Source organism: Chiloscyllium punctatum, chromosome 36 (genome assembly GCF_047496795.1).
Source record: "Chiloscyllium punctatum isolate Juve2018m chromosome 36, sChiPun1.3, whole genome shotgun sequence".
NCBI lineage: Eukaryota > Metazoa > Chordata > Chondrichthyes > Orectolobiformes > Hemiscylliidae > Chiloscyllium > Chiloscyllium punctatum.
This window is the reverse complement of record NC_092774.1, coordinates 28,917,751-28,989,839: the sequence shown is the minus strand read 5'-3', so window position 1 is coordinate 28,989,839 and position 72,089 is coordinate 28,917,751. Positions and strand designations below refer to the sequence as shown.

The 72,089-nt window shown below is 45.8% G+C and overlaps 5 non-coding genes across 5 annotated transcripts; 1 reads left to right on the top strand and 4 right to left on the bottom strand.

The window, feature by feature from the left end:
- Positions 1-28,607: 28,607 nt before the first annotated feature.
- trnan-guu (transfer RNA asparagine (anticodon GUU)) lies at positions 28,608-28,681 on the bottom strand. The gene has a single exon. It is a non-coding gene; the product is annotated as a tRNA-Asn (tRNA).
- Positions 28,682-44,276: 15,595 nt separating this feature from the next.
- Positions 44,277-44,348, bottom strand: trnae-uuc (transfer RNA glutamic acid (anticodon UUC)). The gene has a single exon. It is a non-coding gene; the product is annotated as a tRNA-Glu (tRNA).
- Positions 44,349-46,872: 2,524 nt separating this feature from the next.
- On the bottom strand, positions 46,873-46,946 carry trnan-guu (transfer RNA asparagine (anticodon GUU)). The gene has a single exon. It is a non-coding gene; the product is annotated as a tRNA-Asn (tRNA).
- Positions 46,947-48,391: 1,445 nt separating this feature from the next.
- Positions 48,392-48,465, bottom strand: trnan-guu (transfer RNA asparagine (anticodon GUU)). The gene has a single exon. It is a non-coding gene; the product is annotated as a tRNA-Asn (tRNA).
- A 15,786-nt stretch (positions 48,466-64,251) lies between these two features.
- trnae-uuc (transfer RNA glutamic acid (anticodon UUC)) lies at positions 64,252-64,323 on the top strand. Its single transcript has one exon. It is a non-coding gene; the product is annotated as a tRNA-Glu (tRNA).
- The last annotated feature ends 7,766 nt before the right edge of the window (positions 64,324-72,089 follow it).

Sequence of the window (72,089 nt, the reverse complement as noted above, 5' to 3'; positions counted from 1 at the left end):
ACCCTTGTTTTGTCTCTGACCCTTGAACTGCTGTGAATTTCTATGGACTCATAAGTTCTCCTTACGACATAATTTAATAACTTTTTAGAAATTTTTAACTGTAGAATTTTAAATAGTATTTGTTGTTTTAATTAATTTTAGATATTTTAATTTTTAAAATCTTTTAAAAATGTTTTTAGTAATAAAGTTTGGTAGATTTTAGTTCACATAAATAATGGGTGGTGGGTAATAGGTGAAATAAATAAAGTGCATGCTCAACAGGTGATGAGTGGTAAACACTGTTTAATGGTTGATTAACCCAGCTCATCCCTCCCCTTACTGAGTTCTGATTCAACATTGTATTTTGTCATTTCCCTTAAGATCATCTGGCTGTGGTTTCGCTGGATAGGGGTATTCAAGCGTTGATGACTGACGTTAAAACTCGAAAAGGACACAATCCATCGCGTATGGGGAGTGCACCAAGTACTGCTGAGAGTGTTTTTGGGAAGCAAAAAAAGTGTGTAAATCCAGGATGAACCTGCAATGTAGTTGGGGTAAGAGTCATGGCTTAAAGTATTCCTACATAAAGACTCATTCTAAGAGAATAATTGAATCAAGAAAAAGGTTCGGTAAACTCGCGTGTATTTGAGCAAAACTCAAGGGAAAGGATTGCCTTCTCCAGAGTTCTTAAGAGACAGTGAGTTTAAGGGTGATTTTAGACTTGGAGCCACCATTAGTTGAGTTGGACTCGCCAAAGACGTACCGAGTACGTGGTTTCTTGGTTTACGAAAACTAAGGCATTGCGGCAGATGCGCGAAATGCGAGAGGGGACCTCCGGAGGTAAAAGCAAGTCAAAGGGAAGAAAAAACGGTACCACGAGAGCGAGCGAGCCGAACACTTTTCCAGTAACGCTGAAAATGGGCTCCTGCAAGATCAAACAAAAGGAGAGTCCACACTGGACTTGGAATGGCCAACCAAAATTACAATACATGCTAAATAATTACAGCCCAGAGTCTGTAAAGCAGTTAGTATTGTGAATTAAGGAATGTGGTTTTCCAGAGGGAGGAACTTTTAGTAAAAGGCAGTTGGAAATATTGAGGTCGAGGTTGGAGAGAGAGGAGGAGAAAAGGAAGGGAAAAATGGAACCAGTGAATTGGAGCGCTTAGAACATGTGGAAGGCTAAGGCTGATATCAGGGAAAGGAAATCTCAAGTCAAAGATAGATCAAATACACGTGCAAACACCAGCACACATGCAGACGCACGTGGAAAACAACCTAATGAAGTTGTGCAGTGCCTTAAATCTGTTTCAGATCCTGACCTTGATGACTGCCCTCCAAGACCTACAACCCCCTCTATGAGATCTACCTGGCGAAGGTCCCAAGTCAGCGGCTGTCGCCTCAGGGTCTGCTGGATCAATGATAGCACGTCATACCCGCAACCAATTGAAGCAAGAAGCCCAAAAGAAGGACAGCCACTCCAAGACGGAAAGGCATCCAGGGTCTGTCCACGATCATCCCCTGACAGATGACGAGTCAGAGGGTACTGGTGTACGATCGTCTAACCAGGTAGTTCTGCAATCCCCAATGGTTGAAGTCACAGGCCCAGAAGAGTATCCAGTATTGGTCCACCAGCCATGATGCATGAAGGATCTGGAAAGTGCCTATGGGCAGTTGCCTGACCCACGCAAGGTTGGAGGTAATAAGTTCACTGAAGAAGTGGCAAAGTTCTGTACTGAGTTCCGTCCCACATCGCATTAGATGAGACATCTCCTGGGATGAAAACAGGGTGCCGACGTCACCAAAATAAAGTATAAATGGCCAGCCGTAAATGTCCCTGCTGGAGTAGCCGACCCACAAGCGGACGAGAACGGAGACTTTGATGCTTTTGTGGCAGCCGCCCGTAGGGAGGCATTCCCAGTGCAAATGGACATGACCAAAAGTGCAATGTGTAAACAACAAGGTGAGATGCCGTATGAGGCACACCTGAGAAACAGCTTCTTCAATGAAATGAAGGACAATATAGCGGTAAAGGTAAAAGACACATGTATTACCTGGGACATGGGAAAGCTGAATTTGATAGAACAACACGCGATACATGCTGAAAAATTGCTTACGCAAGAGAAGGATAAGTGGAAACTAAAACAGCAAGCACATAAAGCTCAGCTTACTATGATGCAAATGGTCGCCCAGCCATTGGAGGGAGGTCGCGGAAGAGGAAGAGGTGCGGGCAGAGGTAGATCTGGCAGGTGCTTAGTTTGCAGAGCAATGGACCACTGGACGAGACAGTGCCCACACAGACACCCTCAATCGGCCCTGGAGGCTGAGCGATAGGATGACTGACAGGGGAAAGCTGAGGTGGAGGTGGACAGCCCACGAGGTACAGGTAAGCCTCTTTCCTTTATGCTTGGCAATAAAAACTCACTTATACTAATCTCTTCTACAAACCTTACAGGCACTGAGCCATGTCCCACCTCTATATCAAGCACTGAGATTGTGAAGTGTGGACAGTCTGTTCAACATCACAACGATGCGTAATAGTCGATGTCTACCTCTATGTTATATGGGGAAGGTATATCTGGTACCTTTTAAGTAGATACAGGGGCAACATACTCAGTCCCTAAATTAAGCCAGTTTAGACAATCGACACGAATAAAGATGAGTGAAAGGTTCCTGACCACAATGAGTGCATCAGGAGTCATGATGCGGGAGAGATTTTCTACACCCCTATTGTGCGAAACTAGTAACGGGAAACATTCCAATTCTCCTTCCTGTTATCGGAATTTTGTCCTTTAAATCTGATGGGTTGGGATCTCATAGCGAGACTGGGGTTGGATTTGCGCAGTACCCATACAGGCTTGCAGGTAATTCAAAAGGGAAGATTTATCTGTGCAGGCTGTAAAATATGACCCACGACCCCTGATGTATGTCTATGGGTGGTGATTAAGCCAGACAGTGATAAGTTCAGTGAGCAATTCACTCGCCCTGGATGCAAGCAACTATGTTAATCTAATTAACAGCGATTTTCTTGCTGGAGATATGCTGCACTGCACAGCACACATTCACCGTGACGGTCCTGACAAACCATATGAGAAAGATTGGTTAAACCAGATCAGTTGGTATTGCGCGAATTTCATTGGAATGATTACAGATGTGCAGTCAGTGTGAACTTATCTCCGGTATCTGTAACAGCAAGCAGACCCTAAGTTTTTGATGTGAAAGGCTCTTTTCCTCATGTGTCACTGGTGGCAGAATTTGTGACCATGGGTGCTAAAGGCACAAAGAATGAAAGGTTGGGTCTTCAGAGACTATGTGGGTATCTGGTTCAATGCAGATATGCGGACACAGAGGAAGAAACTAAGTTGGCTAACTCAGGCAAATGGGGCAGTCCAAGTAACCCCCGCTAGCCCTGAAGAGCCTAGGAGGGTAGCCTGGCGTTTCCTGAAGATAGAAGGCTCAGACCCAAGATTAGAAACGGTCCCTACGGAGTTGTGGGCAAAAGGCAAGCATGATGTGGGGCTCATACGAGGCTGTGAACCCACACAAATAACCCTGAAGTCTGAGTATCGTCCTTACAGAGCACAACACCCGTTAAAACCAGAGGCTATAGGAGGAATTACTTCAGTCTTTGAATCCCTCCTCAAAGCTGGGGTGATAATCCCCTGTGAGAACTCACTGGTGAGAACCCCCATTTTTAAGGTCAAAAAGACAAACATTCCCAGTGAAACGAAGGAATGGAGGTTTGTTCAAGACCAGCAGGCAGTCAATAATGCCGTTGTCCCACACACCCCAAATGTTGCCAACCCCTATACTATATTAGCTCAAATTCCACCGGACAGTAAATGGTTCTCTGTGGGTTTAGCAAATGCCTTTAGTGTACCGGTACACCCAGATAGTCAATTCTGATTCGCTTTTTCATTCAAAGGGAAATCATATACAGTAACCTTGACAAAGTGAAGGTAAGTCCCCCACCATATATAACAAGGCTGTACATAGGAGTCTGGAGACTCTTTTTCTAACCCAAGGGTTAGTGCTCCTGCTGTATGTAGATGATTGCTCAATAGCGGCAACAACAAAAGGAACAATGTGAGAAGGATAACCTGGTGTTGCTTCGCCATCTAGCGGGGAAGGGGACAAAGCCAGTCTCACAAAGCTACAATTTGTGCAACAACAGGTAAAGTTCTTAGGTCACTTAATATCTGGACAAGGGAAGGCCATTGGTCAAGGCAGAGTTCAAGCAATCCAGCAAATTCCAAAGCCTCACACAAAGAAACAATTGCTGTCATTTTTGGGCATATGCTCCCACTGTAGAATGTTTATCCACATTACGCAAACCTTGAAGCGCCCCTAAGTGACATAGCCCATGGCAAAGGAATGCAGAACCAGAGTCCGTTGCAGTGGACCCCAGAGGCCAAAAATGCCTTTGTTGAATTGAAAAAGGAGCTCCAAACTACACCTACACTGGGGATTCTGAATCCAAACAAGCCTTTTGTACAAATGGGTAGATGAAAAGCGTGGCTGCATGACATCTCTGCTGTTACAGGATCATGGGGGACGATTGAGGCCGGTAGCATATTTTTCGGCTAAACTAGACCCCGTAGCGGCAGAATTGCCTAAACGTCTGCAAGCCGTGGCTGCGGCTGAAAAGGCTGTTGTTGCATCCAGGGATATAGTCGGCTATGGAGAATTAACCCTTCTGGTCCGACGTGCGGTATCCTTACTGCTTTCCGAGCAAAAGACAGCACACGTGGCGGCAGCACGTTGGCTCAAATACAATAGTGTTATTGGAGATGCCTAACATTACAATTAAGCAATGTAATGTCCTTAGCCATGCTAGCATTCTCCCCACAGAAGGAGACGGAGACCCACATGATTGTGTCGCTGTAACTAATGAGATTTGCAGCTCTCGACCAGATTTGTAGGATTCACCACTTCAGAATCCAGATATGGAGTTTTTTGTGGACAGGTCAGCATTCAGGAGCAAGGACACAGGCCAGAATTGTGTTGGGTATGCTTTAGTGACTACCCATGATCACTCCCTTCTCATCTGTCAGCGCAAGCAGCAGAGCTGATGGCCTTGACTGAGGCCTGTAAATTGGCCGAGGGAAGGACAGTGAATATTTACACCGATAGCAGATATGCATTCGGGGTTGTACATGATTTTGGAACCCTGTGGAAACAAAGGGGTTTCTTAACCTCCACCGGAAAGCCCATCACACACAGTGGCCTGGTTTCTGACCTCCTGGAAGCGGTCCTATTGCCTAAATCAATCGCTGTGTCTAAATGTGAAGCCTATACAAAAAATAACGATTTTATTTCTCAAGGCAATGTGAGGGCAGACTCAGCAGCAAGAACGGCAGCCTAGCAGCCGCCAAGTGAGCAGACGGACATGTGTATGACAAAAATTTGTACCCCAACAGCAAACGTATGAGAGTTACAGTCACAGGCCACGCTGGAAGAAAACTGAGTGGTTGAAAGCAGGATGCAGTGTGAGGGAAGGAATATGGTGTGGCCCCAATGGTAAACCCTGTCCACCACAATCATTATTTCCATTCTATGCCAAAGGACCATGTGTCAAAAGGGAGGATGCATGACAGTATTTCGGCACACTGGTACATTAAGGGATTTACTCATTACTCCCAGGAGATATTGTGAACGATGTTTATCTGTGCTACTAATAATGTGGGAAGGGGAATACAGATGAGTCAGGCAGCACACCCCCAACCCCTTGAACATTTACAGATTGATTTTATTAAACTAATGCCCAAAGGGAAAGGTATTGTCTGGTAATAGTTGATATTTTTTTCCAAGTGGGTGGAAGTGTTCCCCACGTCTAAACAGGATGCCAGTGCAATAGCCAAGGCTTTGCTAACTGAGATAATTCCAAGATGGGGCATCCCTGAAAGGCTTAGGAGTGACAATGGGACACCATTTGTCAATAATGCTTTACAGCAGACCAGTGATTATTCGGGAATAAACATGAGACAACACTGCCTACCACCCAGCAAGCAGCGGGGCAGTGGAAAGAGAAAATGCTACCCTAAAAAATAAATTGACAAAATGCTGTGAGGAACTCGGGGTGACATGGACAAAGACACTTCCAATTGTGCTAGTGTATATGAGATCTGGGAGGAGAGGAAGAGCTAATCTTAGCCCGTTTGAGATTTCGTTTGGTAGACCACCCAACACAGGAATTGGCCCAAGACCCAAGATAAGACAGAGAGCAGGCCACTGTGAGGATCAGATGTTAAAACTCTCTGCACTTTTGTCTAAAATACAGAATCAAGTAAAAGCAGCACTACCCCAATCAGCAAAGGGGAAGCTGCACGATCTAGAACCTGGAGGCTGGATAGCGATGAAAGAATTCAGGAGGAAAAGTTGGAAGGCAAAGAAGTGGCTGGGGCCATTTCAAGTGCTCCTTACAACACAGACAGCTGTTAAGATCACTGAAAGAACCACATGGATACACGCCAGCCATTGCAAATGTGTAGCTGGACCTGAGGAGACATCGGACAGCACCGGAACCAAACGAGCATCTACAGGAAAACAACACACATGGACCAAATACTTAACTACAGATGCAATTATCATAAAATCTGCAAAAGAAGCTGCATTAGGACATTATTTGAATAAGCCATCACACACCGTAGCACAGAGGAACTACGAACAGAAGAGAAATACCTACACAGCACATTTGAGAAGAACGGGTACTCAATAAACCAGTCCACTTATTTCTCAATAACAAACCCAAACAACCAGACATGTGCCCATGTAAGTCATCTATCAACTGTAAGTAATCTATCAACAAAGGCATATCTGAAATGACTTCCAGACTACTCAGATCTCTTGGCAACATGGTAGCCCAGAAACCTACCAACACACTTAACAGCAGTGAATGAACTTAAAAGAACCCACACAAACAACCACCAAAACGAATGCCATTTACGAAATAGCATGCAAAGAATGTAACAAATATTACATCAGCCAAATAGGCAGAAAACTAGCCACCAGGATACATACATGAGCTACAAAAAGACATGACCCACTATCACTAGTTTCTCTACTTTCAGATGAAGGAGGACACTACTTTGACTGCGACAACACACCCATCCTCGGGCAAACCAAACCAACACACAAGCATTGCGCAAAGCATGGCATTCCAACCAGAACTCCATCAATATCGATTATGGACCCCATCTACCATCCTCTGGGGAAAAGAATTGGAAACGATATCATCCTAAGAAACCAAAACACAAATAGAAAGTAGGACATAACACCAACGCTTCAGCGGAGGCTTACTGATGATGTTATCAAGTATGGTGTCGAAACATCTGAAAATGAACCTTCTAGATCAGCGAACAAACTTACATCTAGAATGACACAAAGGCTGCCACGAGGTTGGAATCCTCTCCCAGAAATGACAGTTGATGGTGCCCTCACCAAGATGGCCGCCCGCGCGCTCCGCCCCAAGACAACATGCACCTGACCCTCACAAAGATGGCGGCCGGTTGCCCGGGCAAAACGAGAGCTCCTTCGCCGGTGAAGTAAACACTGGGCCTGTGGGGCTTCTATTTGAGGCCTCAGTCCTCCCCCTAGGAGTTTATAAACTCCCCAGTCTCCCTCCTCCCTCGGTTCCCAATCCTACCCTGTCTCACTGTGTCCTCTCCCCGGGGGCAGGAGCCAGGTCTTGGCGCTCGGGCCTGGCGACCTCCCCGGGATGTTTCTGAAACCTGGTCCTGTTCTGAAGGAGGATCACCGGGACCCGAAACCCGTCCTCACATTTCTCCCGACACGAGCTGCCGGACCTGCTGAGCTTTTCCAGCGGGTCCTGTTCTTGTTCCTTCAGCCACCGGCGCCATTCCTCTCCCACACTCAGTAACACTGTCTTTGTCCGGCCGAGGGACCTACACTGCACATGCGCCAAAGGGCGGGGTCCCTGCTTTGATGTCATCATTGGCTGTGGAGTCCTCTGACCAATCGGAGACAATAGGGGCGGGGCGATCATCTCATCAGCTTTTAAACTTTTCAGCCTGTTCAGAAATGTTATTCTAACCTCTGGAATGCTGAAACTTTGGGAAACTTTCAGATATAAACAAAAGGATATTAAGAAAGGAATAAAAATAGCTAAGGTAGATTTCACGTTTACAGAGGGTAGAAAGTGTAGAATCATTGAGTACAGCATTGAAGTAGTCGAGCCTGGAGGTGAGGAAGGGACCAAAGAGGGTTTCAGCAACAGCTACTTTGAGAATGGGACAGGCTCGAATCAGATGCCAGAGGTGGATACAGGTTGTCTTCGTGCTAGCACAGATCAGAAGCTCCTCTCAGCATCAAATGCAGCTAGTTGCGAACAGCCTGACTGAATCTCAGTAAGTTACAAGGGAGAGAGATGGAGGCTGTAGCTCAGGAATGAAAATTGGTGCAGAGACAGTAAACAGTGGCTTAATTCTTCCCAACGTTTATTTGTAATGGATCCATCAATATGAAGAGTCTCCAGAACCAGAATGGACTATTAAAGTATTGAAGGTTCAAATTGGTTTGGCCGGAAGGCCTTACTTCCACTCCTATGTCTTATGGTCTTATGGTTTCAGCTGGAGAGAAGGAACATGGTGAGGTTTAGCGAATCCACCTTCACCTTGTTAGAAATGGGGAAAAGTGTTGTTTTTGCACATATAGAAAAAGCATACCGAAAAGGGGTACAGCAAGAGAACTATTAACTCTGCAGGTATTTAGGGAAGAGTCTCTCTACTTTTCAGTGCATAATTGTGGATAATTAAGTACTAACTTTAATGTATATTTATTTTTAAAAATCCTTTTACCATAATGTTTAAAACAACAGTTTCAGCAAAAAAGCTAAGATTACTGAAACATATAAGCGAAGTATGAAAAAGTTACATTGTTAAGATGTATGTACAAGAATGGAATGTACCTATGGATAATGAAAGAAGCTACAAGGGGAACATCGAGATAAGAGTTTAGCCTTATGACAGCACATACAAGGGGGAAATTGCCAACTTGGAAAGAAAGGGGCAATGGGCGTGGAGCATAGATGGGTAGAGGCGAAATAGTAAGAGAGATTGGATAATTAGGAGTCTGGAGAGATGACCTCACTCAGCTCAAAGGGTATAACTGTACACTGACCTAAGTTCTAATTTGTGCTCATTTGCTTATGCAGTTGAAGCCCTTACTTGCAAGTTCGTAATAAATTGCCTTGTTTCCAGTTTTGGTGGTCTCATCTAAATTTTATTGAATTTTGTTTCTAACACATTTGGGGGCTTGTCCGGGATCCCAAGCTCCGGTTGCTTGGCATTCTTGGAGAAACGGAGAAGGTGCACCTCATTGATTTCGGCGATCTCTAGTTTCCCCTTGTTGCTGAGGCAGCTTTGGGCGAGCGTGATCCGGGCTGGGAGACCCTGGAAACAAGACGGGCAGACGTGGCGGGTTCGGTCAGGTGACTCTTGTGCACAAGTTCCGGGTAAGAAAGGTCTTAAAAGATTTATCTGGGCGACCTGGGTAGGCAGCAGTATTTGCTGCCATTTGAATATATCCAGGGAACCGGGGTGCTGGTGACTGGAATAGGCTAACCCAGTCAGCCAGGGTGGGTAGCAGTTGATACTGTTACCAGGCGGATGTATCCGGGTGGCTGGCAGCGGTAGTTGCTGCCAGTATGATATATCCGGGGATCTGGGGAACCGGGGATCTGGGGAACCGGGGTTGGTAGCGGTAGTTGCTGCCAGGTGGATACATCCGGGAGACCGGCAGCGGTATTTGCTGCCAGGTGGATGTGTCCACATATCCGGTGCTAGTTGGATATATCCGGGGATCCGGGGTTCTGGGCGACTGGGTTAGGCGAACCCGATCAACCAGGGTAGGTAGCAGTTGTCACAGTTGCCAGGTGGATATATCGGGGTATTGCCACGGGAAAAGGGCGCGCAAATTTGAGCAGGTAACTCTTGTGCACAGACCAAGGTAAGAAAAGGGACCTTTAAATATTGACTTGGTGGTTGGGGACGTACAAGAAGTATGGGATGTACGAGAAGTACGGGTCATTGGCAGCTCTTAAATTAAAGTGTTTAATGGGCTAAGATTAATCTGATGAGTAAGGTGTCTACCTGATTCGATCACCCAGCAGACCGGTTGTTAAGAGGGGAAATCCCCCACGCGAAGGTCAGTGGGTGTGGAAGAAGGTGACACTAGACCTCAGTAAGGTTAACTAAATTACATAAAGAAAGGGCCGATCATAGAAATGGGGAATAAAAATAGTGATTTAAGTTTAGAAGAGGACATAAGAGGGATGTCCGAGGACCACATCCCAACAGACAGTCCTTTAGGAAAAATGTTAAGAGATTGGAAGTACAATCCTCGGACACGAGGAAAGGATAAAAAACAAATGATAAAATGTCAATGAAAAACAGCCTTACAGTCAGGAGGAATCAGATTATGCTTCATGTCTGAAGGGCGAGTAGCTGAAGGGCTACTGGGGGTGCACTTCGCAACTAACTTACGGCCAGACACCCAGAAAAATATTCAAAAGCTAAAGGAGTCATTGTGGGAAACTCAAGGTGTGTGTGTGTGTGTGTGTGTGTGTGTGTGTGTGTGTGTGTGTGTGTGTGTGTGTGTGTGTGTGTGTGTGTGTGTGTGTGTGTGTGTGTGAGAAAAGAGCTGTGCAGCGTGTAGAAAGTTTATCTCTGTGTGATTGAGTCTGAATGTACATTTGTTTGTTGGTGATTGAATGTTCCCTGAAGCTTGAGATCTGGGACTGTTTTGAATCTGATTTCTATTATGGAAATTTAAACATGATTTCTTTTAAGGTTAAGGATTTTGCAAGATTATTAAATAAAATGTTCTTTTTACAGGTCATGACTGCCTTATTATCAGCTTCTAACTAATCTCTTTTATCCTTACATAAAAACGATTTATGGAGGACAGTTGAAGTTTTAACTTGAATAGACAAATCCTTTTAAGGCAGCTCTGGTTATTTCACAACCTATAGCATTGTAATTGAGCAATGACTGGTCAGAACTACTTGGGAGGACTAGTTTTGGATTTGAATCAGGGGACTGGAACCGGGTGATTGTGGTGGATTTCAGAGTTGGGAACTGTGTGCATTTTGCATTTTGAATATTAAACACTGAATAAATGAATTTAGAATATATAAATATATATTTACAAGTAAGATTCTAAAATGTATAGTTAGGAACAGGCTTTAAAGAAAAGCAAGCATCAATTGATAAATTGTATTTGAGATTACAGGTAGCAAGAAATATTGCAATATTTCTTTAAAAGAATCAAGGTCTAAACAAAACATTGGGTGATGAGGAATGACCATGAGGTTGCCCTAAAGCTGTTCAGTTGGTTAAATTGGCTCAGCAATTGATCTGGCAACGTAACATGAGAAGCAGAAACAGAAGGCAAAAATAATGATAAGCCACGGTTAATGAGGTAATAAAGAAAAGGACAAAACTAAAAGGAGAAGGAAACCAGAATGGTGGCGGGCAGCATGTTGAAACTAAAGTGAGGAGAAAGGATCGGGGAGGAGATGTTAAGGGGTCTGGTAGACAGGAACAAGGATCAAAGCGGAAATCCCCACTGGTGGGACGTTATTACTGTGGAAAGACAGGTCACTTTAAGAGAGAGTGGCCTGATCTGAAAAAGGAAGTAAAGGCAGTGCCGTTTGTGAATCTTGATGAAAAATAGGGGTGTCAGGAGTTCCTGCCCCCGGGGACCCACCAGGAACCCTTGATAAATTTAAAGGTGAGACCTTACAAAGAGGACGTAGTTTTCCTAGTTGATATGGGGGCAGCAAGGTCATCCTTAAATTTTAAGCCCAAGGTAGTGGGAACAAAAAAAAGTTAATTGGATTATGGCAACAGTTTTGTGATGAGAGGCACGAAGAATCAGTTTTGCGCTCATGACTTGATATTGCCACCAAATTGGGGATTTAATTAACTGCAAAAAGTGCTATGGAATCTGTTGAGGTTCTTAAAAGTGAATGTGCTCAAGCAAAACAATTACAGAAACAGAATGAGAAGTCACAGGTGACTGGTAAGCAAACAGAACTACGCGATTACAGTTTTTAAAATGTTTCAATCACTTGTTGTGTTTCCATCCTGAATTATATAATATATATAGTTAATAATTAATATTTATAATAATTCAATTGTGTTAGCCTGAATCAATATTAATTGGCAGGATTCCTTCATACATTCTCAGTGACCTGTCATATTGATTCATGGTTAATTTAAAACATGGCAGCATTAATTCATTGTTAATTAAAGAATGGAAAGCGACATTACTGGCCAGAGTGTGTGCAGGCAGTGGCAGCAACAGCCTTATTGGTAGAGAAGAGTCGGAAACTTACTTTTAGGGGAGCCTTAGTAGTCAGCAGCCCACATCAGGTACGGTCAGGAGAAGAAAGGGGCTTGATTAGAAGAGCTGCTCTGAGGGAATGGAAAAGAGACATCCGGTGGGTGAGGGAGTGATACCAGCCAAAAACAAATTGACACGATAGAGGAAAAATGAGGGACTTTCGAGAAATGGTCTTTTGGGTATTAAAGAAGCCGCACCTAAATCTCAGAATTCTTTTAAGCCTTTGAAGTAAGACAGGAAAAGGAGGAAGCCCCATCAGCCATTTTACAGAGATTAAAAGAAGCCAGTAGAAAATATTCGGGAATGAATCCCGATGATCTGGTAGCACAGGGTCTTTTAAAGGTCCAATTTGTGACTAAATCATGGCCGGACATACAAAAGAAATTACAGAAATTAGAAGGCTGGAGTGAAAAACAGATAGAAGATCTGTTATATGAGGCACAGAAAGTATGTGTGAGAAGGGAAGTGGAGAAACAAAAACAAAAAGCTAAAATAATGGTTGCAGCAGTTGAAGAAATTACGACGAGAAAGTTAATATTAGAGAACAGAGATAGAGAGCAGATGATAGGGGAAGGAAGCAACTGGCAGGATGTTAGTACTGCAGAAAAACAGGACATTTTAAAAGACAATGTCCAAGGTTAAGACGACAAAGAGAAGTGGTATCATTGATGATTTTTGATGAAGATTAGGAGAGTCAGGGGTTCCCTCCTCCTGTGACCCACTGGGAACCCTTGATAAATTTAAAGGGTGGGACCTGAAGGAGAGGAAACAGTATTTTTAGTGGATATGGGAGCAGCACGATCATCCCTAAGCTTTAGACCTAGCGGTGTTAAATTAACTAACAAAGGTCTCAAGGTTTCTGGAATAAAAGGCAAAAGAATTCTTAAATCAGAATGCAGGACAATGGCTCACAGACTCTAGGATCTTGAAATATGAGACAATCTTAATAGAACAGGATGACCTTGTGTTAGTCACAGACAGTTGCATGAATCCAGCTGCATTTCTGTGGTGGAGAGAATGGGGTGGCCCCTGGCAATCCAGAATATGAGTGTTTTGATATTACAGAATATCAGACTAAAGTGCGAATGAACTTAAGAGACGTACTGTTGCATGCGAGGGCTCAGATGTTTATCGACGGGTCCTCCCGGATGATTGAGGCTAAAAAGCGCAATGAATATACTGTAGTAGACAGGATAGAGGGAAGCATTCTCAAGGCTGAAAGACTGCCTAACGGCTGGTCAGAGTTCAATAAGTTTTTAATGAACTATAATGTGGCGCTCGGCGCTTCTTTGTCTATTCTTAGGAATAAAGACCTGTTGGTACAGACACCACCACTCGAGGTTGCAGTACATTGAATACAACCGGGTGATTGGGTCCTGATCCAGACCTGGAAAGATACCAAACTGCACCCGAGCTGGGAGGGACCATTCCTAACCCTCCTGACTACTGAGACAGCTATTCGGACTGCTGAGAAAGGGTGGAGTCATCACACTCATGTTAAAGGTCCTCTGAACGCCCCGTTGGCGGAGTGGCATGCTCATCCTACAGACAACCCTCTGAAAGTTAAGCTGAAAAAGAAAGAATGAACTGAGACAAAAGACTCTTTGAACTTTTGCTGATGTACATATTGATTGTAAGGGCTGTGTGGACTCACTTCTCCCTGGCGCCTAAAAGATTAAGACAGATAGGCAGGACTGTCGACAGGGGTTAGAGATGGGCGGGTATTAGTATAGTATTGTAACGTTAGTAGTACTAACTATTCAAGGAGATGGGAAAAATCACTTTACTTCACTATGCCAAAATTATGCTGAACAAAAGGGACTTGCTGACTGTTGGGTCTGTGCGGAGGTCCCACACCATGGCGAATCTGGAATCCCCACCTCGGTAATACCATTCACTAAAAACGAAGTGTGCGATGTACAACAATTTGATATGAGTTCAAATAATACAAAGTGAAGAGTTGAAAGAAACAAATAGAGCTTTGCGGGATGGTTCCCAAGGCCAGCTCCAAAAAGTCAGGGCACTCAGGCGACTCTCTGTGTGGAGTTTGCACATTGTCCCAGTGTCTGCGTGGGTTTCCTCCGGGGGCTCCGGTTTCCTCCCACACTCCAAAGATGTGCAGGTCAGGTGAATTGGCCATGCTAAATTGCCCGTAGTGTTAGGTAAGGGGTAGATGTAGGGGTATGGGTGGGTTGCACTTCGGTGGGGCGGTGTGGACTTGTTGGGCCGAAGGGCCTATTTCCACACTGTAAGTAATCTAATCTAATCTATTGATAGTCTTAGAATTTCCCCACCGAAAGGAGCAGTCAATACCACCTGTTTCTATCATCAGAATGATGCTGCGCCTTTCCAACTAGGAAAATCATCTTGTGTCCACACCAGTCAGGCCACTGCCACGACCACTCCCCGAATATTAAACGGAACATATTGGGTATGCAATCTGAAGGCTTATCCCTTTATTCCCGGGGAAAAATATGTTTGTGTGATAAACACTTCCTCAAAACCAGAAAGGTTGGAGTGGCTGCTGTTCCCTCGCTTATATAGTCCCTCACCTCCGAATAGAAAAGCATGAGCCCAACCTGACAAATGAGGGGGGGATAAGACGTAAGACCTGAGAGGTCTCTGATGAAGACCGTCTACTTTGGACACTACTCCCAAGCGACGGCACTACAAGGGCAGGGGTGGAAATACAGAAACTGGTGGCTGCCCTTGAAAATTTCATTAATGGTACCGCCAGCACAATGGGGGAAACTCAATCCCAAATGTCGGTCATAACCACTGAAATGATTGCCACAAGACTAACAGCTTTACAAAATTGAATGGCTTTAGACTATCTTTTGGCCGAAAAAGGGGGAACTTGTGCTCTGATTGGTAAAGAATGCTGCACCTTCATCCCAGACACCTCTTCCATAGTGGAAGATAAGGCAGAAATAATAAAGAAAAAGATCAACAATATAAGACAAATTGAAGATGAACTTCGAAAAGATGAAGGATGGGGATGGGAATTGGGTAACTGGAGATTGACCGGGTGGGAAAATGGTTTATGAATTTAGGCATTTATGTGCTACTAATAATTGTAGGCTTACTGATAGGGTTTAATGTGTTAAAGTGGATAATGACTAAGCTGGTAATGTCTTTGGGAGGACAACAACCAATAATGGTCATGACAATAGCACAAGCGCAAGAAAGAGAGAGTAACAGATTACTCCTAGAGTTTAAAAAATGACAAACTTAGAAGGACAGAAATGACTAGATTGTGAACCTCGACACCACAGGGTGAAAAGAGGGCAGAAAATAAGATTGCAAGAGCAACAAATGGTAAAGAAAACAAATGGGGGAATTGTTAGAAATGGGGAAAAGTGTTGTTTTTGCAGATATAGTAAAAGCATACAGAAAAGGGGTACAGCAAGAAAACTATTAACCCTGCAGGTATTTAGGGACTTTTCAATGTATAATTGTGGTTAGTTAAATACTAACTTTGGTGTGTAATTACTATAACAAAAAGTTATTTTGGTAAAATTATGCTTTCAGCAAAAAACTAAGATAACCGAAATGCTTGAGCTATACAAAATAATACAAGTTAATGAAATGTCCGAGGATGGAATGTACCAGCAGAATTGATACAAAATGTTAAACCAGATCTAGATGTACTGTCGACAAAATAAATATATGTGTCAGCACTTACAGACAGGAAGGTTGCCAACCTGGGGAAGGGGGAAGTAATAAGGGTGGAGCGCAGCTGGGCAGTGGTCTGGTACAGTAAGAGAGATTGGGTAATTAGAAGTCTGGAGAGATGACCTCACCCAGCTCAGAGGGTATAACTGTAAACTAACCTGAGTTCTAATTTGCTCATTTGTTAATGCAATTGAAGCCCTTACTTGCAAGTTCATAATAAATTGTCTGTTTCCAGCTTTGGTGGTCTCGTCTAAATTTTACTGATTTTGTTTCTAAAATATCAAAAAGGACAGTGAAAGCTTCTGTTGGTATGCTAATGGGAACAGAGTCGCTGAGCTAAGTGTGGTACCTTGGAAGATGAAAACTGAGTTCATGGGAGAACACTGAAGTGGCAGAGATGATCTCAGTTTTTATGTTGGCAGACAACAGAACTATTCCTATTAGAATTGGCAAGTCAGAGGGTAAAGAAAGGGTAGATCTTAAACAATCAACGTTGAGAGGGTAAAGGTACACAGGAAAATATTTGGACTGAGGACAGACAAGTCGACTGGTGCTGATGGCCTACATCCTGGCTCCTGAAGGAAGTGGCAGCAGAGATAGTGAATTCATTAGTTACAATATTCCAAACACCTCTTAACATGGGAAAGATTCATTGTGTTTATTTAAGACTGAGATATATATATGTTCCTGATTGTCAAGGGGATCAAAGGGTACGGGAAGAAAGCTGGAGAATGGAGTTGAGAAACATCTCAGCCATGATTGAACGGTGGAGCAGACTCGATGGACTGAATGGCCTAATATCTGCTCCTGTGTCGTATGATCTTATGGTTCCATTGGATTGGAAAAATGCTAACGTAACACCTGTATTCAGAATGGGAGGGAGGCCATATGTGGGAAATTGCAGACCAGTTCGTCGAACATTTGTTATAGAGTCATAGAGATGTACAGCACGGAAATAGACCCTTCAGTCCAACTTGACCATGCCAAAAGATATCCTAACCTAATCTAGTCCCATTTGCCAGCACTTGACTCATATCCATCTAAACCCTTCCTATTCATCTCTGCAAGAAAAAGTTGCCCCTAAGGTCCCTTTTACATCTTTCCCCTCTCACCCTAAATCTATGCCGACGAGTTCTGGACTCCCCCACCCCATCGAAAAGACCTTGTCTGTTTATCCTATCCATGCCCGTCATTGTTTTATAAACCTCCATAAGGTCACCCCTCACCCTCCGAACCTCCAGGGAAAACAACTCCTGCCTATTAAGCCTCCCCCAAATGCTCCAACTCTGGAAACATCAGTGTAAACTTTTCTGAACCCTTTCAAGGGAGAAGGCAGGAAAATGGGAGTGATGAATAGTCTTGATCAAACGGCACAGCAGTCTTGATGGGCTGAATAGCCTAATTCTGCTCCTATATTTGTGAATTTTTGAACTCTGGAGCAGGCAGGACTTGAACCCGATCCAGGGTTAGGGTCACTACCTCTGTGCGACAAGACATCCAGAAAAATATCAAATCCTCCCCATCGGGGAATTGCACCCCCAGTCTCCTGAGTCACAGATGGGGATACTAACCACTACACTACCGAGGATGCTGGACAGTTGCAAGATGATGGGGATAGGGGTGGAGAATAGGTGGGTGCTTCAGGAACTATTATAGACATGAACGTGTGAATGGCATCCTTATGTACTGTGTAAAAACAAGGACTGCAGATGCTGGAAACCAGAATCTAGATTAGAATGGTACTGGAAAAGCACAGCAGGTCAGCAGCATCCGAGGAGCAGGACTAAGCCAGCCAATGATCTGACCTGTGCCACACAAGCACAGTCCCCCTGGAGAGATACCAGAAGTATGTTCAGGCTGGAGGAAGAGATCGAATTCCCAGTTTGACCGGGAATGTAATCCCCACAGGCACACAGGGAGTGGTGATCCACTTGCTCCACATGTGGGAAGGGATTCACTGAGTCATTCAAACTCAAACACATCATTGACTTCCTACTGGACAGAAAGGATTAAACTTCTCAGCAACAACCGCAATTTCACCCCATAAGCTGATCTGTGCACGTGCATTAGAGCGTGTGTGTTTGCATATGAGCATGCTTGGTAACGTGTGTGAGTAATGGGGTACAAGCCTGTGTGAGTGGGGTCACTTGTAGTGTGACATGAAACCAAGGTCCCTGTTGAGGCCATCCTCATGGGTTCCGTACTTGGCTATCAGTTATACAACACACATTGGAGAGGGCAGGGTGGGGCTTGTCTTTCAATTTACAGAAGGTGGGAGGCTCTGGATGCTGTGATCCAGGGCAAACACATCCTGGAGGACATTCATTCAGAGAGATGGAGCTGGAAGCCAGGCTGCAGACATGTTGAGGGTAAAGTGGGAAAGTTAACCAGGCACTTTATTCTGGGAGACGGTCATTCCCTTCTGGAGAGAGCCTTTTGTTTGCATCAGTGGACAGGGTCAGGAGGGTGTAAGTGCAGGTCTGGTAGGTAAAGGGGATCTGAGAGAGGGCTGCAGGTGTGAGGAGCTAACTGGTTGGGCAGTGGGAATAAAAACAACATTGGGGAGGGGGAGGTGGTGGTAAGGGACAGAACAGTGACAGGGATGGTCTCCGTTCTCTGCAGTTGTCAGCAGGAGCACAGACAGCATTGGTGTCTGTTTGGTGCCAGGATTCAGGAACCGATGTGCTCAGGGCTGGAGAAGTGGGAAAGGGAGGTTGCAGTGGCTGTGGTCCAACAATGTCAGGAGGAGAGAGCCTCTGCTGAGGGCACATGAGAAGTTAGAAACTACTAGGACAAAGCAGAACATGAAAGCTCTGCGCGGCACAGTGGCTCAGTGGTTCGTAGCACTGACTCACAATCGCAGGGACCTGGGTTCAGTCCCACTCTTGAGCAGCTGTCTGTGTGGACTTTAACACGTTCTCACCCTTCTGTCTGGGTGCAGTTCAGGGTGGATCGGCCGTGCTAAAGTGTCCACATATGTGCAACCGAGGGTCGGTTAACCATGGGGAACTGCAGGAAAAACGGGTGGGTCTGGATGGGATACTGTTTGGAAGGTCAGTCTGAATTTTATGGGTCAAATGGCCTAGCGGGATTATATGATTCTACTGCATTAGCCAAGCATCTATTGAGAAACAATTGCCTCAGGTCTGCTGTGGGTGGAGTGGGTTCCAATTCACGAGACACTGATACCAGTCCTGAGGAAGGTGGGATTTGTGCTGTTAGTCCCCCAACCATTTGGTCCCTGTCCACTCTCTCTCCTCACACTCTGCACCCACCAATTCTCTGTGCTCAGCCTTCTTCTCTCTCTTCCCCTCATTTTCTGCACCCCACCCTCTGTCCCCTGTCATTTTCTCCCTCTCTCTACCCCCACTCCCCTGTCCATTCTCCCTCCCTTCTACCATACTTTCTCGTGCCCTCTTTGATTGCTGTATCTCTTTCTCAGGAAAGAGAGAGAATCGATAGTGATGACTCTACCTGGAAGACAGGGGTGCGCAAGAAATGGCTGATCTTTAAAATTAAGAACAGCTAAAATGATATATTCAGAAACATTGTTAACATCTAAATGCATATTAATTTATTTTTTAAAAAGCTGCAGTCATGTTTCTGAAACTTGCATTGAAATAGACGCATAGAGTCATACAGCACAGAAACAGATCCTTCAGTCCAACTCGCCCATGCCCTCCAGATCTCCTAAATTGATCTAGTGACCCATTTGACAGCATTTCACCCATATCTCTCTCACACCTTCCTATTCAGATACCCATCCTGACCCCGATGCCTTTCAAATGATGTCATTGTACCAGCCTCCACCACTTCCTCTGGGCAGCTCATTCCATACACACACCACACTCAACATGAAAGTTACCCCTGAGGTCCGTTTTAAATCTTTCCCCTCTCACCCTTAACCTATGTCGTCTAGATTTGGACTTCCTCCACCCTGGGGAAAAGACATACAAAGCCGAACGAAATTCAAAAGGAATGAAATGTCGAGCCACAGGGAAAAATAAAATTGTGGCTGCAGCTTTTTTTCTGCTATTGACATTTGGACGCTTAAAATCTGTCAGGAACGCCAGCACCTCCACAGAGCATAGTGCGCATGCTTCTCGGTGTCAGCGACAACTGCGCATGTACTGCGGTGTCAGCAACAACTGCGCATGAACTGCGGTGTCAGCAAAAGCACTGAGCATGCTCGTCGCTGTCCGCGGAAACAGCGCTTGACTTCCTTCTGAAGGACCAATGGTGAGACCTGGAGGACCAGAAGGAGCCTGGTCCTCCTGCCATTCAGAACAGCCTCTTTGTCTGAATGCGGAAGTTGGGCTGTGAGTTTCTCAAGCTGCGGTTGTTCCTCTCTCCCTTTGAGTGAAGATTGAGCTTCACCCCAGACTGCAACTTTGTCCAACATCTGTGGGTACGGCACTCTTTTCTTTCTCACCCACTTTTTCATTTCTTTTTTGTTCTGGGATTCAGTTGCTGACTTGCACTAACTGAAGGGAAAGGGAGTGAATCGAGGGAGGGGACAGACTCTGGAAAAGTTGGTCCAGGTCTGTGTCTCAATTGGCAAACGCACAGCAAATGCAGTACCACAATGTAAAGTTAAAGCCTAGTGCTTTAAAAAAAGGCAGAAAGGAGGTACATGGTTGAAATGATAATATATTGGTATTGGAGAAAGTGAGGACTGCAGATGCTGGAGATCAGAGTCAAGTGTGTTGCTTGAAAAACACTGTAGGTCAGGCAGCATCCGAGGAGCAGAGTGTCGATGTTTTGGGCATGAACCCTTCATCAGGAATGATGTGTGGATGTACAAAGGCACCTCAGCGTCCTTCTGCACCAGTTGTCAGACAGGTGCAGCAAGCAGTCAGCAAGGCAATAGGAATTGAGTTCAAAAATGGGGTTGACCTCCTGAAATTGGGGGGGGGGGGGGTGGGTGGTCATTGAATATATTCAAGGCTGAGGTCTTTTGACTTTTGAACAACAAAGAAGTGGATGGTTATAGGGGAAGGCAAGAAAATGGTTTTGAGACCATTACAGCATCATACAGCACAGAAATAGACCCTTCAGTTCAACTAGTCCATGCTATGTTCACATACTAAACTAATCCCATCTGCCAGTGTTTGGCCCATATCCCTCTGTCACAAAGCTGATCCTTTTTCTAAAAGCTGGTCCTTCTTCTCAAGGACACTGTGTCCTTGGTTTTTTTTCAGAGGGGTGGTAAAACAGCCACGGACTCCAAATTGGATGGTTTAGTACAGAAATGAAAAGGGTATTGGTCGGCTTTTTTGTTTACATGTCAACAGATGAGACTTTAGGCCCAAGCTTTTATGGTTTCGAAGTGACCTGCATAATGAAAGACGAGTGATCTGTCGTGAAAGCTGAGGCCTTGTTTGAGTGAGTTCAGCAGTGGACTGTGGAGAAAGGTTGTCAAACTCACTCTCGTTCTGCCCTTCTAACTTCGACCTGTCAGCCTCCGTTTCAGTTTTACTGTATATTTAAGGGGTTTGTTTATTGGGACTGTTGTGTACATTTGGAACAGCATAATTAAGTCTAGTTTAGATAGACTGAGTTCTGTGAGTATTCTATATTCTGTTCTTTGTGTTTCATTCTGTATTCTTGTGAATACATTTATCTGTTTTAAATCCTGGTAGTCAACCTAGCTAACTTCAGGTAATTTTCACTGTGCACTTACTGAAACAAATCGCAAAGTTATGGTCTGCGCTGCCTGCTTAAGAATGTTTTGAGTGGTCTGGCCTAGTCCATAACACCTCCAAACCTTTCCCATTCATGTCCTTATCCAAATGTCTTTTAAACGTTGTAACTATACCTGCATCCCCGCTTCCTCTGGACATTCATTCCACATACGAACATTCTCTATGGGAAAACAAAGGTGTCCCTCCTGTCTTTTTAAAATCTTTCTCCACTCACCTACAAAATTTGCTCCCTAACCTTGAAGCCCCACTCTAAGAAAAGGACACCCATCATTCACCTCATCTATACCCCTCATGACTTTATAAAGCTTGATAAGATCACCTCTAAACCTCCTATGCTCCAGTGAAAAAGGTCCCAGCCTATCCACCGAGATGTTGGTATATTCATATCCAGTTCAATGTTGGTGCAGGCTTGAAAGACCAAATGGCCTACTCCTGCTCCCAGTTCTCTCTCACTATGTCCAGGACAGCAAGAGACCATAAGACCGAGGAGCAGAAATTAGGCCATTCAGCCAATCAGGTCTGCTCCACCATTCAATCATGGCTGACAAGTTTCTCAATCCCATTCTCTTGCTTTCTCCCCGCAACCCTCAATAGCCTTGATACACAAGAACCTATTTATCTCTGTCTTGAATATACTCTGACTTGCCCAACACAGTCTCTGTGGCAATGAATTCCATAGGTTTCGCACTCTCTGGCTACAAAGGTTTCCCCTTTATCTGTGTTCTAAAAGGTCTTCCCTTTACTCTAAGGCTGTGCCCTTGGAACCTAGTCTCTCCTACCAATGGAAACATCGTCCCAACATCCACCCCTGTCCAGGCCAATCAGTATTCTGTATGTTTCAATTAGATCCCCCTAGCGTGGGCTGTAAATCAGTGTAAACCAGACCCTTCAGGATGAGGTACAGCATGGATTAGGTTCAGCAAAGTGAGAATGGAGGGAGAATGTGGGGATGGAGATGTTCAGCGTTTAGGAAATAAGAGAGGAAAAGAAAGTTCAATCTAAATTAGAATTGAACGGATGGGCTGATGGGCCGAGGAGTGGCAGAAAAAGTTTCATTTAGATAAATGTGAGGTGTTGCATTTTGGGAAGGCACATCAAGGCAGGATTTACACACTTAATGGTAAGGCCGTGGGGAGTGTTCCTGCATCAAGAGACCATGGAGTGCAGATTTGTAGTTCTGTGAAAGTGGAGTCACAGGAAGACACGGTAGTGAAGAAAGCGTTTGGTGCCGCTTGCCTTTATTGAGCAGAGCATTCAATACGGGAGTTGGGAGTCATGTTATGGCTGTACATGACATTAGTTAGGCCACTTTTGGAATACTGCATTCAGTTCTGGTCCCCTATGTAAGAAAGATGTTGTGAAACTTTAAAAGAGTTTGGAAATGATTTACAAGGCTGTTTCCAGAGTTGGAGGGTTTGAGTTATAGGGAGAGGCTGAAAAGACTGCAGCTGTTTTCCCTGGAGCGTAGGAGATGAGAGATGACCTTATAGAGGTTTATAAGAGGCATGGATAGAAGTCCAAAATGAGGGAGAGAGAAAAAGAAATTTACATTGCAGTGAATCTGCACAGTTACTGGACATTGCAGTGCATCTGGGAAAGGTTAATGAACAGCAAAATTCACAGCTGACCATGGAGGAACCTGTGTGGGGGAGCTCACAGAACAGGAACAGAGAAGTGTATAGTCTTTAACGTGTAACTTAGCTGTAAGTCTGCAGTTGTGAATGGAGTGGATTCTTTCTTGATTATATGTTTTACTGACATCTGTCTCTTGATTAAATTTAAAAAATATAAACCACAAGTACTGTGTTAGCCCAGAGCACTTTTTAGAGCAAAAAGATGGTGCTATTTTCTGGGTCTGTAGATTGTGAAGGAGCAGAGGTGGCCTTTATGAGAGTGATATGCTCTTCCTGTCAGATGTGGGAGATTAGGGAGAGTATCATGTTACTGATGATTATGTCTGCAGTAAGTGTGTTTGCTTGCAAATCCTATTGGATCGCATGGATAAATTGCAGCGACAGTTCGAGGTAATGAGGAATTTACAAGACCTGGGGGTACGATGGTTTGGCAATGATAGGAAGGGAAAAAAGCCGCAGCTACAGTCAGGGAGATGGGTTAACTCCAGGAAAGGGAGGAGGGGTAGGCAGGTAGTGCAGGAGTCTTCTGTGGCTGTCCCCATTTCAAACAAGTCTGCTGTTTTGGAAAATGTAGGGGATGATGGTCTCAAAGGGAATGTAGCACAAACAGCCAAGTTTCTGGTCTCGAGACATGCTCTCATGCAATGAGGGGTACGTCGGGTTCCAAGTGATCAATTGTGGTAAGGGGCTCTCTCGTCAGAGGTCCAAACTGATGCTTTTGTGGTTAGAAGCGAAAAATCAGAATGGTGTGTCGCCTCCCTGGTGGCCAGGATCAAGGATGTCTCCGAGAGGGTGCCGAATGTTCTCAAAAGGGAGAGGGACTTTTTGGAGGTCATTGTACACATTGGAACCAATGACATAGGAAGGGAAAAGGATGCGATTCTGAAGGGAAAGTGTGGAAAGTTAGGCACAAATTTTAAAAAAGAGGTCCTAGAGTCAAGAAAAATCTGGATTATTGCCAGTGCTATGAGCGAGTGAGGGTTGGAATAGAGAGGATAGAGCAGATGAATACATGGCTGAGGAGCTGGTGCATGGGAGAAGGGTTCACATTTTTGGATCATTGGAATCTCTTTTGGAGTAGATGTGACATGTACAAGAAGGATAGATTGCACCTGAATGTTGGAAGAGAGCTAATATACTGGCAGGGAAATTTGCAAGAGCTGCTCGGGAGGAATTAAACTAGCAAGGTGGGTGCGTGGGGAGGTACCCAGGGAAATAGTGAGGAAAGAGATCAACATGAGACTGGTACAGTTGGGAAAGGGAGTGAGTCAAACAGTCAGGTCAGGAAGGGACAAAGCAGAGAGCAAGGTAGGACTAACAAATTAAACTGCATTTACTTCATTGCAAGAGGCCTAACAGGGAAGGCAGTTGAACTCAGGGCATAATTAGGAAGATGGGATATGTTATCATAGCAATTACAGAAACGTGGTTCAGGGATGGGCAGGACTGGCAGCTTAATGTTTCAGGATACAAATGCTGCAGGAAGGATAGAAAGGGAGGCAAGAGATGAGAGGGAGTGGTGTTTTGATAAGGGATAGTATTCCTGTTGCACTTAAGGAGGATATTCCTAGGAATACATCCAGGAAGGTTATTTAGTTGGAACTGAGAAATAAGGAAGGGATGATCGCCTTATTGGGATTATGTTGTAGACACCCTCATGGTCAGTGGGAAATTGAGAAACAAATTTGTATGGAGATTTGAGTTACCTGTAAGAGTAATAGAATGGTTATTGTTAGGGATTTTAACTTTTCAAACATCGACTGGGATTGCTATAGTGCCACGGATTTAGATGAAGAGCAATTTGTTAGAAACGGACCTAAGGGGCAAGTTTTCATGCAGAAGGTGGTGTGTGTACAAAGCTGCTGGAGGAAGTGGTGGGTGCTGGTACAATTATGACATTTAAAAGGCACCTGGATAGGTATATGAATAGGAGGGGTTTAGAGGGTTATTGGCCAAATGCTGGCAAATGGAGCTAGATTAATTTTGGATATCTGGTCGACATGGATGAGTTGGACCAAATGGCCTGTTTCTGTGCTGTGTCTCTCTCTGACTCTGGCTTGCCACTAACGTTTGCCACGTCTCTGTGTTCAGTTTCTTTCTGGTGTCGGTGTCAATACCTTGTTGTCTCATTCCGACCCCACCTCCCACCGGATTGACAATGATGACTTTTGTAATCTCTTTTTACAGACTATCTGAAGACGGAAGTTTCAAAATCAACAGCTTATGCTTGACTCTCCTGCTCCTCGGATGCTGCCTGACCTGCTGTGTTTTTCCAATACTAAACTTTTTGACTCTGATCTCCAGCATCTGCAGTCATCATTGTCTGACAGTCACTCAATCCATCGGGACAGCAAAGATTTTCAACTCTGTTTCTGTGAGATGGAGCAATGCTTTTTGGTTCCTGTTTCATAACGTTTTCAGCATCAGTGGGACTGGATGAGAGACCCTACTGTTGCAGTGCACTGAGTGTGGAGCCAGAAACAGTTATACGGCCTGGAAAGAGGAATTCACACCGGGGAGGGGCTGGACACACGTTTGTGTGCGGCTGAAGCTTCAGCCATGGAGAAACCCGAGGAATCCTGCCCCATGGAGAAACTGTGGAAGTGTGGCGACTGTGGGAAATGTTTCAGTTTCCCGTCTGCCCAGGAGACTCATCGGCGCAGTCACACTGGGGAGAGATCATAAGACATAGGAGTGGAATTAAGGCCATTTGGCCCATCGATCCACTCCACCATTCAATCATGGCTGATGGGCATTTCAACTCCACTTACCCGCCATTCTCCCCGTAGCCCTTAGATTCTTGTTGTCTCGAGGAATTATCAATCTCTGCCTTGAAGACATTTAGCGTCCCGGCCTCCACTGCACTCTGCGGCAATGAATTCCACAGGCCCACCACTCGCTGGCTGAAGAAATGTCTCCGCATTTCTGTTCTGAATTGACCCCATCTAATTTTAAGGCTGTGTCCACGGGTCCTAGTCTCCTCACTTAACGGAAATAATTTCCTAGCGTCCACCCTTTCTAAGCCATGTATTATCTTGTACGTCTCTATTAAGTCTCCCCTTAATCTTCTAAAATCCAATGAATACAATCCCAGGATCCTCAGCCGTTCCTCATATGTTAGACCAACCATTCCAGGGATCGTCTGTGTGAATCTCCGCTGGACACGTTCCAGTGCCAGAAAATCCTTGCTGAGGTGTGGGGACCAAAACTGGACACAGTACTCCAAATGGGGCCGAACCAGAGTTTTATAAAGTCTCAGTAGCACAACGGTGCTTTTATATTCCAACCCTCTTGAGATAAATGACAACATTGCATTCGCTTTCTTTATCAAGGACTCAACCTGCATGTTGACCTTTAGAGAATCCTCGACTAGCACTCCCAGATCCCTTTGTACTTTGGCTTTACACATTTTCTCACCGTTTGGAAAGTAGTCTATGCTTTTATTCTTTTTGCCAAAGTGCAAGACCTCGCATTTGTTCACGTTGAATTCCATCAGCCATTTCCTGGACCACTCTCCCAAACTGTCTAGATCCTTCTGTAGCCTCCCCACTTCCTCAGTACTACCTGCCTGTCTACATAACTTCATATCATCTGCAAACTTCGCTAGAATGCCCCCAGTCCCTTCATCCAGATCATTAATATATAATGCAAACAGCTGTGACCCTAACACTGAACCCTGCGGGACACCGCTCGTCACCGGCTGCCATTCCGAAACCATTCCTCTGCCCAGTGTGCGGGAAGGGCTTTACCAGCTCCTCCAACCTGCTGGCTCACCAGTGGATCCATACTGTGGAGAAGATTTTATTTTCGCCAAAACGAATCGGCACTGACTGGACAGCCATTTAAAATCAACGCTGTCAGCCCAGGATGGAAGACCCGAAGGGATGAACAGTTTTCTTAATTCCTGAAGATTTACAAAGCTGAGACTGGGTTTTGGCGTTTGTTCCCTTTCCACTCCCAGGAGCCGCAGTGGTTGGGGCGGTGAGTTGGGGAAAGTGAAATGTGCCCATGAGCAGCGTGTGGGACTATTTCAGCTTCCTCTCCTCTGAAAGCGCTGTGAGTTGACTCAGATGTTCTCAGTGACATTTACTGACGCGAGACAGTGAAAGGATTCTCATTCCCGCAGATCAGGAATTCAAACCGTATGCCGGCTTCAGGACAATGAGAAAGATTAATTGGGGTGTGTGAGGAAGCTGTGAGCTGCATTTCAAACAGGTAGGTGGAGTCAGATGCGTCATCCATTGCGCCCCCGGCCCTGTGCGGACCTGACACCGCCATGTTGCAGAGTTCTGACGTTAACACGGACATGCGCAGCAATGGGAACATTCACAATGTGAACAACCAAAGATAATCACCGTCACTGCTTCCCTTCCACAGGCCCAACTTTGTGAAGCAGTATCTTTCACTGGCAAATAAAACACCTTTGTCCACAGGTGCCTGCTTAACTTCGATCACGATTTCACGCCCCTCACTGTTCTAGTCTCACTTCCAAACTCTTGGCTCATAGCCTCAATAGCAGCTCTGTGGGTATCTGCTTGTTCCACCCTGACAAGCAGTGGGCTACGGATTCCCGACCAGTCCCAATGTGATTGAAATATTTCAACTCCTCCACTGATTTGCATTTTAAAAAAACCGTGGAGCAATCTCCATTTTCTTTTGATGTCGTTTCTCAACTGTAGTCGGCAGGGTTCACCCCTGCGTGGGGAACCGCAATGGATTTCATGTCCATCGCATTCACCACTCGGCCCACCAATACAGAACCACACTGACAGCTTCATTTCCCAGGTCTCTCTGCCTGTGGAGCTGAGAAAGAGTAAATCATTGCTGAGTTTGTTTGAATCCAATCGCTTCACAGGTTTTGAAAGGGTTAAATATCTGCAAATGGCGACTCTGGGTGTTTCAGCCCGAAAGATGAAATGGACGTTCAGTTAAAAGCAAAAACAGAAATTGCAGGAGCAACTCAGCAGGTCAGGCAGCATCTGTGGAAAGAGAATTAGAGACAATATTTTAGAACTCTTTTTTTTCCTCATCCAGGTGCAGCCAAACCTGCTGAGTTTTTCCAGCAGTTTAGCTTTCTGTTTCGGATTCTCAGCATCCGCAGTCCTTTACGTTAGAAATTCAATCAATTCAGAAACCCCTTTGTACTGCCTCAGTGGAAAAGATTTCCGTTTGGGAAACATTTTCCTGAAACCATTAAAAACGTGCAGTTTTGCAGCCAAGAAAGCGGTCGAAGCGAGAACAAGAAACACACCGCCCCTGGGTGGTCTCGAACCACCAACCTTTCGGTTAACAGCCGAACGCGCTGACCAATTGCGCCACAGAGACAGGCCCAAAAGCTGCCCGCACAGTGTCTTTGAGGAATCTACTCTTCAATTCATAATTCAACCCGCCGAGCCAAAAATTACCATTGTCTTCTATCAGTTTTACTTTCCAGAATAAAGCCTTGGACATTCATTATGGAGACATGGGGACAGCCTGATCCCACCATCTGCAGGCACATCCATGTCACGAGGAACGAGCTCTCCTACACCGGGGCCATCGCCCTCCGAGCCTTTCAGTGTTTTGCCTCTTCCCGAATTTTCTCATTGGTCCCGAGCCGAGAATGGGTTTGAATTCCTGATGTGCAGAGAATTCTTTCAATGTCTCTGGTCAGTTCATGTCCCGAGAACATCAGAGTCAATCAGCCTCTTAAACAAGGGGACGGTGTGTGGACTATCTTTGCTCAGTCAGTCAGTTCATCCTTCATTCTCCTCTAATTCCACTTCCCAAAGAGTTTCTAAAGATTCACAAAGCTGGAGACTGGGATTTGTGTTTTACTTCCTGAACACTTTTCCACCTGCTAACTGACAATATTTTGCCAAAACCTCTTCCCCATTGTAACATTTGCATCATGTCCAGGGATGAGCAATTTCCATTTTGTGGAGTCATTCCCAAGTTTGGGAATGTTCTCTTTTGAGCAAAGAAGGTTAACTTGAGATTTCCAGGGGCTGTTGGCAATGATGGGAGAAGACGTGGTGTGAATGGGCAGGTTAATGATCAGAAGAACCTATTGCCACTGACTAGGGTCAGTTCCCAGAGGACAGGAATTGAAGTTCTTTAATGGAAAGCAGCATTTGTGTCGAACAAACACAGCGAATACTGCAGAAAGCCAACGGGTCGAGCAGCATCTGTGGAAAGGTAAACAGAGCCGACGTTTTGAGTGTGCTACGGTTTTTGTTCAGAACTCAGTCTTTTGCCTCTTCCTGAAGTTGGTCCAGGTCTGTGTCTCAATTGACAAACACATGGCAAGTGCAGTTCCGCAATGTGAAGTTATAGCCTTTGCTGTTTAAAAAAAAGCAGTGCATTGTTTAAATGGTGATACATTGGAATGTGGAGAAAGTGAGGACTAGAGGTGAAAGTCGAAAAATGTGGCACTGGAAAAGCACAACAGGTCAGGCAGCATCTGAGGAGCAGGACAGGGGACGTTTCGGGCACAAGCCCTTCATCAGGAATGATGTATGGATGTACTAATGGGTCTCAGAGTCCCTCCACACCAGTCAATGCCAGTTGTCGGGCAGATGCAGCAGGCAATGAGCAAGGCAAGTGATATATTACGAAGAGGAATTGAGTTCAGAAGTGGGGCCATTGAACATATTCAAGGCTAAGTTCATCTGAGTTTTGAACAACAAAGAAGTGGATGCTTATGGGGGGAGGTAAGAAAATGGTTTTAAGACCAGTACAGGTCAGTCACAGAGTCAGACAGCACTGAACAGACCCTTCATCCAACTCGTCCATGCTGAGTATGTTCTCAAACTAAACTCGTCGCACCTAACAGTGTTTGGCCCATAAACATTCGAAACTTTCGTATTCATGTACTTATCCAAATGTCTTTTAAACGTCGTAACTGTACTTGTATAAAATCATGAGGGGCATGGATAGGATAAATAGACAAAGTCTTTACCGTGGAGAGGGGGAGTCCAGAACCAGAGGGAATGGGTTTCGCGTTAGAAGGGAAAGATACAAAAGAGATCTAAGGGGCAACTTTTTCACGCAGAGGATGGTACGTTTATTGAATGAACTGCCAGAGGAAGTGTTGAAGGCTAGTACGAATGCAACATTTAAAAGGCATTTGGGTAGGTGTATGAATAGGAAGGGTTTGGAGGGATATGGGGTCGTGTGCTGTCAGGTGGGACAAGATTGGGTTTGGATAGTTGGTCGGCATGGACAAGTTGGACCAAACAGTCTGTTTCTGTGCTGTACATCTCTATCTCAATGTGAAACATACTCAGTGACCTGGCCGCCACAGTTTTCTGTGACAATGAATTCCACAGATTCACCACTCTCTGGCTAAAGAAATTTCTCCTAATCTCCATTCTCCCTTTATGCTAAGGCTATGCCCAGGGTATTAGTCTCTCCTCCCAATGAAAACATCTTCCCAATGTCCACTCTGTCCAAGCCGTTCAATGTTCTGTACGTTTCAGTTAGATCTCCCTTGAATGTGGGCCTGTTAATCAGCATGAACCAAACCCTTCAGGATGAGGACATCCGTGATTATATTCAACAAAGTGAGAATGGAGGGTGAGAGTTTGGGATGGAGATTTTCAGCTTTTAGGGAATAAGGTAGGAAAGAAAGTTTAATATAAATTATAATTGATCAGATGAGCCGATCGGCCAAGGAGTAGTGGATCGAGATTAATTGAGACAAATGTGAGCTGTTGCATTTTGATGAGGCAACTCAGGGCAGGACCAATGTGGTTAATGGTCAATTAATGGAATTCTGTGCTCAAGGAAGCAGTAGAGGCAGCTTCATTAAGACACTGTTGGATGGGTTGTCTGCGTGGTAAGCGAATTCAGGGTAGTTGGGATAATGCAATTTGGAGGAGCTGAGTCGATTGATCGATCCACCATGATTTTAATGAATGGCGGAGCAGAGTCAATGGTTCAAGTGGCCTACTCCCTCTATTACTTTGAAACTATAACCCTGCGTTTCCCATGGCTAACCCACCTAACCTGCACATCCCTGGACACTGGGCAATTTAGCATAGCCAATCCAAATCAAGGCCAGTGAGCAATGTCGTGATTTGGAAACCAAATACCAGAGAATGATAGAAAGGGACAAGGAGAATAAATGTACTAGCAATCAAAACTGGATTCTAACCATCACAAAAAATAAAACTAAAATCTCAGTATGTGAATGTGTGCTGCATTGTAACAAAAGCGAATTAATTGACAGCACACATTGAAGAGAATAATTGTGATCTGAGACTCCTTACAGAGATGTGGCTTCAGAATGACAAGGATTGGATTAGGAATATCGAAGGGATACGTGGCATTCAAGTCGAGTGAGGAGCTCAGTAACGGTAGAGGGTGGGCACTGCTAATCAAAGCACTGATAGCATGGTAGTCTGGTGTCAGCTCGGATTTCAGGTACTGATTTCTCTGTCCTCTGATCTGCCTCTTCACACAGAATTAAATGTTGTATGTTCTCAGCTCTGCTCGATTTCTGCTGAAGCTTTGACCCCTTTTTACACCTTCCGGAGCAATAAAATATTCTGAGCCTCCTGGAAATGACACCTGAATTAAAAAATCTCTATAAAGTTATCTGTCAACTTGCTCGGCTCCATTGGAAAAATGTCCCAGCTTCTTCTTAATTCAAACCCTCCATTCCCAGCAACACGCTGGTAAAGTCGGGAATAGGGAATTGCATCAAATCACATCAATGTACTGTCTGAAACAATCTAGCTGTGTTCTGGCCTGAGATATTGAGAGTCCTTGGTGTAACTAATTACGAATGCAATAAATTTGGTCACAGAATTTTACAATCATTTTGCAACAAAGGGATCTACTCTAATAAGGAGGTAGTGGTCATTTCTAGGGTAAGTGAACAGTTTCTCGATCAGGGAGATGAAGTTCCAGACACTTGGGAAGGGCAAGAAATGAATTTGATAAATAAGACATCGAACTGTGGATGCTGGAAATCTGAAACAAAAACTGAGAACACAGGAAAAACTCAGCAGGACTGGAAGCATCTGTGGAGAGAAAGCAGAGTTAAAGTTTCGATTCCAACAACTCCTCTTCGGGATTCTGAAATAGTTTGTGAGAACCCCTTAAGTCATCTGCCCAGCTTTAAGACCATAATACACAGGAGCAGGATGAGGCCATTTGGCCCATCGAGTCTGCTCCACCAGTCGATCATGGATGATATGTTTCTCCATCCCATTCTGCTGCCCTCTCCTCATAACCCTTGACCCCTTATTAATCAAGAACCTATCTCTGTCTTAAATGCCCTCAATGACTTGGCATACTGAACCCTTCTACTAGTGGAAACATCATCTCCACATTCACATTGTCCAGGCATAGAGTAGCACAGCGCTGCCTGACCCACTGTCCACTTCCTGTTGTTTTCAGGAAGGTTTCCAGCAGCTCCAACAACGCGCTTCTAAATTTTGTACCCAGTTGGTTAGCTCTCCCTGGATCCCGTGAGATTTAACCTTACTCAACAATCCACTGTGTGGTACAATTAACAAAGTTCCCAGCCCCCACCTCTTTCCGCACACAAGGGCAGCCCGATGGATCAGTGGTTCGCACTGCTGCCTTACAGCGCCAGGGATCCGCTTTCGATTCCAGCCTTGGGGCGACTGTCTGTGTGGAGTTTGCACATTCTCCCTGCCGTGTCTGCTGGGTTTCCTCCGGGTGCTCTGGTTTCCTCCCAAAATCTAATGATGTGCAGTTTCGGGAGAAGTGGCCATACTAAATGTGCAGTACGTTTGGTGGAATGGGATAGGGGAAAGTGTCTACATAGATTACGCTTTGGATGGTCGGTGTGGACTTCTAAGGCTGAATGGCCTGTTTCCACATTGCAGGAATTCTACGTGGCATTCCCCCAACTCCAGAGTCTCAGCACTCTTGGTTTTTCCCATGAACAGTGTGGGGGAGGGAAACAATGTTTTACACGGGAGTAAGGTTCCGTGAGTGTGAAGTTAAAAGTAAACGCATTGCTTCAGCTGTTTTCCCCGGTATACCAGAGGGTGAGGGGTGATCTTACAGACGTTTATAGAATCATGAGAGGCATGGATAGGATAAATAGACAAGATCAATTCCCTGAGATGGGAGAAGTCCAGAACAGGAGGATAATATGTTTGGGGTGAGGGAGGCAAGTGTAAGGAATGATCTGCCAGAGGAAGTGGTGGATGTAAGTCCAATTATAATATTTAAAAGGCATCTGGATGGGTATATGAATAGGAAGAGTTCAGAGGGATATGGGCCAAGTGCTGGTAAATGAGACGAGATTAATTTAGGCTACCTGGTCGGCACGGATGAGTTGGACAGAAGGACCTGTTTCTGTGCTGTGTATCTCTGTGACTCTGGCTTACCCGTAATGTTTGCCACGCCTGTGTGTTCAGTTTCTGTCTGGTGTCGGTGCCAATGCCTTGATATCTCATTTCCTCCATCGCCCAACTTCCACCTCCCCAGATGTTAACCATTTCGTGTCTGGTTGTATCTCAAGAAGCTGCATTGAAGGTTCATCCTGAATTGACACTTTTTTTGCTCCCCAAAATCAGACTTACTCACTCCTTCATATCGTGAAAGATACTAACTTTCAGGTGGAGGCATCCAAAATTCAGAGGTGTCTATCTTGATGTTTTCATTTTTCGGTCTCTGTAAGATCCTGAATCAGTACCGTCGGGAGGATTAGTTTGAGCGGAGTGAGAATAGAGGGGTGAGAGGGGGTGGGATGGTGCTTTCAATTTTGTGGAAAAAGAAAAGAATGTTCTGCGGAAAGTAGAATTGCTTGTTTGGAATTTCTAACCTGGACTGACAGCAATGACTTTTGTAATCTCATTTTACAGATTATTTGAAGATCTGAAGACGGACTTTTCAATATCAATAGATGAAGAGCTTTGCCTGAAACATTGACTCTGCTGCTCCTCAGATGCTGCCTGATCTGCTGTGCTTTGACTCTGACTCTCCAGCATTTGCAGTCCTCAATTTCACGTCAATGTCTGGCAGTCACTGAACAATTTTCGACTATGATTCTGTGAGAAGGAACCAAGCTTTTTGGTTCCTCTTTCAGTACGTTTTCAGCATCAGTGAGACTGGAAGAGAGACCCGACTGTTGCAGCACTCTGATTGTGGAGCCAGTAAAAGTTATACAGACTGGGAAGAGGAATTCACGGCAGGGAGGTGCTGTACACGCGTTTGTGTGCAGCTGAAGCTTCGGTCATGAAGAAACCCAAGGAATCCCGTCCCGTGGAGAAACCATGAAAAGAGGCAACTGTGGGAAAGGCTTCCGTTTCCCATCTGACCTGGAGACTCATGGGCGCAGTAACACCGGGGAGAGACTGTTCTCCTGCCCTGAGTGCGGGAAGACCTTCAGCAGTTCCTCTGCACTGCAGAGGCACCAGGCGGTCCACACAGGAGAGAGGCTATTCTCCTGCCCCGAATGCGGGAAGGCCTTCAGCCATTTCCTCCGTCCTACTGACCCACCGCCGGGTCCACATATTAGAGAAGCCCTTCAGCTGTTCCAAGTACGGGAAAGCCTTCAACGATACCTCTGCCCTGCTGAGGCAACATTGGATCCACACCGAGGAGAGCCCGTTCTCCTGCCTAATGTGCGGGAAGGGCTTTACCCAGGCATCCCACCTTCGGATCCATACGGGGGAGAGGCCCTTCCTGTGCCCATAGTGTGGGAAGTCCTTCAGCAATTCCTCCCAACTGCTGAGGCACAGGTGGGGCCATACCGGGGAGAGGCCGTTCACCTGCCCTGAGTGGAACCGGAGGTTCTCATCATTCTGCTCATTGCAGAAGCGCCAGCGGGCGCACCAGTGCTCCCAACAATCTGATTCTGCTGGTGAAGCTGCTGTGGGCCACTGCGAGGATTCAACCCCTGCACATTCTGACAGTGCTTATAGTGGGATAGTCGGTCGGTTTTTTTTTTGTTTTATGCCGTCGTGCTCCCCCACCCCTGCAACTTTGCTTCCATTGGGCACTGCTGCTCGTTGAGACCAGGAGCTGTTCTCTCTAGATTCTACTGTCCAGTTAAAGAATTGTTGGCTCTTTCTGTGAATGAGTCCCAGCCTGTAAGAAATGGCTGAATACTGGGGTATGTATTCACATTCAGCAGTGACTTGTAAATTAGATTTACAGTTACGTGTCTGTGAAACAGTCATAGTCCAAAGATTGCACAAAGGCTTGGCAATTCATTGTTGGAAACTGTTTGCTTGAATTGGTAAGTTTAAAAAAAAAATTCTTTCTTAATTTGCCGCTTAAGTCTCTGTCTCTGAGATGGTGGGGGACTTGATCAAAGGGTTTAAATAATTGCTATTAATGAGATTATCTTCTTTAACTTTGCCCTAGAAAATTTACTATATTTATAATTGTTGGTTTTTGTTTAAATTATAATGTTGATGAGCAAGATCTGTTCTTCATCAAGTCTGGTTCGGAACAGTTGAGAAATTGAGGGACATTGCACGTTTTAATTTCACTATGTTGTGAATCTAGAGACAGTGACATTCATTTGTATTGGGTTGCTTACCCTTAGTTGTTGTGTCTTCCACCCCAACTATTCACTATGGTAGTGAGTTCCGCAGTCTCACCACACTCTGAGGTTTTTCATGAAATCCTTAGTAGAGAATTGTAAGGGAAAATGTTGACGAGGGCAGAATGTAGGGTCTTAACTGCAAATGCCAGGAAGACATTCGACAAAGTGAAAACATGACAATGTAGAGACAAATAAAGAGCTTTGACAGCAATGAAGAGGTCACACGTCAGAGTTCAAGATAATGGTTGTGACAAAGTAAAATGTACTCTGCAGATATTGGATATTGTAATTAAGCAAGTTTCTAGATGCTGTAGTTGGTTGAATACGATAATAAGAGATGAAATAACCAAAACCACTCATGTAATTTGATGTCGATAACCATAAAGCAAGTGCATACTATTGATTGATATAGGCCAATTGCGTGCAATTAGACCATTCAGCCCATCGAGTCAACATTGACTGACCATCCCACCCAGACCCAGTTCGTTCCCCTATCCCTGTAACCCTGCATCTCCCATGGTAAATCTACCCTCAACTGCACGTCCTTTGGACCGTGAGAGGAGGCCAGAGCACCCCAGGAAGCCAACGCAGACACAAGGGGAGAATGTGCAAACTCCACACAGACATGCGGCCCGAGGGTGGGATTAAATCCAGGTCACTGAAGCCGTGAGGGAGCAGTGCTAACCACCGCGCCACCACCACATGCTGCTCTCTAAAGAAGTGAATTTCAAAGTCTCGGGAACACTTGTGAGAAAAACAAAACTCTCCTATCTTAAATGAGAGACTAGTCTCTGGCTAGAATTGAGTTGACATTACATTTGCATTAAGTCCTCTCCAGATGTTATACAGCTCCATCGGATCATCTGTTTCTTCTAAACTCAAACTGATATAAGCCCAGCCTGACATCCCCTTGTCCCCGATTATAAGTTGAGTAAATGAGCGACCCTCCACCTCACCGGCATGACAAAGGATGCCCTCAATCCATGTTGACCTTAACTGTCTAACCTCTTGACCCCCACGCCACAATGTGGTCAGCCGCAACTCAGCCCTGAACGAGAGCAGAGGAACTGAATAGACAGCAGTGAGGTGGGCATTGCATTCCCAGAGAATATTGTTCAAGTGTGAAATTTGTTCAGCTCACATTCAGATCATTGCAGGGACTATGTCTTTGATCCCAAGAACAGTCTAGTTTTGTTGTACATTGTGTGTGTTTTATCTGTGTGTCACGACATGATTTTCTGTTGCTGTCATTCCCATTAGGATGTGTGAACTCTGTACCAGAGAATAGTCTCAGTTCTAAATTTTCCTTGAGGAATAGTGTAGAACGGACTAAATCTCAGTCAGAATGGAAGAACCTCTACTGTTTATTTAACCCTCTGCTGTCATTGTCCTGGGACTGTATGAATGGGGAAGTGTAGAGGACGTTTTCCTCTGTACCTAACCCAATGCAGTCTCTGTCTTGGCAGTGTTTCTTGGGTACAGTGTTGAGGTCGCGTCACTTGCAATTGAAGAGTAGAGGAAGCTTTATTCTGATTGTCATCCCATGCTGTCCTTGTCCTGGGAGGTTTAGATGGCATCTATAATTGAAGTGAATGCAGACTTGGCTGTGGGAGTGGAGGGTACTTCTACCTGAGCACACCCATCTTTGAGATTGCTGTGCTGATCAAGACAATCTCAGACACCTTCATGCACTTTTCCAACCAACCACAGGGTGGTTAAGGATGGGTATAAATGCTGGCATTGCCAGCGATGCCCACACCCCATGCATGAATAAATACTTTCTATTTAAAAGTTACATTCACGTTCCAAACCCTCTAATGTATGATGACTTAAATGGACAATACTTGTCTGTTTGTAATTTCATTTTGAAACATAGGAATGTGTCAACCATGTAGAAATATAACAAGAACAACAAATGGAGAATTTAACAGGTAATGAGCAGGACCAGAATGCTCAGTCAGCCTGACCCCCATGGCTGAGAGGGTTCTCCCAGATGTTGACGTTACACCAGTGCCTTTTACTCTTGCAGCTTCCCCAAAAGTTTGTCCCTGATGTAAGATCATTCAATGACCCCAAGTACGAACTGTTTTTATCTCCATAACTGGTGCAAGACTTGCTGAGTATCTCCAGCCCTTCTGCTCGACCCCTTCATGGGATTTGAGCTTCCCTAAGTCAGTGTAATGAAGAACTGCAGATGATGGAGATCTGAAACACAAAAATGCGTCAAATGCCGCAGAAACTCAATAGGACTGGCAGCACATGTGGAGAGAGAAGCAGAGTTAGCATTTCAAGTGCTGTGACCCTTCTTCACAACTGTTCTGGACTCAAGCCAGGATATTGTCTTTCTTTCTTTCTCTCTCTCTCCACCAGTGTTCCCAGACTGGCTGAGTTTCTCCAGCAATTTCTGTTATGACACTTTCACAAGGTTGATGTTTGTTATCCATCCCTAAGTGCAAGGTGTCTTGCTTGTGCCAATTCAGAGGGCAGTTTAAGAGTCAACCACATTGCTGTTGGTCTGGAGTCACATGTAAGTCACACCATGCAAGGATGGCAGTTTCCCTCCTGAAAGGACATTGGTGTACATGGGTTTTCAATGACAATTGACGTCAGTGCCATCGATACCATACTGAGACTTACTTTGTGTTCCCCATTTATGATTTGAATTATTCACATCTTACCTCTTGCTGTGGTGGGATTTGAACTCATGCTCCCTGGATTACCCATCCTGTGACATTATGACTACACTGTTGTTTCCCATTCTTTGATATTTTGTGTTTGTTGTTCACGTCTTTGTCTTCTGATGTTTGGGAAATTGAACCTGTTTAAAAAATTGCCCTAAACTTGTCCCTTTGACCAAGTATTTGGTCACATGTCTCATCTGTGCTCCGGTCTTGTGATTTTTAAAGGAATTCTCATTATGTTCATGTGAAGCACTTTGACATAATTAACTGCTCACAGGTATTATTTGAATGCAGCTTGTGTCCCTATCTTAATATCTGAAAGTACAGGGTCATATTTTAAATGTAGAAGACAAAAATGAGGATGATTTCTTTTCTTTCTGTGGGTTGTGTGTCTTCTTCAAAAGGCAGTAGATTCAAAATCTTTAAGGCAGAGGTAGATAGGTTCTTGATAACCAAGGGGATGAAAGATTGTCGGGGATATGTTGGAATGTAGAGTTGAGGTTGAATTCAGATCAGCCATGATCTTATTGGATGTTGCAGCAGGCTCGAAGTGCCGAGTGACCTACTCCCGCCCATTGTATGTTTGTATCAAGCAGTCTGTGTCTCCCCTCTTATAGCTATGAACAGGGTAATTCCTTTCCGATATTGCCCCTTGTCGACAGTTAATTGATCACCAGATGGCCCTCTATTGGGAGCAGGCACCTTGTAGCAATTGCAGTATTTCTTGTGTTAATTTTGTTGTTTCTTACTAAGTGTTCCTGAGAATCTTCGAAATAAAAACCAAAACACTTCTATTATTATCGCACGAATAGATGTGTTGGTTTGGATGTAACATTGTTGAATTAGCCATTCCCATCTTTTCCAGAATTCTGTGTTTAAAGCCCTCGAGTCTGGTTTCCACCCCTGAAACAGTTCTTATCAAGGTCATATTTGACATCCTTTGTACCGGTGACAGGGATAAACATTCCCTCGTCGAATGTCCCTCTGCGGACAGCCTTGATCAGGGTTAATGACAGTACTGACCACCTCCAGCAACACTCTATCCTCTGGGAGGGTCTGCTTTTAGTGTCTTCCGTTCTGATTTGTTTAACCGGAGCTGCTGGTGTTGGCATCTATACTAATGATATCCAACTGTGCCTGAACACCACATCTCTCCCGACTCCTCTGTCATTCATAATTTACCAATAATTTCATCGGAATGCCTGCCCAATTTCCAGCATTGGATAACCATAAACATTCCCTTAGTTAAATATTGTGAAGTGTGAAGCCATTGTTTTAGTCCCCAAGTTCGACCTGAGCCCCAGTTCCCCCCACCCCCACCCCCCCCCCCCAGCCCACCACGCAAGTAACTCTGTTGACAGCCTTCACGTCACTTTAAAACTAGGATCGATAGATTCATGAAGAGTCGGGGATGAACAGTTGCAGGAAAAGGGCAGGAAAGTGAATGTGGGGAATGCCAGATGACCCAGAATCCTACTGAATGGAGAAGCAGGCTCAAGGGGCTGAATGGCATATTCCTGTTCCTGCTTCTTCTGGTTCCCGAGCCCTTCCCCCGATCCAGGACACTGACTTCAGTATGTGCCATTACTGAGACTGCTGATGGTCCCTTGTGTAATATCAACAATTTAGCAGCTGCTGAAACCTCTTGCTCCTTTGTTACCTCTGAACACAATAAGCCAATGTGTTCAGGGGAGGCGATGGCCGACTTTATTGTCACCAGACTATTCACCCAGGTAATGTTCTAGGGACTTGTGTTCAAAACCTGCCACGGCAGATGGTGGAATCTGAATTCAATATAAATCTGGAATTAAGAGTCTAATGATGAAATCGTTGTGGTTTGTTGTAAAAACTTATCTGGTTTCCTTCTGTCCGAACCTGGTCCGATCTACATGAAATTCAGATCCACTGTCAGCTGATTGAATCTTCACTGCCCTTTCAATCAAAACCTCCACTTTCACCTCCCTACTTTTATACTCCATTTAAAGGCCAATCTCCCCTTTGCCTTCCCTATTAGTCATTGTGCTCCCAGAAGCAGGATTGTCGATCAGTTTAAAGTAGGTCATATATCTCTGATTACATCGATACAGAAGGCAGTGAAGAAAGGTTTCAGCACACTGGCCTTCATCAGTTCGGGAATTGAATATAGATGTTGGCATGTTATGTTATCTTTATACAGGACGTTGATGAGGCTGCACCTGGAATATTGTGATCAGTTTTGGTCCCGTTGGTGTTCTGACTCCTGACTTCTTCAACTCTGGGTTTGTGTTGAACTTGATGGGATATTTTGTCCAACTCAGCATGTTTAAACAGTATCGCTCAGAGGGATTCATCTGAAACTTTTCAGGAGGTGAGCACAACAAGATTGAACTATTCAAAGTTACTTGGACTCTATTTTAAACTTACATCAGGACTAGTAGTCAGAGACACATACAGCTTGGAAACAGACCCTTCGGTCCAACTTGTCCATACTGACCTGATATCCTAAACTTATCTCGTCCCATTTGACAACACCTGACCCAAGTCGTGTGGCAGCTCATTTCATTTCTGTACCACCCTCTGCATGAAGAGGTTGTCCCTTTAATATATTTCGCCTCTCACCCTACACCTATGCCCTCTAGTTCTGGACTCCCCCAGCCCAGGGAAAAGACCTTCTCTATTAACCTGTCCATGCCCCTCATGATTTTGTAACCTCTATTAGGTCACTCCACTGCCTCTGACGGTCCAGTGAAAACAGTCCCAGCCGATTCAGCCTCTCCCTGTAGCTCAAACCCTCCAACCCCCAGCAACATTCCCGTAAATCGTTTTTCACAGAGAAGTCAACGTTTCAGTCCAGAAGAAGGGTTAATACACAAAACGCTGACTACTCCACATCCTGGTGCTGCCTGGCTTGCTGTATTCTCCCAACCTCTTGCTTGCCTACATCGGGTTTCAACATGTAGTAGCTCAGTGTTTTCCACTGCAGGCTCACCGTTCCGGGGACCCAGGTTTGATTCCAGCCTTGGGTGGCTGTCTGTGAGGAGTTTTCATATTCTCCCAGTGTCTGCGTGGGTTTTCTCTGGGTGGTCCTGATTTCTTCCATAGTCCAAAGACGTTCAGGTCATGTCGATTGGCGATGCTAACTGCCCATCGAGTTTGGTACATTAGTCAGAGGGAATTGGGTCTGGATGGGTTACTCTTCGGAGGGTCGATGTTGGGACCAATGGCCTGTTTCCACACTGTAGCTAATCTCATCTGCACTACTTTTGTCTCTAACGAATGGCTGAGTAGACTCGATGGGTCGAATGGCCTAACTTCTGCTCCAATGCTCTTGCGGTCTTACGTTTCTCTGGATCATTTCATTTGGCAATGTGCAGTCCCTGGCTCAAAGAGCAGCAGTTTCCAATGAAAGCAAAGCTCATACGATGGTTGAACTCCTACAGTGTGGAAACAGGTCCTTCAGCCCAACACATCTGCACAGATTCTCCGAAGAGTAACCCACTCAGATCCATTTTCCTACCCTCCATAAATTGCACACAGACCCCCAAGGGTGGAATTATTCCTGGGTTCCTGGTGCCATGAGTCAGCAGTGCTAACCGTGAGCCACCACGAGGTTGTGGTTGTGGGGTGTGGGCAATTGCAGTCCAGCAGAAAATAAAAACAGCCCACCTACTCTCCCACTGCACCCACTGTCAGAACTGGCAGGAGGTTCAGTCCGGGAGTGAGACCCAAGGCAGCGTCACCGGTGGGATCTGATTGCTGGGAGCGCTGGTGCCCCCGGTGGTGCTTCCGCAAGTTGCAGGAAAACATGAACCTCTTCCCACACTCGGGCCAGCTGAAGGGCCTCTCCCCGGTGTGGACACACTGGTGCTTCAGCAGGGCGGAGGAATGACTTCACGCACTCAGGGCAGCAGAAGGGCCTCCCACCCTCCGCCCCCCATCCCCCCATGTGGACCAGCTGGTGCTTCAGCAGTGTGGAGGAGCGGGTAAAACCCTTCCCACATTCGGGCAGGATAAAGGTATCTCCCCGGTGTGGACAGACTGTTGCATCAGCAGGGCTGAGGAATTGATGAAGGACTTCCTGCACTAAGGCAACTGAACGACCTCTCCCCCATGAGGACCCACCAATGGGCCAGTAGGTCGGAAGAAAGAGCAAAGCCCTTCCTGAAATCGGGGCAGAAGAACGGCTTCTCCTCAGTGTGGACCCACTGGTGTCTCAGCAGGTGGAAGAACTGCTGAAGGCCATCTCGCACTTGGGGCCGGAGAACAGCTTTCCCCGGTGTGGACCATCTGGTGCGTGAGCAGGACAGATGAATCACTGAAGGCATTCCCACACTCAGGGCAGCAGAAGGGCCTCTTCCCCTCTGTGGACCCATTGGTGCTTCAGAACCCTTTCAAATTTCACAATATCCTTCTGATAGGAAGGAGACCAGAATTGTACACAATATTTCAAAAGTGGTCTAAAAAATGTCCTGTACAGACACAACATAACCTCCCAACTCCAATACTCAATCAGAGGATTGTGAAAGCTTTCAAAACCCACAAAAAACAAACAGGCAAGAATGGAGGGACAAACCGAATTTTTGAGAGTCACCTTGAAAGCATCAATGAGAAAACGGCGGAGGGGGTTTATTGGGGATCCGTTCTCCTTAAATACAGTATATACGTATTTCTCTTGTGCTGTTCGTAGTTTCTCTGTGCTGCAGTGTGTAGTGGCTCGTTGAAATAATGTCCTGATGCAGCTTCATTTGTGGGTGTTGGGATGACAGGTTCTGCAGTAAAGTATTTGGTTTGTGTGCGTTGTTTTTCAGTAGATGCCAGTTTGAAATTCCCCATTGACTGTTTGCTCCACTGTGACATTAAGAAATGCCACATTGTTGTTGTTCTCCTCCCCTTCAAACCAGGAGCCCCCCCTTAGACCATAATCTCACGACTTGGAACACCAATATACAGACTAGTCAAAGGCCTCCACTGAAGGCAAAAACACCTCGTCGAAGATTCACTCCACTCCATTCACTCCATCCAAGAATTCCTGAACAGCAAAGACACTGAGATAGAAGAGGATGGAATAATGTTGTACTTTGACATAACAGCCCTGTTCACATCCATTAACATCAACGTGACCAAAGAAAACTGAAGACACTACTCGAAGAACTAAAGACACAAACACAGCATCAACTTCATCAGCAAAGATAGCACTGTCAAGCTCGTGGAACTGTGCCTTACCACCCACTTCATATTCAATAACAAGCCCTACAAACAAATCAACGAAATACCCATGAAACCACCAGCATCAGGATTCCTAGCAGAAGCAATAATGCAGAGACTCGAACAAACAGCCCTTCCAACGATCCAACCCAAACTTTGAGTCCGCTGCAGCGATGACACTTTTGTCATCAAAAAATGAAACAAATTCGAGGAATCCTACAACACCATCAACAATATCCTTACTGGCATAAAATTCACAAAAGAGGAGAACAACAACAAAGTGCCATTTCTAGATGTCACAGTGGAGCGAACAGTCAATGGTATATTCAAAACAGCGTCTACAGGAAAACAACGCATGCGAACCAAGAACTTAACAACAGAAGCAATCACCACTACACATACAAAGAAATCTGAATCAGGACACGATTTCAACGAGCCACGAGACACTGCAGCACCCAGGAACGACGAAGATCAATAAACAACCTCACAGAGTGTTTCAGAAGAACGGGTAGCCGATAAACCCCAAGAAAACGGTTTCCCTGACCGGGAATCGAACCCGGGCCGCGGTGGTGAAAGCGCCGAATCCTAACCACTAGACTACCAGGGAGATACATGCACAGCCTGATAGCTCTACTGAAAATTTCTTCCCTGACCGGAAATCGAATCCGGGCCGTGGTCGGTCGAAGGCTTTCACCTGTGTATCCAACAATGTCATTTCTTGTATCCATTGCCCCCGATGCGGTCTCCTCTACATTGGGGAGACTGGAGACTCTTCGCAGAGTCAAGTCACAACGCTTGAGGGAACATCTACAGGACACCCGCACCAATCAACCCCATTGCCCTATGGCCCAACATTTCAAACCCCCTCCCACTCTGCCGAGGACATGCAGGTCCTGGGCCTCCTTCATCGCCGCTCCCTCCCCACTCGATGCCTGGAGGATGAACGCCTCATCTTCCGCTTGGGGTAAATTCAACCCTAGGCCATCAATATGGACTTCATCAGATTCCTCATTTCCCCTCCCTCCACCTGACCTCAATTCCAACCTTCCAGCTCAGCGCTGACCTCATGACCTGTACTACCTGCCAATCTCCCTCCCCACCTATCCGCTCCACCCTCCTCTCTGATCTGTCACCTCCATCCCCTCCCCCATTCACTGATTGTACTTTTTGCTACCTTTGGCCCCGCACACCCCACCCCCAATTTATCTCTCCACCCTGGAGGGGTCCTGCCTCTATTCCTGATGAAGGGCTTTTGCCCGAAACATCGATTGTCCTGCTCCTCGGAAGCTGTCTGACTTGCTGTGCTTTTCTAGCACCACTCAGATCTAAACTTTGGTTTCCAGCATCTGCAGTCCTCACTTTTGCCGACCCAATAAACCCAGTGTACCGATTTCACATCAACAAACTGACACAAGCAGACACAACGTCTGCAGAAACCCTAGCCACATTACTTTACATTAAAGACATCTGGGAAATGATGTCCAGACAACTCAACCCTCTCAGCATCATGGTAGCCCACACATATACCAACACACTTAAGCAGCGGCTAATGTACCTGAAATACCCGATAAAAACAACCAGCAAACGGATGTAATTTACAAAATACCATACAAGGAAATATATACATGAACTCTGCCGCGCAGTTTTCTGTGGCAAGAAATGCTGGGATGAGATAAGGAAGATTTTTTCAGCCAAAACGAATCGACACTGACTGGACAGCCATTTAAAATCAACACTGTCAGCCCAGGATGGAAGACCCGAAGGTATGTACAGTTTTCTTATTTCCTGAAGATTTACAAAGCTGAGACTGGGTTTTGGTGCTTGTTCCTTTTCCACTCCCAGGAGCCGCAGTGGTTGGGGCGGTGTGTTGGGGAAAGTGAAATGTGCCCGTGAGCAGCGTGTGGGGCTATTTCAGCTCCCCCTCCTCTGACAGCGCTGTGACTTGACTCAGATGTTCTCAGGGACACTTACTGACGCGACACAGTGAAAAGAGTCTCATTCCCGCAGTTCGGAATTCAAACCGTATGCCGGCTTCAGGACAATGAGAAAGATTAATTGGGTGTGTGAAGAAGCTGTGAGCTGCATTTCAAACAGGTAGGTGGAGTCAGATGCATCATCCATTGCCCCCCTGTCACTGTGCGGATCTGACGCCGCCATGCTGCAGAGTTCTGACGTTAACACGGACATGCGCAGCAATGGGAACATTCACAAGAGTAACAGCCAAAGATAATCACCGTCACTGATTCCCTTCCATAGTCCCAACTTTGTGAAGCAGTATCTTTCACTGGCAACTAAAACACCTTTGTCCTCAGGTACCTGCTTAACTTCGATTACGACTTCACGCCCCTCACTGTTCGATCTCATTTCCAAACTCTTGGCTCATCGCCTCAATAGCAGCTCTGTGGGTATCTGCTTGTTCCACCCTGACAGGCAGTGGGCTACAAATTCCCGACCAGTCCCAATGTGATTGAAATACTTCAACCCCTCCACTGATTTGCATCTTTAAAAAAACCGTGGAGCAATCTCCGTTTCTTTTTGACGTCGTTTCTCAACTGTAGTCGGCAGGGTTCACACCTGCGTGGGGAAACCGCAATGGATTTCATGTCCATCGCATTCACCACTCGGCCCACCAATACAGAACCACACTGACAGCTTCATTTCCCAGGTCTCTCTGCCTGTGGAGCTGAGAAAAAGTGAATCCTTGCAGAGTTTGTTTGAATTCAATCACTTCTCAGGTTTCGAAAGGGTTAAATATCTGCAAATGGCGAGTCTGGGTGTTTCATCCCGAAAGATGAAATGGACGTTCAGTTAAAAACAAAACCAGAAATTTCAGGAGCAACTCAGCAGGTCAGGCAGCATCCGTGGAAAGAGAATCAGAGACAACATTTCAGAATTCGTTTTTTGCCTCATCCAGGTCCAGCCAAACCTGCTGAGTTTCTCCAGCAGTTTCGCTTTCTGTCTCGGATTCTCAGCATCCGCAGTCATTTATGTTAGAAATTCAATCAATTCAAAAACCCCTTTGTGCTGCCTCAGTGGAACAGATTTCCGTTTGGGAAACATTTTCCTGACACCATTAAAAACGTGCGCTTTCGCGGGCAAGAAAGCAGTAGGAACGAGAACAAGGAGCACGCCGTCCCTGGGTGGTCTGGAACCACCAACCTTTCGGTTAACAGCCGAACGCGCTGACCAATTGCGCCACAGAGACAGGTCCAAGAGCAGTTTGCACAGTGTCTTTGAGGAACCTACTAATCAATTCATAATTCAAACCGCCCCGCCCAAAATTACCATTGTTTTCTATCAGTTTTACTTTTCTATAATAAAGCCTTGGACATACATTGTGGAGACATGGGGACAGCCTGATCCCACCATCTGCAGGTACATCCATGTCACGAGGAATGAGCTCTCCACCACCGGGGCCATCGCCCTTCGAGCCTTTCAGTGTTTTGCCTCTTCCTGATTTTTCTCGTGCCTGCCACACGCCAGATGAAAAGCTGAATACTTCTCTGGAAAAACTGCCGGGCAATGCAGGAGAATTCAAACCGTATGCCGGCTTCAGGACAATGAGAAAGATTAATTGGGTGTGTGAAGAAGCTGTGAGCTGCATTTCAAACAGGTAGGTGGAGTCAGATGCATCATCCATTGCCCCCCTGTCACTGTGCGGATCTGACGCCGCCATGCTGCAGAGTTCTGACGTTAACACGGACATGCGCAGCAATGGGAACATTCACAAGAGTAACAGCCAAAGATAATCACCGTCACTGATTCCCTTCCATAGTCCCAACTTTGTGAAGCAGTATCTTTCACTGGCAACTAAAACACCTTTGTCCTCAGGTACCTGCTTAACTTCGATTACGACTTCACGCCCCTCACTGTTCGATCTCATTTCCAAACTCTTGGCTCATCGCCTCAATAGCAGCTCTGTGGGTATCTGCTTGTTCCACCCTGACAGGCAGTGGGCTACAAATTCCCGACCAGTCCCAATGTGATTGAAATACTTCAACCCCTCCACTGATTTGCATCTTTAAAAAAACCGTGGAGCAATCTCTGTTTCTTTTTGACGTCGTTTCTCAACTGTAGTCGGCAGGGTTCACACCTGCGTGGGGAAACCGCAATGGATTTCATGTCCATCGCATTCACCACTCGGCCCACCAATACAGAACCACACTGACAGCTTCATTTCCCAGGTCTCTCTGCCTGTGGAGCTGAGAAAAAGTGAATCCTTGCAGAGTTTGTTTGAATTCAATCACTTCTCAGGTTTCGAAAGGGTTAAATATCTGCAAATGGCGAGTCTGGGTGTTTCATCCCGAAAGATGAAATGGACGTTCAGTTAAAAACAAAACCAGAAATTTCAGGAGCAACTCAGCAGGTCAGGCAGCATCCGTGGAAAGAGAATCAGAGACAACATTTCAGAATTCGTTTTTTGCCTCATCCAGGTCCAGCCAAACCTGCTGAGTTTCTCCAGCAGTTTCGCTTTCTGTCTCGGATTCTCAGCATCCGCAGTCATTTATGTTAGAAATTCAATCAATTCAGAAACCCCTTTGTGCTGCCTCAGTGGAACAGATTTCCGTTTGGGAAACATTTTCCTGACACCATTAAAAACGTGCACTTTCGCAGGCAAGAAAGCAGTAGGAACGAGAACAAGGAGCGCGCCGTCCCTGGGTGGTCTGGAACCACCAACCTTTCGGTTAACAGCCGAACGCGCTGACCAATTGCGCCACAGAGACAGGTCCAAGAGCAGTTTGCACAGTGTCTTTGAGGAACCTACTAATCAATTCATAATTCAAACCGCCCCGCCCAAAATTACCATTGTTTTCTATCAGTTTTACTTTTCTATAATAAAGCCTTGGACATACATTGTGGAGACATGGGGACAGCCTGATCCCACCATCTGCAGGTACATCCATGTCACGAGGAATGAGCTCTCCACCACCGGGGCCATCGCCCTTCGAGCCTTTCAGTGTTTTGCCTCTTCCTGATTTTTCTCGTGCCTGCCACACGCCAGATGAAAAGCTGAATACTTCTCTGGAAAAACTGCCGGGCAATGCAGGAGAATGGCACAACGGGTGCGTGTTGGGACCATAACGCAAAAGAGAGACCATTCTCTCCTATTCATTCAACGTCGTCTTTAGCAGCTTTCCCGCTCTGTTCTGCACCTTGCCTTGACATCCGCTTCCCAAAAAAAGCTTCGACATAAATATTTCACAATGATGTACTGGCCCAATGTGCACAGTTGAGGTGACAACCTGAGGGGTCAGTAAATCCCGAACTGACACTGACAAAGAGGCAGATTCATTGGACGCAAACGGGAATTCGGTGGTCATGTTTAAAGTAACAATGTGCAGAATTACATGGAGAAGGCAAGAGAATGATACGGATAGAGACCCACGTTTACTTACTGTGTCGACCCAGCAGAGCGAAGGTGGGCCGCATGGCGTCTATTCAGAGTGAAATCACAAGAGAGTGTGGGAAGTTAGAAAAAGTTGATATTTACACAGCCTGCATACGTCTGCGCAACACCATATAAGACGACAGCAGTGAAGATCTTTGACATCAGTCTCGAGCGTGCATGCCACGCGCCAGACGAAAGGCTGAAGGGACCTGTGAAGCGGCCCGTTGTGCGTCGGAGCAGAGTGGCGCAGCGGTAGCGTGCTGGGCCCATAACCCAGAGGTCGATGGATCGAAACCGTCCTCTGGTCTTGTTCAGTGCCTCCTTGAGCGACTTGCATTTGCGATGGTACTCGGTTTGTTTAGCACCTTGCCTTTCAAACCGTTCAAGTGAGGTGCTTTTGGAGGTCTGAGTGGTCTTCTCCTGTTCTTCGTCGGTTTCCTATGAACTGAATCACAAAACCACTTCTCTGAGATGCCAATGAACTGATAACATTGAAACGCATACCTTGTGGTTTCGTGCCTTCCCTGCAGGAGTTCGCCAAGTCCGTTCCGACGTGAATGACAAGATGATCCGTATGTCGGAAACCGCATCCCGTGGACAGAATGACAAGCAGATCTTCTGCAAACTCTTTGCTGCTTGCAATTCTTGGAGCAAAGTGGAATGTATTTCACACTGACCAAGTTTCAGCTGGCTCCGAGTCTCCAGTGTACATTGCTCTCTTTCCCGCCAGCTCAGAGAGAGAACAATAGGAGGGACAAAGGAGTGAATAACGATCCGTGTGGGAGGGTGAATAACTGTTAATGGAGACCGTTAGTGACTAACAATAAGTAGTGTGTCATAGCAGACTATGTGATAACAAGGGCTCGTATGTGTGTGGTAGGGGTCAAGGACATGGGGGATTTCAGGCCCTAAAGTCATGGAACTCGATCTTGAAGACCGGAGGGCTGTAGGGTTTTGAAGTGGAATATGAGGCGTTGTTCTTCCATCTGGAGCTGAGCTTTGCTGGAACACTGCTGCAAGCCTGAGACAGAGATGTTGGCCAGGGAACATGGTGGCGTGTTAAAGTGGTAGGAAAGCAGAAGCTCAGGGCCTTTTTTCGCGGGTAGAACCGAGATGTTCTGCGAAGCAGACACCCAGTTTATACTCCATGCTCCGTTGGGGAAACGACGCTGTGAGCAGCGAATGCAGTAGACTAGGTTGCGGCAAATGTGCAGGTAAAGTGCTGCTTCACCTGGAAGGTACGTTCGAGCCTGGAAGGATATTCAGGAGGGAGCAGGTAAATTGTTCTTCTGAGTGAAATCACGGTTCGTAAAAACAGAATGTGGCAATTTAGACAGAGTTAATACTTGCTCGTCAGCGATATGTCTGCCGGTGTGTGATGAGAGCATAACCCAGAAGGGAAACCATCTTCCCTATTCACTCAATGTCGAGTTTAGCAGCTTTCCCGATAACGGCGCACTGTTGTGCACCTCGCCTTCTCATCTGCTTCCCAAAAAACTTCGACGTAAATATTTCACATTGATACACAGGCCCAGTATGCAGAGTTGAGATGACACACCCGTGGAGGTCTGCGGGGTCTTCTCCTGTTTTCTGTACCCTATGTTGAGGAGGGCAATACTTGTCACTGGTCACTCCGGTGTCAGAGAAAAGTTTAGAAAGAAAACGGGTTAATTTTCTGCCAGTAGAGAGGGCCCGGTTCCTGGGGACGGGCAAACGGCAGCAGAGAGACAGAATGAGAAGCAGCTGTTCATACAGTCATAGAGATGTACAGCATAGAAACAGACCCTTCGGTCCAACCCGTCCATGCCGACCAGATATCCCACCCCAATCTCGTCCCAGCTGCCAGCACCCGGCCCATATACCTCCAAACCCTTCCTATTCATATATCCATCCAAACGCCTCTTAAATGTTGCAATTGTACCAGTCTCCGCCACTTTCTCTGGCAACTCATTCCACACACGCACCACCTCCTGCGTGAAAAAGTTGCCCCTTAGATCTTTTTTATATCTTTCCCCTCTCACCCTTAATCTATGCCCTCTAGTTCTTGACTCCCCGACCCCAGGGAAAAGACTTTGCCTATTTATCCTATCCATGCCCCTCATAATTTTGTAAACATCCATAAAGTCACCCTTCAACCTCTGACGTTCCAGAGAAAACAGCCCCAGCCTGTTCAATGTCAACTGGACTTTACTCTGAGCAAGACTCAGCTGGTTCAAGAGGTAGTGCGGGGGCAGGGACGCCGGCGTACCAACCGTGTGGCCCGTTGGTCTAGGGGTATGATTCTTGCTTTGGGTCTTCGTCGACGCAGACGTGCGAGAGATCCCGGGTTTCATGATTTGTGCGAAAGCGCCTGTTTAATTTCCTCAAAAAGCACCTTCGTAAAACGAGGTTGCGCTCCCTGGAGGACCAATGGGACAGAAAGCAGCGAAGTGGAATGATTGGAGATAGCGTTGAATAAGTTGACGTGAGTGATGCAGTGTTTGAGGGATGTGTTGGGGCCAGAACCCAACAGGGAGACCACTCTCTCCTGTTCATTCAACGTCGTCTTTCGCAGCTTTCCTGTATAACGGCGCTCTGTTCTGCACCTTGCATTCTCATCGGATTCCCAAAAAAGCTTTGACTTAAATATTTCACAATGATATACTGGCCCAATGTGCACAGTTGAGGTGACAACCTCTGAGGGGTCACCTGCTCTCTGTATCCTATTTTCAGGAGGGCAATGCTTGTCACTGGTCACTCCGGTGTCAGAGAAAACTTTAGAAAGAAAACAATTTAATTTGGTTGACGCAGTGGTGCAGTGGTTGAGGGATGTCAGCGATGAGGGTCGATTGGAAATTTGGGAGAGCTCTCTTCGGAGTACAGAAGTTTGAAATCTGGCCCGATTGAAGCTTTTCAAGTCATGCGAAGTCCAGACAGAGAAAGTAATGTCGTCAAAATGTTCCCACGCCTGAAAGGATCGGCAACGATTCGGCAGAGTTTTAAAGTCATGAGGAAAAGAACCAAAAGTGACATGAGGAAGAATGCTTTCGTACAGGGTGTTATTGGGGTCAGTAAATCCCTAACTGACACCGACAAAGAGGCAGATTCATTAGACGCAAAGGGGAAGATTTGGCTCAACCGATATACGGAGTCAAAGTACTCCTTCCGTGATTTGAAATATAAGGAGCTGCTGTTGTGGAGCTTATCAAGATTCGAACATGCAACTTTCAGAAATCGAGCCAGACGCGCCACCGTTGCGCCACAAGCTCACAGACGCCAGAGCTGCGAAGCTGTGCGCTTTTAATAGGGTCAGGAAAATGTTCCCCAAACGGAAAGGGACTGCGGATACTGAGAAGCCGAGACCAAAAGAGAAACTCGGTAGGTTTGACAGTACCTGTCGAAGAAAACAAAATTCTGAAATGTTGTCTCTGATTCTCTTTCCACAGACGTTGCCTGACCTTCTCAGTTCCTCCTGCAATTTCTAGTTTTGTTTTTTACTGAAAGTTCATTTCATCTTTTGGGGTGAAACACCGAAATATCTGCAAACACCATGTGCCGATATTTAACCCTTTTGAATCACTGTGAAGTGATTGGATTCAAACAAACTCTGCGATGATTCACTCTTTCTCAGCTCCATAGGCAGACAGACCTGGGAAGTCAAGCTGTCAGTGTGGTTCTGTATTCGTGGGCCGAGTGGTTAATGCGATGTACATGAAATCCATTGCGGTTTCCCCACGCAGGTGTGAACCCTGCCGAGTACAAAATGAGAAATGTCGTCGAAAAGAAAGGGAGCTTGCTCCCCGGCTTCTTCTTTAAGATTCAAATCAGTGGAGGGGGAAAAATATTTCACTCAAATTGGGACTGGTGGGAATCTGCAACCCACTGCCTGTTCGGGTGGAGCAAGCCGATACCCGCAGAGCTTCTTTGGAGGCTATGAGCAAAGTGTTTGTAAATGAGACTAGAACAGTGAGGTGCTTGAAATCGTGATCGAAATGAAGCAGGCACCTGACGACAAGGGTGTTTCCTTTGCCAGTGAAATATACTGCTTCACAAAGTTGGGCCTGTGGAAGGGAATCAGTGACGGTGATTATCTTTGGTTGTTCACCTTGTGAATGTTCCCATTGCTGCGCATGTCCGTGTTAATGTCAGAACTCTGCAGCATGGTGGCGTTAGATACGCACAGGGCAGGGGCGCAATGGATAATGCATCTGACTCCACCTACCTGTTTGAAATGCAGCTCACAGCTTCTTCACATACCCCAATTATTCTTCTCATTGTCCTGAAGCCGGCATACGGTTTGAATTCCCGATCTGCGGGAATGAGAATCCTTTCACTGTCTCGCGTCAGTAAATGTCCCTGAGAACATCTGAGTCAACTCACAGCGCAGTCAGATGAGGGGAAGCTGAAATAGCCCCACATGCTGCTCACGGGCACATTTTATTCTCCCCAACTCAACGCCTCAACCACTGCGGCTCCTGGGAGTGGAAAAGAAACAATCAGCAAAACCCAGTCTAAGCTCTGTGAATCTTCAGAAAATCAGCAAACGGTCATCCCTTCGGATTTTCTATCCTGGGCTGACAGGGATGGGTTTTGTCACTCTTTTGTAGGACATTGCAAGTGGATGTTTTGCAAAAACGCACCACAATGCAATCTGAATAATCAGGACCTGGATGTTTTCGGTCTTTGAATGTAAGTGTTGTGCTCCAGAACTTTGCTGTTCACAGTTTATAATACTTATCTTCCCAGTTCCCTGTATCACTTGTCGAAAATGTTTAATTTGTGTCTTGTAATCCTTTCACTGTCTGCTAATGAGGATAGCGTTTCCGTGTTTTACTTAAAATATCTTGACCTTGCATACCTCAAGCCTCAAGCTAATTTCACAAGAAACCTTCTCCAGTTCAAAAGTTAATGATGGCTCTGTTTCTTGTCACGTGTCGAATTTCAGATCGATGTTGTTAATGTTCCTTATACTCCTTCAGATCCAGGTTTCGCTCACAGGGCTAGAACAGGACTGTCACCAAATACATTTACCAATCTACGTTCATCCTATCGATTGTATTAGCATCATCAACACTTCTCATCAAAATAACTCGAGAGACTTTCATCACAATTTTCTGTGAACAGTTCTACATTAGCTTTGCTGAATGTACCCCATACTTCTTGAAGTGGCTCCTTATTTTCGGTCCTGATTATTAATCTCTCTACGCATGGGAATGGAACCTTCCCACCCGCTCGATCTCTCATCAATGTGTGCAGTTCAATTCGATCTCCCATCAGCTTCCGCTGTCCTGATCAAATCCAGGGGAACAGGAAACGTTGGGGCTATGGCTCGGACAGGACAATCCGAATACTCACCTTTCCTGTTAGAACAATTCCATGAGAAAGTTTAGACCTCTACTTTGGGCGTGTAGTTGTGGCCGAACACTTAAGGTGTTGGCGTAGAGATCCTTTGGGGCTCCCCCACCCAGGGTGGTAACCTGCTGGCTCTGCTTTCTTCGCTGGCGATTTTAAATGACTTCCTGTTGGTTGCATTATCCCTCAAACTTCACAAAACCCGTCTCAATAAAGTCCCGTTTTCTCATGTCTGGGAATTGATTGCCATGCAGGAAACTCGGGTTCTGAACAAACAACGTACCAGACTCACAACGTCAGCTCTGTTTCCCTTTCCACAGATGCTGCTCGACCTGTTGACATTCTGCAGTATTCTCTGTGTTTATTAGTCACAAGTGCTGCTTTTCATTCAAGAACTTCAATCCCTGTCCTCTGGTAACTGACTCTGGTCAGTGGCAATTGGTTCTTCTGAACATTAATCTGCCCATTCCCACCGCTTCTTCTCCCATCTTGACCAACAGCCCCAGGAAATCTCAATTTATCCTTCTTTACTCCAAAGCGAACATTCTCAACCTTGGGAATGTCCGCCCAAAATGTAAATTCCTCATCCCTGGACATGAGGCAAGGTGTACAATTGGGAAGCGATTTTGGCAAAACATTGTCAGTTAGAAAATGGAAAAATGTTCAAATGTTCATGAAGCAAAACAGAAATCCCAGTCTCCAGCTTTGTGAACGTTTAGAAACTCGTTGGGAAGCGGATTTAGAGGAGAATGAAAGATGACCTGTCCGACAGTCCAGACACCGTCCCCTTGTTGAAGAGGCCGGGAGGTTGACTCTGATGTTCTCGGCACATGAACTGATCTGAGACATTGAAAGAATTGTCGTTCCTGCACAACAGGAATTCAAACCCCTTCTCCCCTCCGAGCCAATGAGAGAACTCGGGAACAGGCAAAACACTGAAAGGCTGGAAGGGCGACGGCCCCGGAGTAAGAAAGCTAGTTCCTCGTGACATGGATGTGTCTGCAGACTGTCCCCGGTATCTCCACAACACATCTCCCAGGCTTGATTATAAAAAAGTAAAACTGATAGACGACAATTGTAATTCTAGACGGGGAGTCTGAATTATAAAATCACGAGGCGATGGTGCAGTCCACGTCCGCGCCTGTCTCTGTGGCGCAATTGGTCAGCGTGTTTGGCTGTTAACCGAAAGGTTGGTGGTTCGAGCCCACTGAGGGGCGGGGTGTTCGCTGTTCTCCTTTGGCTTCGATGCTGTGCACTTTTAATGGAGTCAGGAAAATGTTCCCCAAACGGAAATCTTCTCCAAAAGGGGTTTCGAATTGACTGAATGTCTCACGTAAGGGACTGCGTATGCTGAGAAGATGAGACCAAAAGAGAAACTCGGCAGGTTTGACAGTACCTGTCGGAGAAAACAAAATTCTGAAATGTTGCCTCCGATTCACTTTCCACAGATGTTGCCTGACCTTCTCAGTTCCTCCTGCAATTTCTCACTGAACGTTCATTTCATCTTTTCGGGAGAAACACCGAAATATCTGCAAACACCATGTGCAGATATTTAACCCTTTCGAATCACTGCGAAGTGATTGGATTCAAACAAACTCTGCGATGATTCACTCTTTCTCAGCTCCACAGGCAGACAAACCTGGGAAGTCAAGCTGTCAGTGTGGTTCTGTATTCGTGGGCCGAGTGGTTAATGCGATGTACATGAAATCCATTGCGGTTTCCCCACGCAGGTGTGAACCCTGCCGAGTACAAAATGAGAAATGTCGTCGAAACGAAAGGGAGCTTGCTCCCCGGCTTCTTCTTTAAGATTCCTATTCCCTTTTTTTTTTTTTTTTTTTTTTTTTTTTTTTTTTTTTTGAACAGGGGCACAACATTCAGCATGGAGTCCAGTTACAAGTGGAGTTCCGCAGGGATCAGTTCTGGGTCCTCTGCTGTTTGTAATTTTTATTAATGACTTAGATGAGGGAGTCGAAGGGTGGGTCAGTAAATTTGCAGATGATACAAAGATAGGTGGAGTTGTGGACAGTGAGGAGGGCTGTTGTCGGCTGCAGAGGGACTTAGATATGATGCAGAGCTGGGCTGAGGAGTGGCAGATGGAGTTCAACCCTGCCAAGTGTGAAGTTGTCCATTTTGGAAGAACAAATAAGAATGCGGAATACAGGGTTAATGGTAGGGTTCTTGGTCAGGTGGAGGAACAGAGGGATCTTGGGGTCTATGTACATAGATCTTTGAAGGTTGCCACTCAGGTGGATAGAGTTTGTAAGAAGGCCTATGGAGTATTATCGTTCATTAGCAGAGGGATTGAATTCAAGAGTCGTGAGGTGATGTTGCAGCTGTACAGGACTTTGGTTAGGCCACATTTGGAGTACTGTGTGCAGTTCTGGTCGCCTCACTTTAGGAAAGATGTGGAAGCTTTGGAGAGGGTGCAGAGAAGATTTACCAGGATGTTGCCTGGAATGGAGAGTAGGTCATACGAGGATAGGTTGAGAGTTCTCGGCCTTTTCTCGTTGGAACGGCGAAGGATGAGGGGTGACTTGATAGAGGTTTATAAGATGATCAGAGGAATAGATAGAGTAGACAGTCAGAAACTTTTTCCCCGGGTACAACAGAGTGTTACAAGGGGACATAAATTTAAGGTGAAGGGTGGAAGGTATAGGGGAGATGTCAGGGGTGGGTTCTTCACCCAGAGAGTGGTGGGGGCATGGAATGCGCTGCCCGTGGGAGTGGTAGAGTCAGATTCATTGGCGACCTTTAAGCGGCATTTGGATAGGTACATGGATGGGTGCTTAATCTAGGATAGAAGTTCGGCACAACATCGTGGGCCGAAGGGCCTGTTCTGTGCTGTATTGTTCTATGTTCTATGTTCTCTATGTTCTATTCAAATCAGTGGAGGGGGAAAAATATTTCACTCAAATTGGGACTGGTGGGAATCTGCAACCCACTGCCTGTTCGGGTGGAGCAAGCCGATACCCGCAGAGCTTCTTTGGAGGCTATGAGCAAAGTGTTTGTAAATGAGACTAGAACAGTGAGGTGCTTGAAATCGTGATCGAAATGAAGCAGGCACCTGACGACAAGGGTGTTTCCTTTGCCAGTGAAATATACTGCTTCACAAAGTTGGGCCTGTGGAAGGGAATCAGTGACGGTGATTATCTTTGGTTGTTCACCTTGTGAATGTTCCCATTGCTGCGCATGTCCGTGTTAACGTCAGAACTCTGCAGCATGGTGGCGTTAGATACGCACAGGGCAGGGGCGCAATGGATAATGCATCTGACTCCACCTACCTGTTTGAAATGCAGCTCACAGCTTCTTCACATACCCCAATTATTCTTCTCATTGTCCTGAAGCCGGCATACGGTTTGAATTCCCGATCTGCGGGAATGAGAATCCTTTCACTGTCTCGCGTCAGTAAATGTCCCTGAGAACATCGGAGTCAACTCACAGCGCAGTCAGATGAGGGGAAGCTGAAATAGCCCCACATGCTGCTCACGGGCACATTTTATTCTCCCCAACTCAACGCCTCAACCACTGCGGCTCCTGGGAGTGGAAAAGAAACAATCAGCAAAACCCAGTCTAAGCTCTGTGAATCTTCAGAAAATCAGCAAACGGTCATCCCTTCGGATTTTCTATCCTGGGCTGACAGGGATGGGTTTTGTCACTCTTTTGTAGGACATTGCAAGTGGATGTTTTGCAAAAACGCACCACAATGCAATCTGAATAATCAGGACCTGGATGTTTTCGGTCTTTGAATGTAAGTGTTGTGCTCCAGAACTTTGCTGTTCACAGTTTATAATACTTATCTTCCCAGTTCCCTGTATCACTTGTCGAAAATGTTTAATTTGTGTCTTGTAATCCTTTCACTGTCTGCTAATGAGGATAGCGTTTCCGTGTTTTACTTAAAATATCTTGACCTTGCATACCTCAAGCCTCAAGCTAATTTCACAAGAAACCTTCTCCAGTTCAAAAGTTAATGATGGCTCTGTTTCTTGTCACGTGTCGAATTTCAGATCGATGTTGTTAATGTTCCTTATACTCCTTCAGATCCAGGTTTCGCTCACAGGGCTAGAACAGGACTGTCACCAAATACATTTACCAATCTACGTTCATCCTATCGATTGTATTAGCATCATCAACACTTCTCATCAAAATAACTCGAGAGACTTTCATCACAATTTTCTGTGAACAGTTCTACATTAGCTTTGCTGAATGTACCCCATACTTCTTGAAGTGGCTCCTTATTTTCGGTCCTGATTATTAATCTCTCTACGCATGGGAATGGAACCTTCCCACCCGCTCGATCTCTCATCAATGTGTGCAGTTCAATTCGATCTCCCATCAGCTTCCGCTGTCCTGATCAAATCCAGGGGAACAGGAAACGTTGGGGCTATGGCTCGGACAGGACAATCCGAATACTCACCTTTCCTGTTAGAACAATTCCATGAGAAAGTTTAGACCTCTACTTTGGGCGTGTAGTTGTGGCCGAACACTTAAGGTGTTGGCGTAGAGATCCTTTGGGGCTCCCCCACCCAGGGTGGTAACCTGCTGGCTCTGCTTTCTTCGCTGGCGATTTTAAATGACTTCCTGTTGGTTGCATTATCCCTCAAACTTCACAAAACCCGTCTCAATAAAGTCCCGTTTTCTCATGTCTGGGAATTGATTGCCATGCAGGAAACTCGGGTTCTGAACAAACAACGTACCAGACTCACAACGTCAGCTCTGTTTCCCTTTCCACAGATGCTGCTCGACCTGTTGACATTCTGCAGTATTCTCTGTGTTTATTAGTCACAAGTGCTGCTTTTCATTCAAGAACTTCAATCCCTGTCCTCTGGTAACTGACTCTGGTCAGTGGCAATTGGTTCTTCTGAACATTAATCTGCCCATTCCCACCGCTTCTTCTCCCATCTTGACCAACAGCCCCAGGAAATCTCAATTTATCCTTCTTTACTCCAAAGCGAACATTCTCAACCTTGGGAATGTCCGCCCAAAATGTAAATTCCTCATCCCTGGACATGAGGCAAGGTGTACAATTGGGAAGCGATTTTGGCAAAACATTGTCAGTTAGAAAATGGAAAAATGTTCAAATGTTCATGAAGCAAAACAGAAATCCCAGTCTCCAGCTTTGTGAACGTTTAGAAACTCGTTGGGAAGCGGATTTAGAGGAGAATGAAAGATGACCTGTCCGACAGTCCAGACACCGTCCCCTTGTTGAAGAGGCCGGGAGGTTGACTCTGATGTTCTCGGCACATGAACTGATCTGAGACATTGAAAGAATTGTCGTTCCTGCACAACAGGAATTCAAACCCCTTCTCCCCTCCGAGCCAATGAGAGAACTCGGGAACAGGCAAAACACTGAAAGGCTGGAAGGGCGACGGCCCCGGAGTAAGAAAGCTAGTTCCTCGTGACATGGATGTGTCTGCAGACTGTCCCCGGTATCTCCACAACACATCTCCCAGGCTTGATTATAAAAAAGTAAAACTGATAGACGACAATTGTAATTCTAGACGGGGAGTCTGAATTATAAAATCACGAGGCGATGGTGCAGTCCACGTCCGCGCCTGTCTCTGTGGCGCAATTGGTCAGCGTGTTTGGCTGTTAACCGAAAGGTTGGTGGTTCGAGCCCACTGAGGGGCGGGGTGTTCGCTGTTCTCCTTTGGCTTCGATGCTGTGCGCTTTTAATGGAGTCAGGAAAATGTTCCCCAAACGGAAATCTTCTCCAAAAGGGGTTTCGAATTGACTGAATGTCTCACGTAAGGGACTGCGTATGCTGAGAAGATGAGACCAAAAGAGAAACTCGGCAGGTTTGACAGTACCTGTCGGAGAAAACAAAATTCTGAAATGTTGCCTCCGATTCACTTTCCACAGATGTTGCCTGACCTTCTCAGTTCCTCCTGCAATTTCTCACTGAACGTTCATTTCATCTTTTCGGGAGAAACACCGAAATATCTGCAAACACCATGTGCAGATATTTAACCCTTTCGAATCACTGCGAAGTGATTGGATTCAAACAAACTCTGCGATGATTCACTCTTTCTCAGCTCCACAGGCAGACAAACCTGGGAAGTCAAGCTGTCAGTGTGGTTCTGTATTCGTGGGCCGAGTGGTTAATGCGATGTACATGAAATCCATTGCGGTTTCCCCAAGCAGGTGTGAACCCTGCCGAGTACAAAATGAGAAATGTCGTCGAAAAGAAAGGGAGCTTGCTCCCCGGCTTCTTCTTTAAGATTCAAATCAGTGGAGGGGGAAAAATATTTCACTCAAATTGGGACTGGTGGGAATCTGCAACCCACTGCCTGTTCAGGTGGAACAAGCAGATACCCGCAGAGCTTCTTTGGAGGCTATGAGCAAAGTGTTTGGAAATGAGACTAGAACAGTGAGGTGCTTGAAATCGTGATCGAAATGAAGCAGGCACCTGAGGACAAGGGTGTTTCCTTTGCCTGTGAAAGATACTGCTTCACAAAGTTGGGCCTGTGGAAGGGAATCAGTGACGGTGATTATCTTTGGTTGTTCACATTGTGAATGTTCCCATTGCTGCGCATGTTCGTGTTAATGTCAGAAATCTGCAGCATGGTGGCGTTAGATGCGCACAGGGCCTGGCGCACCAAACTCCACCTATCTGTTTGAAATGCAGCTCACAGCTTCTTCACACACCCCAATTAATCTTTCTCATTGTCCTGAAGCCGGCATACGGTTTGAATTCCCGACCTGCGGGAATGAGTATACTTTCACTGTCTCGCGTCAGTACATGTCCCTGAGAACATCGGAGTCAACTCACAGCGCAGTCAGATGAGGAAAAGCTGAAATAGCCCCACACGCTGCTCACGGGCACATTTTATTCTCCCCAACTCAACGCCTCAACCACTGCGGCTCCTGGGAGTTGAAAAGAAACAATCACCAAAACCCAGTCTAAGCTCTGTGAATCTTCAGAAAATCAGCAAACGTTCATCCCTTCGGATTTTCTATCCTGGGCTGACAGCGATGGGTTTTGTCAACCTTTTGTAGGACATTGCAAGTGGATGTTTTGCAAAAAAGCACCACAATGCAATCTGATTAATCAGGACCTGGATGTTTTCGGTCTTTGAATGTAAGTGTTGTGCTCCAGAACTTTGCTGTTCACAGTTTATAATACTTATCTTCCCAATTCCCTGTATCACTTGTCGAAAATGTTTAATTTGTGTCTTGTAATCCTTTCACTGTCTGCTAATGAGGATAGCGTTTCCGTGTTTTACCTAAATTATCTTGACCTTGCATACCTCAAGCCTCAAGCTAATTTCACGAGAAACCCTCTCCAGTTCAAAAGCCAACTGTTAATGATGGCTCTGTTCCTTGTCACGTGTCCAATTTCAGATCGATGTTGTTAATGTCCCTTATGCTCCTTCAGATCCAGGTTTCCCTCACAGGGCTAGAACAGAACTGTCACCAAATACATTGACCAATCTACGTTCATCCTATCGATTGTATTAGCATCATCAACACTTCTCGTCAAAATAACTCGAGAGACTTTCATCACAATTTTCTGTGAACAGTTCTACATTAGCTTTGCTGAATGAACCCCAAATTTCTTGAAGTGGCTCCTTATTTTCGGTCCTGATTATTAATCTCTCTACGCATGGGAATGGATCCTTCCCACCCGCCCTATCTCTATCAATGTGTTTAGTTCAATTCGATCTCCCATCAGCCTCCTCTGTCCTGATCAAATCCAGGGGAGCAGGAACCGTTGGGGTTATGGCGCGGACAGGACAAGCCCAATACTCACCTTTCCTGTTAGAACTCTTCCATGAGAAAGTTTAGACCACAACTTTGGGCGTGTAGTTGTCGCCGAACAGTTAACGTGTTGGTGTAGAGATCCTGTGGGGCTCCCCGCCCAGGGTGGTAACCTGCTGACTAGGTCCACGTCATCTTTCGTGATGAAACACCCAGACCCGCCATTTGCAGATATTTAACCATTTCGAATATTGCGAAGTGATTGGATTCAATCAAACTCTGTAATGATTCCCTCTTTCTCAGCTCCACAGGCAGAGAGACCTGGGAAATGAAGCTGTCAGTGTGGTTCTGTATTGATGGGCCGATTGGTGAGTGCGATGGAGATGAAATCCATTGCGCTTTCCCCACGCAGGTGTGAACCCTGCCGACTACAGTTGAGAAATGTCGTAAAAAGGAAAGGGAGATTGCTCCACGATTTGTTTAAAGATGCAACTCAGTGGAGGAGTTGAAATATTTCAATCACATTGGGCCTGGTCGGGAATCTGCAACCCACTGCCTGACAGGGTGGAACAATCAGATACCCACAGAACATTTTTTGAAGCTCTGAGCCAAGTATTTGGAAATGAGACGAGAACAGTTTGGGGTGTGAAGTCGTGATCGAAGTGAAGTCGGCACCTGAGGATTAATGTGTTTTATTTGCCAGTGAAAGATAGTGCTTCACAAAGTTGGGACTATGGAAGGGAAGCAGTAACGGTGATTATCTTTGGCTGTTCCTCTTGTGAATGTTCCCAATGCTGCGCATGTCCGTGTTAACGTCAGAACTCTGCAGCATGGCGGCGTCAGGTCCGCACAGTGACGGGGCGCAATGGATGACGCATCTGACTCCACCTACCTGTTTGAAATGTAGCTCACAGCTTCTTCACACACCCCAATTAATCTTTCGCATTGTCCTGATGCCGGCATATGGTTTGAATTGCTGATCTGCAGGAACGAGACTCTTCACTGTCTCGCGTCGGGAAGTGCCCCTGAGAACATCAGAGTAAAGTCATAGCGCTGTCAGAGGAGGGGAAGCTGAAATAGCCCCACACGCTGCTCACGGGCACATTTCACTTTCCCCAACTCACCGCCCCAACCACTGCGGCTCCTGGGAGTGGAAAGGGAACAACCACCAAAACCCAGTCTCAGCTTTGTAAATCTTCAGGAAATAAGAAAACTGTTCATCCCTTCGGGTCTTCCATCCTGGGCTGACAGCGTTGATTTTAAATGGCTGTCCAGTCAGTGCCGATTCGTCTTGGCTGAAATAATCTTCATTATCTCATCCCAGCATTTCTTGCCTCAGAGAACTGTGCGGCAGAGTTCATGTATATATATCCTTGTATGGTATTTTTTAAATAACATTCGTTCGCTGGGTGTTTGTATCGGGTGTTTCAGGTTCATTAGCCGCTGTTTAAGTGTGTTGGTAGGTTTGTGGGCGACCATGATGCTGAGAGGATTGAGTTGTCTTGACATCATTTCACAGATGTCTTTAATGTAAAGTAATGTGGTTAGTGTTTCTGTCGACGTTGTGTCTGCTTGTGTCCGTTTGTTGATGTGAAATCGTCACACTGAGTTTATTGGTGAGTCAAAAGTGAGGACTGCAGATGCTGGAAACCAGAGTTTAGATCAGAGTGGTGCTGGAAAAGTACAGCAGGTCAGACAGCCTCCGAGGAGTAGTAAAATCGACGTTTCGGGTAAAAGGCCTTAATCAGGAATTAAGGCAGGACGCCTCCAGTGTGGAAAGATAAATCGGGTGTTGCTGGGCCAAAGGTAGCAAAGAGTACAATAGGTGAATGGGGGTGGGGATGGAGGTGACAGGCCAGAGAGTAGGGTGGAGCGGATAGGTGGGGAGGGAGATGTTCCCTCAAGCGCTGTGACTTGGCACTGCGAGGAGTCTCCAGTCTCCCCAATGTAGAGGAGACCGCATCAGGAGCAATGGATACAAGAAATGACATTGTTGGATACACAGGTGAACGCCTTCTCACGACCGTGGCCCAGATTTGATTTCCGGGCAGGGAAGAAACTTTTGGTAGAGCTGTCAGCGTTTGCTTGTGTCTCCCTGGTGGTCTAGTGGTTAGGATTCGGCGCTTTCACCGCCGTGGCCCCGGTTCGATTCCCGGTCAGGGAAGCAGTTTTCAGGGGTTTCCTACGTTGCCCGTGCTTCTAAAATACTCGGCTCGTTTATTTGTTGATCTTCGTCGTTCCTCGGTGCAGCTGTGTGCCATGGCTCGTTGAAATAGTGTCCTGATTCAGATTTGTTTGCATGTGTAGGGATGATTGCTTCTGTCGTTAATTTCTTGGTTCGCGTGCGTTGTTTTCCTGTAGACGCTGTTTTGAATTTACCATTGACTGTTCACTCTACTGTGACATGTAGAAATGGCACTTTGTTGTTGTTCTCCTCTTTTGTGAATTTTATGCCAGTCAGGATATTGTTGATGGTGTTGTAGGTTTCCTCTAATTTGTTTCATTTTTTGATGACAAAAGTGTCATTGCTGTAGGGGACCCAAAGTTTGGGTTGGATCATCGAAAGGGCTGTTTGTTCGAGTCTCTGCATTATTGCTTCTGCTAGGAATACTAATATTGGTGGTTCCATGGGTGTTTCGTTGATTTGTTTGTAGGGCTTGTTACTGAATATGAAGTGGGTGGTAAGGCACAGTTCCATGAAGTTGACAGTGCTATCTTTGCTGATGAAGTTGATGCTGTGTTTGTGTCTTTGGTTGTTCGAGTAGTGTCTTCAGTTTTCTTTGGCTACGTTGATGTTAATGGATTGAACAGGGCTGTTATGTCAAAGGACATCATTATTCCATTCTCTTCGATCTTAGTGTCTTTGGTGTTCAGGAATTCTTGGATGGAGTAAATAGAGTTGTGTGAATCTTCGACTTGGTGTTTTAGCCTTCTACGGAGGCCTTTGACAAGTCTGTATATTGATGTTCCAAGTCGTGAGACTATGGCCTGAGGGGGGCTCCTGGTTTGAAGAGAAGGAGAACAACAACAAAGTGCCATTCCTAGATGTCACAGTAGAGCAAACAGTCAATGGGGAGCTTCAAACTAGCATCTACAGAAAAACAACACACACAAACCAAATACTTAACCACAGAAGCAATCATCCCAACACACACAAACGAAGCTGCATCAGGACATTATTTCAACCAGCCACTACACACTGCAGCACAGAGAAACTATGAAGAACAGAAGAGAAATACGTATATAGTGTATTTAAGGAGAATGGGTACCCAATAAACCCAGTACGCCGATTTCTCATTGATGCTTCCAAGCTGACTCTCAAACATTCGATTTTTCCCTCCATTCTTTCCTGTTTGTTTTTTGTGGGTTTTGAAAGCTTTTGCAATCTTCTGACTGAGTATTGGAGTTGGGAAGTTATATTGTGGCTGTACAGGACATTGGTTAGACCACTTTTGGAATATTGTGTGCAATTCTGGTCTCCCTCCTCTCAGAACGATATTGTGAAATTTGAAAGGGTTCTGAAGCAGTAATGGGCAAACAGAGGGGAAGAAGCCCTTCTGCTCCCCTGAGTGCGGGAGGCCTCTGCCCTGCTGACGCACCAGTTGGTCCACACTGGGGAAGGCTGTTCTCTGGCCCCAAGTGCGAGATGGCCTTCAGCAGTTCTTCCCACCTGCAGAGACACCAGTGGGTCCACACTGAGGAGAGGCCGTTCTTCTGCCCAGAGCTCAGGGAGGGCTTTGCTCTTTCTTCCGACGTGATGGCCCATTGATAGGTCCACATCGATGAGATGTCGCTCAGTTGCCCTAAGTGCAGGAAGGCCTTCAGCAATTCCTCCGCCCTGCTAAGAAACTAGTCCGTCCACACCGGGGAGAAGCCGTTGTCCTGCCCGGGGTGTGGGAAGGGCTTTACCCGCTCCTCCACACTGCTGAAGCACCAACCAATCCACCCAGGGGGAGGGTTGTGGGGGCGGAGAGCGGTGTCGGAGGGGGGGAGGCCATTCTGCTGCCCTGAGTGCGGGAAGACCTTCAGCAATTCCTCCGCCCTGCTGAAGCACCAGCGTGTCCACACTGGGGAGAGGCCCTTCAGCTCGCCCGAGTGTGGGAAGAGGTTCATATTTTCTTGCAACTTGCGGAAGCACCAGCAGGGGCACCAACGCTCCCAGCAATCAGAACCCACGGGTGACGTTGCTTTGGGTCACCCCCCCCCAGGACTGAACATCCTGCCAGTCCTGACAGTGGGTGCAGTGGGAGAGTAGATGGGTTGTTTTGTTTTCTGCTGGACTGCAATTGTGTCCCCTACACCCCACAACCACAACCCCATGGTGGCTCAGAGTTGCACTGCTGCCTCATGGCACCAGGAACCCAGGAATAATTCCACCCTTTGGGGTCTGTGTGCAATTTAGGGAGGGTAGGAAAATGGATCTGACTGGGTTACTCTTCAGAAGATCAGTGCAGATGTGTTGGGCTGAAGGACCTGTTTCCACATTGTAGGAGTTCAACCATACTTTGAGCTTTGCTTTCAGTGAACATTGCTGCTCAATGAGCCTGGTACTGCTCATTGCCAAATGAAATGATCCAGAGAAACCTAAGACCGCAAGACCATCGGAGCAGACGTTAAGCCATTCGGCCCGTCGAGTCTACTCTGTCATTCGTTAGTGACAAAAGTAGCGCAGATGAGATTAGCTTCAGTGTGAAAACAGGCCATTTGTCCCAACAAGTCCACACCGACACTCCGAAGAGTAACCCATCCAGACCCATTTCCCTCTGCCTAATGTACCTACCTCTACGGGCAAGGAAGCATGGCCAAAGACATGCACATCTTTGGTGTATGGAAGAAAACATTATCACCCAGAGAAAACCCACGCAGACGCTGGGAGAAAGTGCAAACTCCTCACATACAGTCACCCAAGGCTGCAATCAAACCTGGGCCCCCGGCACGATGAGGATGAAGTGGAAAACACTAAGCCACTACATACTGCATGCCGAAGCAGGAGGTTGGGAGAATACAGCAAGCCAGGCAGCACCAGAATGTGGAGTAGTCAGCGTTTTGGGTATTAACCCTTCTTCAGGACTGAAACGTTGACTACTCTATGAGAAACGATTTACGGGAATATTGCAGGGGTTTGGAGGATTTGAGCTACAGGGAGAGGCTGCATCGTCTGGGACTGTTTTCACTGGATCATCAGAGGCAGAGGAGTGACCTAATAGAGGTTACAAAATCATGAGAGGCATGGACAGGGTAATAGACAAGGGCTTTTCCCTGGGATGGGGGAGTCCAGAACTAGAGGGCAGAGGTTTCGGTTAAGAGGCAAAATCTATTAAATGGACAACTTCTTCTTGCAGAGGGTGGTATATATATGAAATGAGCTGCCAGAGTATATGGGTCAGGTGCTGTCAAATGGGACTAGATTAATTTAGGATATCAGGTCAGCATGGACAAGTTGGATCGAAGTGCCTGTTTCCATGCTGTACGTGTCTCTGACTACTGGTCCTGATGTAACTTTAAAATAGAGTCCAAGTAACTTTGAATAGTTCAATCTTGTTGAGCTCACCTCCTCAAAAGTTTCAAATGAATCCCTCCGAGCGATACTGTTTACAAATGCTGAGTTGGACAAAGTATCCCATCAAGTTCAACATAAATCCAGAGTTGAAGAAGTCAGAAGTCAGAACACCAAGGGGACCAGAACTGAGAGCGATCTAGGGTTGCGGGTTATTAGCTTCTAGAAAATAGAGTCGTGGGTAGGCAGGGTGGTGAAGAAGGCTTTTGGCATGCTTGCTTTCATTGGTCAGAGCATTGAGCACAGGAGTTGCGACGTCTTGTTGCAGCTGTCACACATGCCACACAACAACGATAGGCGTGGCCCTGCCCCCCTCTGACTGGCTGTCCCTTTGAATATCTGGGGGAAGATTAGACCCACTTGCCTGTGTTTGACTCATATGTACTTATCCAAATAATTTTAAATATTGTAACATGACCTGCATCCAGCACTTCCTCTGACAGTTCATTCTACACACGAACCACCTTCAATGTAAAAATCGTTGCCACCTTCTGTCCTTTTTAAATCTTTTCCCTCTCATCTTAAAAATATACTCCCAAATTTTAAATGTCCCTACCCTTCGGGAAAAGACACTGGTTATTCAACTTATCTTTATCCCTCATGACTTCATAAACCTCCATAACCTCCACCCTCAACCTTCTACTCGCCAGTCAAAAAAAGTCCCAGCCTATGCCGTCTTTCAATCATTCTGGCAACATCATAGTTAAAAAAGGTTAGTTTTCAGAATTGACTGAAAGGGCAGTGAAGATTCAATCAGCTGACAGTGGATCTGAAATCACATGTAGATCAGATCAGATCACGTTTCGCAGCAGGAAACCAGATACGTTTTTACGACAAACCACAACAGTTTTATTGTTAGACTCTTAATTCCAGATTTATATTGAATGCAGATTCCACCATCTGCCGTGACAGGTTTTGAACCCAAGTCAGAACATTACCTGGGTGAATAGTCTGGTGACAATAAAGTCGGCCATCACCTCCCCTGAACACATTGGCTTATTGTGTTGAGAGGTAACAAAGGAGCAAGAGGTTTCAGCAGCTGCTAAGTTGTTGATATTACACAAGGGAACATCAGCACTCTCGGTAAAGGCACATACTGAAGCCAGGACGCTGTTTCAGAAGTAAGGGCTCGGGAACCATAAGAAATAGGAACAGGAAAATGCCATTCAACCCCTTGAGCCTGCTTCTCCATTCAATAGGATTGTGGCTGATCTGACATTCTCCACATGCATTTTCCTGCCCTTTTCCTGTAACTGCTCATCCCCCGACTGACAACGAATCTATTGATCCTAGTTTTAAATGTGACATGAAGGCTGTCAACAGAGTTACTGGGATGGGGGAGGGGGGAGCTCAGGTCGAACTTGGGGACGAAAACAGTGGGTTCACACTTCACAATATTTAACTAATGGAATGTTTATAGTTTATACATAAAAATTCCTAAAGAAGGGCTCATGCCCGAAACGTCGATTCTCCTGCTTCTTGGATGCTGCCTGACCTGCTGCGCTTTTCCAGCAACACATTTTCAGCTCTGATCTCCAGCATCTGCAGTCCTCACTTTCTCCGAGAGAATCCCATGGAGTCTCACAGAGTGACACAGATGTACAGCATGGAAACAGACCCTTCAGTCCAACTTGTCCATGCAGCCCAGATATCCTAACCTAATCTCGTCCCATATGCCAGCATATCCCCATAAAACCTTCCTATTCATATACACATCCAGATCCATTTTAAATGCTGTAATTATCCAGCCTCCATCACTTACTCCAGCAGCTCATGCCGTACATGCATCACCCTCTGCGGGAAAAGGTTGCCCCTTAAGTCCCTTCTATATGTTTCCCCTCCCCTCCCTAAAACTATGCGCTCTAGTTCTGGACTCCCCAATCCCAGGGAAAAGAACTTGCCCATTTGCCCTATCCATATCCCTCATGATTTTATAAACTTCTATAAGGTCACCCCTTAGCCTCCGACGCTCCAGAGAAAACAGTCTTATTCAGCCTCGCTTTTTCGCTCAACCCTCCAACCCTGGCAACATCCTTGTAAATCTTTTCTGCACCTTTTCTAGTTTCACAACATCTTTCCGATAGGAAGCAGACCAAAATTACATGCAATATTCCAAACGTGGCCTGACCAATGTTCTGTACAGTGACAACATAAGCTCCCAACATCTATCCTCGATGCTCTGACCAACAAAGGAAAGCACACCAAACGCCTTCTTTACTATCCAATCTGCCTGCGTCTCTACTTTTAAGGAACTATCAACCTGAAAACCAAGGTTTCTTTGCTCAGCAACACTTCCAAGGAACTTACCATGAAATGTAAAAGTCCTGCTCTGATTTGTTTTTCCAAAATTCAGCACCTCATATTTATCTGCATTGACCTCCATCTGCCACTTCTCAGCCCATTGGCCCATCTGATCAAGGTCCCGTTGTAATCTGAGGTAACCTTCTTTACTGTCCCCTACACCTCCAATTTTGGTGTCATCTACAAACTTACTAACTATACCTCCTCCGTTTACATACAAATCATTTATATAAATGACAAAAAGTAGTGGACCCAACATCGATCCTTGTGATACACCATTGGTCACAGGCCTTCAGTCTGAAAAGCAACCCTCCATCACCACCCTCTGTCTTATTTCTCCTAGCCAGTTCTGTATCCAAATAGCTAGTTGTCCCTGCATGCCATGAGATTAAACCTTGCTCACCAGTCTCCCATGAGGAAACTTGATGAACGCCTTCCTGAAGTCCATAGAGATCACGTCCATCGCTCTGCACCCATCATTCCACTTTGTATTTCTTCAAAAAACTCAATCATGTTCGTGAGACATGATTTCCCAAGCATAAAGCCATGCTGACTATCCTTAACCAATTCTTTCCTTTCCAATTACATGTAAATCCTATCTTTCAGGAATCTCTCCAAAAACTTGCCCGTCACGGATGTCTGCCTCACCGGTCTATAGTTCCCTGGCTTTTCCTTACCACCTTTCTTAAATAGTGGCACCACCTTAACCACCCTCTAGCCTTCCGGCACCTCACCTGTGACTATTGATGATACAAATATCTCATTGAGAGGCCTAGCAATCACTTCCCCAGTTTCCCATAGAGTTCTGGGGTACTCCTGATCAGGTCCTTGGGATTTATCCACTTTTCTGCATTTCAAGATATCCAGCAATTTATCATCTGTAATATGGACTATTTTTCAACATTTCACCATCTACATTCTCACATTCTATATCTTCAATGCTCTTCTCCACAGTAAACACTGATGCATAATATCCGTTCAGTATCCACGCCCCCCCCCCCAACCCCCACCCGATGTACAACAGCTCCACACAAAGGCCACCTTTCTGATCGTTGAGGGGCCCTATTCTCTCCCTTGCTATTCTTTTGTCCTTACCGTATTTATAAAAACCCTTTGGGTTTTCCTTAACTCTATTTGCCAAAGCTATCTCATGTCCCCTTTTTGCCCTCATGATTTCTCTCTTAAGTATACTCGGACTGCCTTTATACTCTAAGGATTCACTCGATCTCTCTGTCGATACCTGACGTATGCATCCTTCTTTATCTTAACCAAAATCTCAAATTCTCTAGCCATCCAGCATTCCCTACACCTACCAGCCTTTCCTTTCACCCTAACAGGAATATACTGTGTCTGGACTCTACTTATCTCATATTTGAAGGCTTCCCTTTTTCCAGCAGTCCTTTAACCTGCGAACATCTGCCCCCAATCAGGTTTTGAAAGATCTTGCCTCATACCTGCGTCTTCCTCCAATTTAGAACTTCAACCTTTAGATCTGACATATTATTTTCAATCACAATTGTAATGTTAATAGAATTATGGTTGCCGGCCCTTAGCTTTTGCACCCTCGCCAGTATGTACATCCTGATTGTGAATTAGAAAATTTCCTTGTACACACTTAACAAATTTCTGTATTTGGCAGATAAGTAAATGTGCAGGAGTTATACCTTGGGTCAACTCTTCCTTCATTCCCATCAACCCTAACCCCATTCCCACCCAATGGCACATTACCTTGCAACTGCTGAATGTGTGACACCAGCCCATTTACCTGCTCCCTCACTATCCAAGGACCCAACCTTACTTTCCAAGTGAAGCAGCACTTTACCTGCTCTTCCTACAACCCAATCTACTGCATTTGTTGCTCACAATGTGGTCTCATCTTCATTGGGGAAAACGAAGCATAAACTGGGTGACTGCTGCACAGAACATCTACGTTCTGCCCGCAAAAAGACCCTGAGCTTCCAGTTGCCTGCCAATTCCACACCCCACACTGTTCCCGGGCCAACATCTCTGTCTCAGGTTTGCTGCAGTGTTCCAGCCATGCCCTGGGCCGTGAGTTTGTGACGCAACGGTCG